Source organism: Lolium rigidum, chromosome 1 (assembly GCF_022539505.1).
Source record: "Lolium rigidum isolate FL_2022 chromosome 1, APGP_CSIRO_Lrig_0.1, whole genome shotgun sequence".
Classification (NCBI taxonomy): Eukaryota; Viridiplantae; Streptophyta; class Magnoliopsida; order Poales; family Poaceae; genus Lolium; species Lolium rigidum.
This window is the reverse complement of record NC_061508.1, coordinates 209,890,308-209,952,100: the sequence shown is the minus strand read 5'-3', so window position 1 is coordinate 209,952,100 and position 61,793 is coordinate 209,890,308. Positions and strand designations below refer to the sequence as shown.

At 44.1% G+C, this 61,793-nt stretch overlaps 3 protein-coding genes across 3 annotated transcripts in view; 1 reads left to right on the top strand and 2 right to left on the bottom strand.

Moving 5' to 3' along the window:
* Window positions 1-9,609: 9,609 nt before the first annotated feature.
* On the top strand, window positions 9,610-12,140 carry LOC124683049 (CRS2-associated factor 2, mitochondrial-like). Its single transcript, XM_047217623.1, has 5 exons — window positions 9,610-10,130; window positions 10,500-10,627; window positions 10,755-10,980; window positions 11,086-11,213; window positions 11,838-12,140. Exons 1-5 carry the CDS (start codon window positions 9,626-9,628, stop codon window positions 11,949-11,951), a joined length of 1,101 nt encoding a protein of 366 aa, XP_047073579.1. The 5' UTR covers window positions 9,610-9,625; the 3' UTR covers window positions 11,952-12,140.
* A 2,398-nt stretch (window positions 12,141-14,538) lies between these two features.
* Window positions 14,539-15,588, bottom strand: LOC124654549 (fatty acid desaturase 4, chloroplastic-like). Its single transcript, XM_047193553.1, has one exon. It carries the CDS (start codon window positions 15,586-15,588, stop codon window positions 14,731-14,733), a length of 858 nt encoding a protein of 285 aa, XP_047049509.1. The 3' UTR covers window positions 14,539-14,730.
* Window positions 15,589-61,122: 45,534 nt separating this feature from the next.
* Window positions 61,123-61,793, bottom strand: part of LOC124689030 (glucose-6-phosphate/phosphate translocator 2, chloroplastic-like) — a 4,277-nt gene continuing 3,606 nt past the window's right edge. Inside the window, exon 6 of the mRNA XM_047222637.1 lies at window positions 61,123-61,404. Within this exon, the coding sequence (XP_047078593.1) occupies window positions 61,393-61,404 (12 nt within the window). The 3' untranslated portion in view covers window positions 61,123-61,392. The remainder of the gene's footprint in view (window positions 61,405-61,793) is intronic.

The following is a 61,793-nucleotide window of genomic DNA, read 5'->3' as shown; positions in this document are numbered from 1 at the left end:
TGTAACAAAGGGTTAACCGTATTGTGTGGAAGATGATTGTTTGCAAGAAAACGAGTAAAAACAAGTATTGCGACAGATTTGTATTTCGAGTATAAAAGAATGGACCGGGGTCCACGGTTCACTAGAGGTGTCTCTCCCATAAGATAAAAGCATGTTGGGTGAACAAATTACGGTCGGGCAATTGACAAATAGAGAGGGCATAACAATGCACATACATGTCATGATAAGTACAGTGAGATTTAATTGGGCATTACGACAAAGTACATAGACCGCCATCCAGCTGCATCTATGCCTAAAAAGTCCACCTTCAGGTTATCATCCGAACCCCCTCCAGTATTAAGTTGCTAAGCAACAGACAATTGCATTAAGTATGGTGCGTAATGTAATCAACAACTACATCCTTAGACATAGCATCAATGTTTTATCCCTAGTGGCAACAGCACAACACAACCTTAGAACTTTCTGTCACTGTCCCAGGTATCAATGGAGGCATGAACCCACTATCGAGCATAAATACTCCCTCTTGGAGTTACTAGCATCAACTTGGCCAGAGCCTCTACTAATAACGGAGAGCATGCAAGATCATAAACAACACATAGGTAATAACTTGATAATTAACATAACATGGTATTCTCTATCCATCGGATCCGACAAACACAACATATAGCATTACGAGATAGATGATCTTGATCATGTTAGGCAGCTCACAAGGATCCAACAATGAAGCACAATGAGGAGAAGACAACCATCTAGCTACTGCTATGGACCCATAGTCCGAGGGTGAACTACTCACTCATCACTCCGGAGGCGACCATGGCGGTGAAGAGTCCTCCGGGAGATGAATCCCCTCTCCGGCGGGGTGCCGGAGGAGATCTCGAGAATCCCCGAGATGGGATTGGCGGCGGCGGCGTCTCGGAGGGTTTTCCGTATCGTGGTTCTTCGTCATCGGGGTTTTCGCGATGGAGGCTTTAAGTAGGCGGAAGGGCAACGTGGGGGGCCACACGAGGGCCCACACCATAGGTCGGCGCGGCCGGGGCCTGGGCCGCGCCGCCCTATGGTGGCGGCGCCTCGTGGCCCCACTTCGACTCCTCTTCGGTCTTCGGAAGCTTCGTGGCAAAATAGGACCACTGGGCGTTGATTTCGTCCAATTCCGAGAATATTTCGTTACTAGGATTTACGAAACCAAAAACAGCGAGAACATGCAAGCGGCTCTTCGGCATCTTGTTAATAGGTTAGTTCCGAGAAAATGCACGAATATGACATAAAGTGTGCATAAAACATGTAGATATCATCAATAATGTGGCATGGAACATAAGAAATTATCGATACGTCGGAGGCGTATCAGCATCCCCAAGCTTAGTTACTGCTCGTCCGAGCGGGTAAAACGATAACAAAGATAATTTCTGAAGTGACATGCCATCATAACCTTGATCATACTATTTGTAAACATATGTAATGAATGCAGCGATCAAAACAATGGTAATGACATGAGTAAACAAGTGAATCATAAAGCAAAGACTTTTCATGAATAGTACTTCAAGACAAGCATCAATAAGTCTTGCATAAGAGTTAACTCATAAAGCAATAAATCAAAGTAAAGGTATTGAAGCAACACAAAGGAAGATTAAGTTTCAGCGGTTGCTTTCAACTTGTAACATGTATATCTCATGGATAATTGTCAACATAGAGTAATATAACAAGTGCAATATGCAAGTATGTAGGAATCAATGCACGGTTCACACAAGTGTTTGCTTCTTGAGATGGAGGGAGATAGGTGAACTGACTCAACATAAAAGTAAAAAGAATGGTCCTTCAAAGAGGAAAGCATCGATTGCTATATTTGTGCTAGAGCTTTTATTTTGAAAACATGAAACAATTTTGTCAACGGTAGTAATAAAGCATATGAGTTATGAAAATTATATCTTACAAGTTGCAAGTCTCATGCATAGTATACTAATAGTGCCCGCACCTTGTCCTAATTAGCTTGGACTACCGGATCATCGCAATACACATGTTTTAACCAAGTGTCACAATGGGGTACCTCCATGCCGCCTGTACAAAGGTCTAAGGAGAAAGCTCGCATTTTGGATTTCTCGCTTTTGATTATTCTCAACTTAGACATCCATACCGGGACAACATGGACAACGAGATAATGGACTCCTCTTTAATGCATAAGCATGTGGCAACAATTATTATTCTCATATGAGATTGAGGATATATGTCCAAAGCTGAAACTTCCACCATGAATCATGGCTTAAGTTAGCGGCCCAATGTTCTTCTCTAACAATATGCATGCTCCAACCATTAAGGTGGTAGATCTCTCTTACTTCGAGACAAGACGGACATGCATAGCAACTCACATGATATTCAACAAAGAGTAGTTGATGGCGTCCCCAGAAGCATGGTTATCGCACAACAAGCAACTTAATAAGAGATAAAGTGCATAAGTACATATTCAATACCACAATAGTTTTTAAGCTATTTGTCCCATGAGCTATATATTGCAAAGGCGAATGATGGAATTTTAAAAGGTAGCACTCAAGCAATTTACTTTGGAATGGCGGATAAATACCATGTAGTAGGTAGGTATGGTGGACACAAATGGCATAGTGGTTGGCTCAAGGATTTTGGATGCATGAGAAGTATTCCCTCTCGATACAAGGTTTAGGCTAGCAAGGTTATTTGAAACAAACACAAGGATGAACGGTGCAGCAAAACTCACATAAAAGACATATTGTAAACATTATAAGACTCTACACCGTCTTCCTTGTTGTTCAAAACTCAATACTAGATATTATCTAGACTCTAGAGAAACCAAATATGCAAACCAAATTAGCAAGCTCTAAGCGTTTCTTCATTAATGGGTGCAAAGTATATGATGCAAGAGCTTAAACATGAGCACAACAATTGCCAAGTATCAAATTATCCAAGACATTTTAGAATTACTACATGTAGCATTTTCCAATTCCAACCATATAACAATTTAACGAAGAAGAAACTTCGCCATGAATACTATGAGTAGAGCCTAAGGACATACTTGTCCATATGCTACAGCGGAGCGTGTCTCTCTCCCACAAAGTGAATGCTAGGATCCATTTTATTCAAACAAAACAAAAACAAAAACAAACCGACGCTCCAAGCAAAGTACATAAGATGTGACGGAATAAAAATATAGTTTCGGGGGAGGAACCGATAATGTTGTCGATGAAGAAGGGGATGCCTTGGGCATCCCCAAGCTTAGACAGCTTGAGTCTTCTTAGAATATGCAGGGGTGAACCACGGGGCATCCCCAAGCTTAGAGCTTTCACTCTCCTTGATCATATTGTATCATACTCCTCTCTTGATCCTTGAAAACTTCCTCCACACCAAACTCGAAACAACTCATTAGAGGGTTAGTGCACAATAAAAATTAACATGTTCAGAGGTTACACAATCATTCTTAACACTTCTGGACATTGCATAAAGCTACTGGACATTAATGGATCAAAGAAATTCATCCAACATAGCAAAAGAGGCAATGCGAAATAAAAGGCAGAATCTGTCAAAACAGAACAGTCCGTAAAGATGGATTTTATTAGGGCACCAGACTTGCTCAAATGAAAATGCCCAAATGGAATGAAAGTTGCGTACATATCTGAGGATCACTCACGTAAATTGGCTTAATTTTCTGAGTTACCTACAGAGAAGTAGACCCAGATTCGTGACGAGCAAAGAAATGCTGTTTCTGCGCGATAATCCAAATCTAGTATTTACTTTACTATCAAAGACTTTACTTGGCACAACAAAACATAAAACTAAGATAAGGAAAGGTTGCTACAGTAGTAAACAACTTCCAAGACTCAAATATAAAACAAAAATACTGTAGTAAAAACATGGGTTGTCTCCCATAAGCGCTTTTCTTTAACGCCTTTCGGCTAGGCGCGGAAAGTGGATATCAAGTAACATCAAGAGATGAAGCATCAACATCATAATTTGTTCTAATAATAGAATCAGAAGGTAACTTCATTCTCTTTCTAGGGAAGTGTTCCATACCTTTCTTGAGAGGAAATTGATATTTAATATTACCTTCCTTCATATCAATAGTAGCACCAACGGTTCGAAGAAAAGGTCTTCCCAATATAATGGGGCAAGATGCATTGCATTCAATATCCAAGACAACAAAATCAACGGGGACAAGGTTATTGTTAACCATAATATGAACATTATCAACTTTCCCCAAAGGTTTCTTTTTAGCATTATCGGCGAGATTAACATCCGGATAACGAGTTTTTCGATGGTGGCAAGTCAAGCATATCATAGACTTTTTTAGGCATTACGAAATACTTGCACCAAGATCACATAAAGCATTACAATCAAAATCTTTGACTCTCATTTTAATGATGGGCTCCCAACCATCCTCTAGCTTTCTAGGAATAGAAGTTTCAAGTTTTAGTTTCTCTTCTCTAGCTTTTATGAGAGCATTTGTAATATGTTTTGTGAAAGCCAAGTTTACTAGCGCTAGCATTGGGACTCTTAGCAAGTTTTTGTAAGAACTTTATAACTTCAGAGATGTGGCAATCATCAAAATCTAAATCATTACAATCTAAAGCAATGGGATTATCATCCCCAAGGTTCGAAAAAATTTCAGCGGTTTTATCACGAGCGGTTTCAGCGGTTTTAGCGGTTTCGAGTAATTTTGCGCGCTTTGCACTAGGAGTAGAAACATTGCCAACACCAATTATTTTATTATTGATAGTAGGAGGTGCAGCAACATGTGAATCATTAGCATTGCTAGTGGTGGTAATAGTCCAAACTTTAGCTACATTTTTCTCTTTAGCTAGTTTTTCATTTTCTTCTCTATCCCACCTAGCACGCAGTTCAGCCATTAATCTTATATTCTCATTAATTCTAACTTGGATGGCATTTGCTGTAGTAACAATTTTATTTTCAATATCCTCAGGTTTAGCAGCCATTTTATTAATTAAAGAAGATTGTGACGCGCAAGACATATGAGATTCGGGTTTCGAGCATTTGCAAGTTTAGTTTGCAACCTAGAAATCTCCATATTCAGATTTTCAAGTTGATTTCCTATATTCTTCAACAAGGTAGATTGCTCATTCATAGTTTTAGTAAACAATTTATTTTGCTCATATTGTGATTGCATAAAGCTCTTGGTGGATCTTTCAATTTCTAACATCTTTTCCTCATTAGGTGAAACATATCTACCATAAGAGTTACTATTAGCAGGATATGGCCTAGAATTTTGAGCAACCAATGAAGCTAACGGAACATTATTAGGATCAACATTAGTCCTACCATTCACAAGCATAGACATAATAGCATCAATCTTATCATTCAAGGAAGAGGATTCTTCAACGAGAATTTACCTTCTTACCTTGTGGAGCTCTTTCAGTGTGCCATTCAGAGTAATTAACCATCATATTATCAAGAAGCTTTGTTGCTTCACCAAGAGTGATGGACATAAAGGTACCTCCAGCAGCTGAATCCAATAAATTCCGCGAAGAAAAATTTAGTCCTGCATAGAAGGTTTGGATGATCATCCAAGTAGTCGATCCATGGGTTGGGCAATTTTTAACCAAATATTTCATTCTTTCCCAAGCTTGAGCAACATGTTCATTATCCAATTGTTTAAAATTCATTATGCTACTCCTCAAAGATATAATTTTAGCAGGGGGATAATATCTACTAATAAAAGCATCCTTGCATTTAGTCCATGAATCAATATTATTCTTAGGCAGAGATAGCAACCAATCTTTAGCTCTTCCTCTTAATGAGAAATGAAACAATTTCAATTTAATAATATCACCATCTACATCTTTATAATTTTGCATTTCACATAGTTCAACAAAATTATTGAGATGGGCAGCAGCATCATCAGAACTAACACCAGAAAATTGCTCTCGCATAACAAGATTCGATAAAGCGGGTTTAATTTCAAAGAATTCTGCTGTAGTAGCAGGTGGAGCAATAGGTGTGCATAGGAAATCATTATTATTTGTGCTAGTGAAGTCACACAACTTAGTATTTTCAGGGGTGGCCATTTTAGCAGTAGTAAATAAAACAAACTAGATAAAGTAAATGCAAGTAAATAATTTTTTTGTGTTTTTGATATAGAGTGCAAGACAGTAAATAAAGTAAAGCTAGCAACTAATTTTTTTGTGTTTTGATATAATGCAGCAAACAAAGTAGTAAATAAAATAAAGCAAGACAAAAACAAAGTAAAGAGATTGGGAAGTGGAGACTCCCCTTGCGGCGTGTCTTGATCTCCCGGCAACGGCGCCGAGAAATTTGCTTGATGCGTGTAATTGACACGTCCGTTGGGAACCCCAAGAGGAAGGTGTGATGCGCACAGCGGCAAGTTTCCCTCGAGTTAGAAACCAAGGTTTAATCGAACCGAGTAGGAGTCAAGAAGCACGTTGAAGGTTGATGGCGGCGGGATGTAGTGCGGCGCAACACCGAGATTCCGGCGCCAACGTGGAACCTGCACAACACAACCAAAGTACTTTGCCCCAACGAAACAGTGAGGTTGTCAATCTCACCGAGCTTGCTGTAACAAAGGGTTAACCGTATTGTGTGGAAGATGATTGTTTGCAAGAAAACAGTAAAAACAAGTATTGCGGCAGATTTGTATTTCGAGTATAAAAGAATGGACCGGGGTCCACGAGTTCACTAGAGGTGTCTCTCCCATAAGATAAAAGCATGTTGGGTGAACAAATTACGGTCGGGCAATTGACAAATAGAGAGGGCATAACAATGCACATACATGTCATGATAAGTACAATGAGATTTAATTGGGCATTACGACAAAGTACATAGACCGCCATCCAAGCTGCATCTATGCCTAAAAAGTCCACCTTCGAGGTTATCATCCGAACCCCTCCGGTATTAAGTTGCTAACAACGGACAATTGCATTAAGTATGGTGCGTAATGTAATCAACAACTACATCCTTAGACATAGCATCAATGTTTTATCCCTAGTGGCAACAACACAACACAACCTTAGAACTTTCTGTCACTGTCCCAGGTATCAATGGAGGCATGAACCCACTATCGAGTATAAATACTCCCTCTTGGAGTTACTAGCATCAACTTGGCCAGAGCCTCTACTAATAACGGAGAGCATGCAAGATCATAAACAACACATAGGTAATAACTTGATAATTAACATAACATGGTATTCTCTATCCATCGGATCCCGACAAACACAACATATAGCATTACGAGATAGATGATCTTGATCATGTTAGGCAGCTCACAAGATCCAACAATGAAGCACAATGAGGAGAAGACAACCATCTAGCTACTTGCTATGGACCCATAGTCCGAGGGTGAACTACTCACTCATCACTCCGGAGGCGACCATGGCGGTGAAGAGTCCTCCGGGAGATGAATCCCCTCTCCGGCGGGGTGCCGGAGGAGATCTCCAGAATCCCCCGAGATGGGATTGGCGGCGGCGGCGTCTGCGGAAGGTTTTCCGTATCGTGGTTCTTCGTCACGGGGTTTTCGCGACGGAGGCTTTAAGTAGGCGGAAGGGGCAACGTGGGGGGCCACACGAGGGCCCCACACCATAGGTCGGCGCGGCCGGGGCACTGGGCCGCGCCGCCCTATGGTGGCGGCGCCTCGTGGCCCCACTTCGACTCCTCTTCGGTCTTCGGAAGCTTCGTGGCAAAATAGGACCACTGGTCGTTGATTTCGTCCAATTCCGAGAATATTTCATTACTAGGATTTACGAAACCAAAACAGCAGAAAACAGCAACTGGCTCTTCGGCATCTTGTTAATAGGTTAGTTCCAGAAAATGCACGAATATGACATAAAGTGTGCATAAAACATGTAGATATCATCAATAATTGTGCATGGAACATAAGAAATTATCGATACGTCGGAGACGTATCAGTTACTTGTATCCTCATATAGGTTGTTTCACCTAGTTTGCATTAGGCTCATCTTTATATTCCGCAAAGCCTAATATTGCAAAGAAAGAATTAAAATCTGTAGAAACCCTATTCACACCCCTCTAGGTTTACCATCTCTGAACTTTCAGTGGGAATTCTCGAGGAGAATACGGCGGCCCTCGTGCATTTGGAGTGACTTGTCCTCCACACCACTCCAACGGAGAGTAGCACTCGCAAGAGTGTGAACTTCGGGATACATCGTTGTCTTCGCGTCACTTCGGTTATTCCTATACCCGAGCTCTTTACTTATGCACTTCACTTTGTGATAGGCTTCGTGCTTGAAGTTATATATCTTGCTATCACATAGTTGCTTGATTTGCTTAGCACAAGTCGTTGGTGCACATAGGTGAACCCTAGTTATATAGGCTTTGGGCTTGACAAAGTAAACGCTAGTTTTATTCCGCATTTGTTAAGTCCATCTCGTAAAAGTTTTAAACCGCCTATTCACCCCCCTCTAGGCGACATCCGTGTCCTTTCAAAGGCCGCCTTTGTGTCCCCCGAGTTTAGGTTAGTTTAGGTCTATGTATTCTAAATTCCGGTGATAACTATAATTATGCTTGTAAATTATGTTGAGCTATATGTTTTAACTTCGCCGTATATGTCTTGCCTCTTGCAAGCTGGAAAAGCTGGTATTGAGGGTACCCGATCCAAGTTTTCCGTCCAAGTTTTCCGGGTTCGTGTACCGCTAAAGTGTCTCTAAGGCCATCTACAATGGGTGGTGCTTAGGAAAATAAAATCAAACTTTTTTTTAAGCACTGGTGCTTGTTTGTACATGATGAGAGGTGCTTAGTTAGGCATTTGTCTAGTAGAAATAAGGGTCGATGCTTAGACAAAAACCATTTTATTTTTCTAAGTACTTCTCTAAGCATCTTCCATTGTACATGCCCTAAGAGCATCTCTACTAGCATCCCTAAAATTGACTCAAAAAGAAATTGGGCAAGGGAGAGAAGATATTACTATGGTTTTGTTCTTGTTCGACAACCTACAAGTGCTCGCAATTGCAGCTTTCAAAAGTTGCATCGCAGCTCGTACATGCCCTTCCCTTCGGCCGCAACGAGACAACGAGGTATGCCTTGGACTTGAGCCGGAGTTCGGGGCAATGTTCATGGCGATGGAGGAAACTTGGGCGACCGAGCGGGAGCGGTGGCGTCAACAACACGAGGAAAAGCACCGCCTGTTGAGCCGCACAATCGGAGACGATGATCCGACGATTATGGATCGGGCAACAACCGGAGACGAGGAAGAAAAGCGACCAGCTGGGTTATGCCAGGAAAATCTGGTACACTATTGTAAGTACCAATCTGAAAATCTGGGCATTCCTTGGGCCGAGCCGGGTTTCGGGCCAGGCCTGAAAAAGCCCGATCTGAAATTTCCATGCCCGAGCCCAGCCCGACCTTCCAGCTTACAATTAGGGCCGAACCCAGCCCAAAATGTCAAAAGCCCGGCCCGGTCCGACAAGTCTGGCCCAAACTAGGCTTAAATTTTCTGCAAGCCCTACCTGGCGCGGCCCAGGATTTTCGTGCAGGGCCTTCCCGACCGGGCTGTCCATGCCCGATCTGATCATTGCCCACCAGACCAGGCCAAAAAGCCCATCAAGCCCACTAGCCTCATCAAGCCCGAACCCAACTAGAGTACTCCATCTTCCTCCTCTCCCCCCTGGCCCATCCCACCATGCTTCTTCCTCGCAAGCTTCTCCCATGGCCGCGCCCCAGACGGTCACGAGACCAGGCTCTAACCAGCCGCCTCTTCCGCGCCTCCTACCTCTCCGACCCGGACGACGACGACCCCCCGTTCACGCGGATCCCAAGCAACCCGCCTCGAGCTCCGGCGCCGCCGCCGCCGGCACCGAAGCCCAAAGCCCAGGTCACCAAGATCATCCCCGACGAGCCGGCGCGCTCCGACCTACCCTTCGACTTCCGGTACTCGTACTCGGAGACTGACCCGTCCTGGAGGCCCATCGGGTTCCGCGAGCCCACCCGGTTCTCGCCCTTCGGCCCAGGCCGCCTTGACCGGCCCTGGGACGGCGTCGCCGCGCGCGTCGACGGGGATGTCGGGGATGGAGACGCGCGTGACAGTACTAGGGAGGAGGTGCTTGGCGAGGCGCTGTCGGAGGCGGAGGTGGCGGAGCTCGTCGAGAGGTACCGACACAGTGACTGCTCCAGGCAGATCAATTTGGGTAAGTTTGTGCTACATTCGGCGCCCGCCCAAATGGCGATTACGCTCATGAGTTTAGATGTTCAAGAATTTGCTTTATACCTCCTAATTTTGTTTGCACGTTTTGGTAGATTGATGAGGGAATACCAAGTAGAATGGGTAGCATCGAATTGGGCCAAATTCGTCAGAAAAGAATGCATTCCTATACTGAAACTTTTTATTGATCTATGAAATGGCATTGTGCATTCTTGTGTGGAGTGCCAGAATATGTTGTTGCAGCAAGTTATATTTGAACATTTCATCAATCATGTAGCTCAGGAACATTTGCATTTATTTTTCAAGACATTCCCTTGCTCAGGTTATCAATATATATGATGTTTCATGTTCTCAGGGAAAGGTGGTGTAACACATAATATGCTCGATGACATCCACAACCACTGGAGACGTGCAGAAGCCGTTAGGATCAAATGTCTTGGGGTGGCAACTCTTGACATGGACAATATATGCTTCCATCTTGAGGTCATAATGTGTTGCCACATGCTTGAGAAAACTGAAAATCACATGCTTGAGAAAATTGGGAATCACACTCTCCTTGTCTGTTATATTTGATCATTTGTCAAGTTCTGACGTGTGCACAATTTTGCAGGATAAAACAGGTGGGAGAATCATATACCGTTGCATAAATATCCTTATCCTATATCGTGGTCGGAACTATGATCCAAAACAGCGGCCTGTCATACCATTGATGTTGTGGAAGCCATTGGCTCCTATTTATCCTAGAGTCATCCAAAATGTTGCTGAAGGGTTGACTTTTGAGGAAACAAAAGAATTGAGGAATAGAGGATTGAATTCACCACCGCTTATGAAATTGAGTAAGTTAAAAATTTCTATCAAGAATATTCTGAATCATATAAGCTCATATTGTCATCCCAATGGATATCATTTCTTCGTTGTTGTGATGTTTTTATCTTGTGCAGCTAGGAATGGTGTTTATGTTAATGTTGTTGAAAAAGTGAGAGAGGCCTTTAAGACTTTGGAAGTAGTGAGACTAGATTGCTCTCACACTGGTACTAGCGATTGCAAGAAAATTGGTGTGAAGCTGAGGGTATGTTGTTTACGTTTTATGTGTTACTGTTATGTGGGTCAGCCGATCAAGCCTGGAGTCCTATCCCTTAATTAGAGTCCTAGTTGATTAAGCAACTTTGTTAGGAAAGAGTCCAATCAGTTTAGAAAGCGATTAGAGTTTAAATAGATTTACCGTCTTGTTGATCAAGTCTTGTCCACTATATAAAGGGGCCAACCCCTCTCAATAAATCAGAGAATAATAATGTTGTTTACTTTTATCTACTACTATTCAGTAATTAGGGTTTAGTTTCTTACAATTACTATGAAATAATCGTATAAGGTCTTGCATTCATGTAAAGAACAATGAAACTTGGAAAAAAAAATAACTTCAATAAACTTTCTAACCAAACAGCTATACTGATATAGTTAGCTGGGAATTGAGGTAAAACACTCCTACAGTTCATACTCAGTCGTCATGGATGCAGCTAAGTTCTTTTATGCCTTAGAACTTGGAATTTGAATCGAAGATATTTCTTTTACAACACATCAATAGAAACAGTGGAGAATTTACGATAGAAACCAGATACTCCTTTATCTGTGTTGCAAGCATAGCAGTGACGGTCTTAATGTTTATTTAACTCCAGTTCTTTCTTTGATTCCATAGGATTTGGTTCCATGTGTTCCTATACTTTTTAAAGATGAGCAAATTATCCTCTGGAGAGGGAAGCTAGATCAAGAGGACTCTGTTTCAGCTCATTCTGTTTCTCAACCACAGTGATGCAAGGGTCTATAATATAATCCTATAGTCGGTGAAGCTGCTAGCTGAAGCAGGCCTGCTGCTTGGATGACTTCTGTCTGTTCCATGGGGTGTGACCGCTAAAGCATACCCAGAACTGCAGCCTACGACAAATGATCTAAGTGCCCATCTACGTATCTAGCTGTTTGAAGTAACTGTCTTGGCGGTATGTGGACCGCACGACAGGAAAGTGATGCTCTTTTGGGGTGAAGAAAGACAATGTCCAAGATATGCAGCAGCAGCAATGTCCTTGCTTGGAAGCGATTGCTGTGGTACAGTCAGTGGTTCTTCTATCTGAGGGATTCAGACAGGTCTCAGCTTCAGTCTTGCGTCTTCTAGGCTTTGGCCTCTGCAGTTCTGAAAGTCTCAGCTCGTTCCCCTCCGGGATCAAGCGCTCAAGATGGAGACGCAAAAAACTGATTCTGTACAAACATGTAATTTACATCCATGCCTTTTGAATATAAAACGGATCATGTAACTCTCTTTTTCGTGAACTAGATGATTCCCCGCGCATTGCTGCGGGAAAGCGTTGTCAAAAGAAATAGTTGTTATCAAAATAACTATGCAGCTAAAGTAAAATGCCTTAGATTTTGCGTACACCTACTATTAAATTTAGACTTTAAAGAAAATAATCAGGCAATGAATATAAGATGAGTGTGTCTAGTCAAAGGTAATATTATTTGAAGATCTAGGCGTAATTATTTTGTACTACCTCCTTTCTTTTTTAATCGACACCCTGACATACATGCATGTAGTACTTACTAAGCATGGCTTCGCGTCGATTATTTCGGTCCGGAGGGAGTATATTACTACAGGATATCTGAATCAAGCAAACCTGGTTTTCAGCCTACATTTTTCTATATGTAGCGAGATTGCGGACCCCAATATTGAGCTACTAAGGCTGTCACAGTGTATATGATTGTGGACCCAAATCTTGAGCTGTGAAGGCTGTCACAGTGTATATGTTGTAGTAAGAGGACTATGGCAGTGAGCACATACGGACAAATAAGAATCAAGCTCACACTACGATGGCCTATTTATGTCCAGTGCACTAAGCCTTTGGACTGAATCTTGAACTGAGATGTGACTTTTGCATCTATCGATGCTTACAGCTCACTACTACTGAAGCGGCATTGTAGAAGGGAAGTAACCTGAATCAACAGCATACATACGAATAGAAATTCAGATTGGTAGCTGAACTTTGTTTTCCTATTATCACATCCCCCATTGAAAATCTCCACATGATCATTCGTCATTCTTAGATGAACACCAGATCATTACTCTTCAGTTAATGGCACGGATATATTTTCTCGTCACCAGTTTAGGACCCATCTCTATTTCCCCAAGCATGACACATAAAAAGCTTTCTTTTGCTCTCTGCAAGGAGAAGATGAAAACTCAGAAACTTATAGCATTCTTGGCGACTTAACCAATCAAAGTAGAAAACTAAATGGGCATAGACATAGATACAAAATCCAGTTGCTCAAAAAGATGTAACTACCAAAATCTTAAAATTCTGAGTTAACCTGATTCACCGAAAGGAATATGAAGAATCCTAGTTGCAATCCTGAATGAATGTAGAAACTATTACTGAACCTCAATTTCTCTTGTATTTGCATGTATCTCCTGCGAGCTATCGGTAGCAGCAAGAACACAGACCACAAATTGCAACAAAATCAAGAAGGTTCAGCAAAATAAACTGAGGATAAATGACCAAATCTAGTGAAACTTACCAACTATGTCAAGAACGTGAATGGCTTGAGCTGATGAACGGACGAATCCAACGAAACGCACGGCAAGGAAATACCTGCAGCAAAAACGATGATGGCACAAAACATCCATGGCACATGAGAAAACCTAGTGCTGGGTGACAGGTGCGTACAATCTGGTCGAGGCGGCAGAGGGGGATCGGATCTCTCTTGGTCTCCTGGCCGAGTGAAGGCGACGGTGGACAAATAACATGGCAGAGAAGACTAAAAAGGAGGCCGGCCGGCAGCGGCTCGCTCGTCTCCCAGGTTACATTTGAGACGATTCGTTTCCCCACTACTACGGTAGGATGGGAAGTCTAAAAATCTGCAACAGCTGGTGGTGTGATAGGCGAGGAGTCAAGTTGAATATCGTGGAAAATAAATCCTAAGGAGGGCAACGGATTTGGCGATGCATTTAATTAGGGCATGGGATGTACGGGCGCAAAGAGAAACTGAAAAGAAAATGGTAAGGAAATTCCTTTGAGATAGTTTGATGATGTGGCATAGCTGCATGTTTAGAGAAATAGGATAGTGGGGATGAACTTCTTAGTTATATAGGATGATGTTGCAAAGAGTAGATCATCTCCGGCCGCTCAACTGGTTGTGTCTCACTCTGCCTTTTCTAGTGGACAAGAAAACACTGGATATCCTAAGAACATGCTATCAGAACAAAAACATATCCACCTCAAGAAAATTGTGGGCGAAAATACTTCTCGTGGACTGACTGAAAACCATTGAAAATTTCCAGTATAACAAATTTCTTCTCTTTTACATACACCACAAGACCCTATTTGCATCCAGTGCATCAAGAACAGTGCCCGTTCAACATCAACCTAAGTATTCATAAAATTTTGAATTTCGTTTCATCTAACTAAACTCTTTTACTTGAAACCTTTCAATCACAAGGAATCAAGGGTGAAGTATTCAATTCCCGGTTCATCCCCCCGTATACCACAGAATCGTATGTATGTACATTCCATCACTCAGAGGTCAGAGCCCATGATCAGTGCATGTTACGAACTGTCGCTACCGGCGATGGCAGTGGCTGCAGCGGCATCGCCGGTTTCCTCCATCCAGGCAGCGTCAGTTTCGTCCCATGAGCGCGGGCGGACGCCAGTGCGGAGGAAGACGACCATCTCCAGCGCCTCGAACACCTTGTTCCTGTCCAGCACCCCGTTCCACATGCCGCTGACGATGCAGTAATTGGTGCTGTAAGGCTGGCGGTGGTGCGCGGCGTGCTGCGCGCGCGACACGAGCACGCCGGCGGCCTGCAGCGCCTCGACGCCGGGAGGCAGCCGCCGGCGCTTCTCGTGCGCCCACGAGTGGAACTGCTGGCTCAGCACCACACACGCCGCGAAGGTGCCGGCGAAGGCGTGCGCGGCGGCGGGCGCGTGGGCGGCCGTCACCGCGGCGTCCACGGCGGGGAGCGCGAACGCGATGGCGCGGGCCAGCGCGTGCAGGTTGTTGCAGGGCTCCCGGCGCGTGATGGTGGTAGGGTGGCGGTGGTGGCCCTGGAAGGCGGCGATCTGCGCGCCGACGAGCGGCGTGGAGGCGTCGCCGTAGTTGTCGACGAGCCAGTGGTAGACGCCCGTGGCGAGGTCGGCGAGGGAGTAGGCGGCGAGAGCGGCGGCGATCGGCTCCGCGTAGGAGCCGGAGTCGGCGGCGAGGGAGGCCGACGCGGAGAGGGAGGAGAGGACGGCGGCCGAGCCGGCCAGCGTCCACGCGCGCTGCGGCCACGTCGACCGCAGCTCGTCCGGGTCGGCGCGGGACGGTGGCGCGGATATAGCCGGCGTTGTTGGCGTGGCCGCCCGGCACGGCGGTGGCGCCCGGCGGAGCGACGGGAGGTTGCAGCGGGGCGTCAGTGCGTACATGGTGCAACAATGGAGCAAAGCTAGTTCGTTCTAAACAAAAATTGGGCAGAGCTAGTAGCTTTATACTTGCGAGAGAAAGCGCGCGCGCATGAACATGATAACATGTGGTGAGTCAACATTGGCGATTTAGTGGACAGCAATTTACTGAGCTCTCCCCTCACATCTCATCTCTCTGTCTCTCAGATCGCTTTCTCTCATAGAAAGTGCAGGGGTGTGGTTGTTTACTTGTGCGTCATGTACTCATGTATGTGGTGCGATGAGGAACTACGTGGGGAGAGGGAAGGCACAAGGAAGAGCACGGCTACTCGGCAAGCGAAACCGTGGTGTTTGCACCTCTCGAATTAAGGTGCGGGTGCAACTTTGCATGCACCTCTGTCCGTGCTGTCTTTTTTTTTTTTTTTGAACAAAGGAGGACCCGAAGGTCCCAGAGGCTGCTTCATTAATCCGTCGGTGGGTTACAACTTACATCGAGGCCCCTAACAAATTGGGGAATAACAGATAAGGCTGCGACTTTTACAAAAAAGACCCTAGGACTAAAAATGGAAAAGCAATCAAGTCCTAGATCTTCTCCACCGCCGTCAGGAGATCTCGCCGCTCTGGAGTCGACGCCAACGCCGGGGAACATGCCACTTGGGGTGGTGTCAACTGTGAGCCCCGAGCTGAGATCAAAGGGGTTCCGCATGGGATCTGGCGCGCAGCAGCGACGTCCAGTCGAAGCGGAAGAAGAAGAGCTCTTAGCGAGCCCAGCACAAGATTTGCAAGTGGCAAAAGCAGCCACGAATAGCGGCGGCGGTCGACGCCGACGCTTGTGAAGCATAGTTGCAGCAGCCAAACGATAGCACCACTTGGGCAGCACCTGGCTCCGATCGGCGCTCAACGGCGGATTAGTGGCTTCTCCTTCCTCGCCACCACGGCAGGCCAGGGAGAAACCAATGCGATGGCCGGTGACCACCAGTCGAAACCAGAACATGTAAGACCTGATGGAAGATGCAGAAGAATCGGCGCCGGCTTGTGCGAGCTCCTCCTCGCCTCCACGGCCGGCCAGGAGCTTGACGACGCTTCTCACTGACAGGCACACCCTTTCCCCTCGCCGCCGAGGCCGGCCAGGAAAGGACGTCGCCCGCCGCTTCCGCACCTCTTCAAGAGGTACTCTGCCGCTTCATTATTGGAGGAAGCAGCAGCCCCTTCCTTCCCACTCCCCTCCGACCGCCGGAGTAGAAGAAGAAGGAGGCAGGGCCCTAGAACAATCAAGATCCAGGCGGCCAGATCTTGATCTCCGCCTCCACTACTGGGTAAAAAGCCCCCTACCGGCAAGCTGCCGCAGATCCTAACTAAACTAACTACTCCGGCACCTCTCCTCCACCCATCTACACCGGCGGCGCCGGCGAGATGAGCTTCGGATCGGCCCGGCTTTGACGAGGAGACCTGCAGATACTGTAGACGAGAGAGAGGGGGACGGGGGGAAATGAGCTCTTGTCCGTGTTGTCTAGTGTCTAGGGTCAAATTGTCAAGTTGTCTTCCTTTCTAGCAGTACCTTTTTTTTTCCTTCACAGAGTATAAGCACAATAGTGTAGCATCTATAGCCAGCCTATTGCCAATATGTATAGTAGTTGGCTCCAAAAATATACTACTTTCAGCAATGCATGGTCCACATTTTAGTCTCACAAAATGTCTAGAGCACGTGTTAAAGATGTCTCTTGCATTAGATCATTACTTATCTTCTCTCTCTTACTCTCACCCTTTAATTAACTAAATTTTATTATGCTTGCTCTTACTCCTCTAGTCAATGCCAGAAGCATGTGACCCATTACACATCAAGACGGAAGAATTCCGGGCGACTTGATAAGAAGTGAACATAGATATGTCAGCACACATATGAACATTAGCACCCGTATCAATCACCAGCATGAAGATTGAAATACCGGAAAAATAGTAAATTCATTACCATACCCATCAGCAATGCTAGCGGTCGCAGTGTTAACATACTTCACTTTTTTCGTACGGTCTGCACGTTCTGAGTAGTTCTTAGAAAATAGCCAACCTCTCAACAGGTAAAGTAGCTCAGTTCTGCTTTGGTTGGTGGAGTGATGTTTTGGCACATGGGAGCGTATGCTTCTTTTATTTTGAAATGCATGTTAGACATATTTTGAAATGTCAAAAAAATTGAAACAAAAATTTCGCACGTACATCTTCATGTGCTACGCGCTCACAAAGTCGTTTCATGAAAAATCGACTTGTCGTGTGGCGCGTGTAAAAAGACAAAATTCGGTGCTAAAATAAAGACTTGTCACAAAATAAATTTTCTCTTTTTCACATAGACTACAAAAAAATATCATTTTTTCGTGAAACTTGACGAACACACATATATTATGAAGATGTACGTGTAAGTTTTTTTGTCAAAAAATTTTAATACTTGGAAATATGTTTTTATGGTAGAGGGATCATACGCACCCGGGAGCCAAATTGAGTTTCTGTTTGGTTATCTTCTTCTTCTTGAAGGTTGTAGTCTTTATAGGCTTATTGAAGGAGGTCTTGTTATTCCCTTTGTTCTTGATGTAGGGTTTCTTTTGCACCATGATGGCGCTAGACTGATTCTCTCCTTTCTCAGTAGTATCCTTAGCCCGAGCTTTCTCATCAATATAAATTGACGCTATATATCAGACTTTCAACTGATATCTTTTGTCTCTTGTGTTTGAGAGTTGTGGCAGTGTTTGAGAGTTGTGGCAAAGTTCTTCCATGAAGGGGGTGATACGTCTCAAACGTATCTATAATTTCTTATGTTCCATGCTACTTTTATGATGATACTCACATGTTTTATACACATTATATGTCATTATTATGCATTTTCCGGCACTAACCTATTGACGAGATGCCGAAGAGCCGATTGCTCGTTTTCTGCTGTTTTTGGTTTCAGAAATCCTAGTAAGGAAATATTCTCGGAATTGGACGAAATCAACGCCCAGGGTCTTATTTTTCCACGAAGCTTCCAGAAGACCGAGGGAGAAACGAAGTGGGGCCACGAGGCGACACCACACTAGGGTGGCGCGGCCCAGGCCCCCGTGACGCCCCCGACTCCGCCCTTCCGCCTACTTAAAGCCTTCGTCGCGAAAACCCCAGTACTGAGAGGCACGATACGGAAAACCTTCCAGAGACGCCGCCGCCGCCAATCCCATCTCGGGGAATTCAGGAGATCGCCTCCGGCACCCTGCCGGAGAGGGGAATCATCTCCCGGAGGTCTCTTCATCACCATGATCACCTCCGGATCGATGTGTGAGTAGTTCACCCCTGTACTATGGGTCCATAGCAGTAGCTAGATGGTTGTCTTCTCCTCATTATGCTATCATGTTAGATCTTGTGAGCTGCCTATCATGATCAAGATCATCTATTTGTAATGCTACATGTTGTGTTTGTTGGGATCCGATGAATATTGAATACTATGTCAAGTTGATTATCAATCTATCATATATGTTGTTTATGTTCTTGCATGCTCTCCGTTGCTAGTAGAGGCTCTGGCCAAGTTGATACTTGTAACTCCAAGAGGGAGTATTTATGCTCGATAGTGTGTTCATGCCTCCATTGAATCTGGGACAGTGACAGAAAGTTCTAAGATTGTGGATGTGCTATTGCCACTAGGGATAAAACATCAATGCTTTGTCTAAGCATATTTGTGTTGATTACATTACGCACCATACTTAATGCAATTGTCTGTTGTTTGCAACTTAATACTGGAAGGGGTTCGGATGATAACCTGAAGGTGGACTTTTTAGGCATAGATGCATGCTTGGATAACGGTCTATGTACTTTGTCGTAATGCCCTGATTAAATCTCATAGTACTCATCATGATATATGTATGTGCATTGTTATGCCTTCTTTATTTGTCAATTGCCCAACCGTAATTTGTTCACCCAACATCTGTTTATCTTATGGGAGAGACACCACTAGTGAACTGTGGACCCCGGTCCAATTCTTTACATCTGAAATACAATCTACTGCAATTGTTATTTACTGTTCTTCGCAAACAAACATCATCATCCACACTATACATCTAATCCTTTGTTTACAGCAAGCCGGTGAGATTGACAACCTCACTGTTACGTTGGGGCAAAGTACTTTGATTGTGTTGTGCAGGTTCCACGTTGGCGCCGGAATCCCTGGTGTTGCGCCGCACTACACTCCGCCACCAACAACCTTCACGTGTTCCTTGACTCCTACTGGTTCGATAACCTTGGTTTCTTACCGAGGGAAAACTTACTGCTGTGCGCATCACACCTTCCTCTTGGGGTTCCCAACGGACGTGTCGACTACGCGCCATCAACACTGTTTTCTGGCGCCGTTGCCGGGGAGATCAAGACACGCTGCAAGGGGAGTCTCCCACATCCAATCTCTTTACTTTGTTTTTGTCTTGCTTTACTTTACTTTATTTACTGCTTTGTTTGCTCTCTATATCAAAAACACAAAAAAATTAGTTGCTAGTTTTACTTTATTTACTTGTCTTGTTCTCCATATTAAAAACACAAAAAAATTAGTTACTTGCATTTACTTTATTTACCTTTTGTTTATTTCATCATGTTTCCTCCTAAGTTCACTCTGAAAGACATACCGGTAGGACGAGGGTCTGTAATTGGAAGAGATAATATAGAAGATTTTTTCACTCATGTTAGTACAAGTTGAAGATTTTGAAGATAGACACTTGGTAGAACTTGCTCCTACTTATAAAATTGCTGCTGCTTCTTTAGTACACATGTTGGAAACTAAATTTGTTAATCTCAATCCTATAATTCAATACATGTTTCTTACAATCTGTGATATGGAGGAAGGAGAGAAGAAAGATTTTATCTTAGAAACCCTTCTTAAAGAATTTGGTGGTGTAGCAAGAGAGGCTAGAAAAGTCTTTATTAAATATAAGATGCTTGGCTCTTATACCAACTTTGCTAGTACCCTTGAAAAAATGGAAAAAGATAGATTAAAGTACACAAATAGTGTTAATGATGGTGGGGAGATTAAGACATCAATACCTTGTAAGCTCCTAGGAATGCATGAAGCTCTAGAAAATAACTATGGTTGGCTTGTTCCTGAAAATTTGTTTGATGAGAATAGCAAGCCTAAGAGTAATGAAAAAGGAGCCTCTGAAACATACATAGATAAGATACAATGCATAGTTGAGAAAATTCCAAACCCCTCTGTTGATGCTTCATCTCTTGACAATACTTGATTCACACTTTCTGCGCCTAGCTGAAAGGCGTTAAAGAAAAGCGTTTATGGGAGACAACCCATTATTTTACTTCCGCACTTTGTTTTATATTTGAGTCTTGGAAGTTGTTACTACTGTAGAAACCTCTCCTTATCTTTATTTTATTGCATTATTGTACCAAGTAAAGTCTTTGATAGCAAAGTCAATACTAGATTTGGATTACTGCGCAGGAACAGATTTCTTGCTGTCACGAAATTGAGCCGCCCCTGCAGTAGAAAATTTTAAAAAATCTTCCAATTTACGTGCGTGATCCTCAGATATGTACGCAACTTTCATTCAATTTGGGCATTTTCATCTGAGCAAGTCTGGTGCCTCTAAAAAATTCGTCTTTACGGACTGTTCTATTTTGACAGATTCTGCCTTTTATTTCGCATTGCATGTTTTGCTATGTTTGATGGATTTCTTTGTTCCATTAACTTTCAGTAGCTTTGTGCAATGTCCAGAAGTGTTAAGAATGATTATGTCACCTCTGAATATATGAATTTTCAATTATGCACTAACCCTCTAATGAGTTTGTTTCAAGTTTGGTGTGGAGGAAGTTTTCAAGGGTCAAGAGAGGAGGATGATAAAATATGATCAAGAAGAGTGAAAAGTCTAAGCTTGGGGATGCCCCCGTGGTTCATCCCTGCATATTTTAAGAAGACTCAAGCATCTAAGCTTGGGGATGCCCAAGGCATCCCTTCTTCATCGACAACTTATCAGGTCACCTCTAGTGAAACTATATTTTTATTCCGTCACATCTTATGTGCTTTACTTGGAGCGTCTGTTTGTTTTTGTTTTTGTTTTGTTTGAATAAAATCGGATCCTAGCATTCTTTGTTTGGGAGAGAGACAAGCTCCGCTGTTTCGTATGAACACATATGTTCTTAGCTTTATTCTTAATGTTCATGGCGAAGGTTGAACTACTTCGTTCATTGTTATATGGTTGGAAACGGAAAATTCCGCATGTGGTAAATGGTATAATGTCTTGAATAATTTGATACCTTGCAATTGTTGTGCTCATATAGATCATGTTTAAGCTCTTGCATCATGTACTTTGTACCTATTAATGAAGAACTACATAGAACTTGTTAAAATTTGGTTTGCATGATTGGTCTCTAGAGTCTAGATATTTTCTGGTTAAGGTGTTTGAACAACAAGGAGATGATGTAAAGTCTTATAATGCTTACAATATGTTCATATGTGAGTCTTGCTGCACCGTTTTATACTTGAGTTTGCTTCAAACAACCTTGCTAGCCTAGCCTTGTATTGAGAGGAATTCTTCTCGTGCATCCAAATCCTTGAGACAAAAACTATGCCATTTGTGTCCACCATACCTACCTACTACATGGTATTTCTCTGCCATTCCAAAGTAAATTACTTGAGTGCTACCTTTAAAAAATTATATTCCTTTGTCTTTGCAATATATAGCTCATGGGAAAAATAGCCTTAAAAACTATTGTGGTGAAGAATATGTACTTATGTGTCTTATTTCTTAATAAGTTGCTTGTTGAGCGATAACCATGTTTCTGGGGACGCCATAAACTATTACCTTTGATTGAATATCATGTGAGTTGTGATACGTCTCCAACGTATCGATAATTTCTTGTGTTCCATGCCACATTATTGATGTTATCTACATGTTTTATGCACACTTTATGTCATATTCGTGCATTTTCTGGAACTAACCTATTAACAAGATGCCGAAGTGCCAGTTCCGTTTTCTGCTGTTTTTGGTTTCGAAATCCTAGTAACGAAATATTCTCGGAATCGGACGAAATCAACGCCAAAGTTCCTATTTTCATCGGAAGCATCCGGAACACCCGGAAGGACCGGAGGGGGCCACGGGGCCACCAAACCCTAGGCCGGCGCGGCCGAGAGGGGGCCGCGCCGCCCTATGGTGTGGCCCCCCTGTCAGCCCTCCTGCGCCGCCTCTTCGCCTATATAAAGCCCCCGGATCAGAAAACCCGATACCAATTGACGAAACCCACGAAACCTGCCGGAGCCGCCGCCATCGCGAAGCCAAGATCCGGGGGACAGGATCTCTGTTCCGGCACCCTGCCGGAGCGGGGAAGTCCCCCGGAAGGCTTCTCCATCGACACCGCTGCCATCTCCACCGCCATCTTCATCACCGCTGCTGCTCCCATGAGGAAGGAGTAGTTCTCCATCGAGGCTCGGGGCTGTACCGGTAGCTATGTGGTTCATCTCTCTCCTATGTGTTTCAATACAATAATCTCATGAGCTGCCTTACATGATTGAGATTCATATGATGATGCTTGTAATCTAGATGTCATTATGCTAGTCAAGTGGGTTTTACTTATGTGATCTCCGGAGACTCCTCGTCCCACGTGTGTAAAGGTGACAGTGTGTGCACCGTGTGGGTCTCTTAGGCTAGATTTCACGGAATACTTACTCATTGAATGGCATAGTGAGGTGCTTATTTATATCTCTTTAAGATTGCAGCATGTTGTATCACAATTTATCCATGTGCTACTCTAGTGATTTGTTATTAAAGTAGTTTATTCCTCCTCGCATGTGTGCAAAGGTGACGAGTGCGTGCACCGTGTTAGTACTTGGTTTATGCTATGATCATGATCTCTTGTAGATTATGGAGTTAACTATTGCTATGATAATATTGATGTGATCTATTCCTCCTACATATGCATGAAGGTGACGAGTGTGCATGCTATGCTAGTACTTGGTTTAGTAGCGTTGATCTATCTTACACTAAAGGTTACTTAAACATGAGCATTATTGTGGAGCTTGTTAACTCCGGCATTGAGGGTTCGTGTAATCCTACGCAATGTGTTCATCATCCAACAAAAGTGTAGAGTATGCATTTATCTATTCTGTTATGTGATCAATGTTGAGAGTGTCCACTAGTGAAAGTGTAATCCCTAGGCCTTGTTCCTAAATACTGCTGAGTTACTACTCGCTTGTTTACTTGTTTTACTTGCGTTACTACTGCTGCAATACCACCACCATCAACTACACGCCAAGCACTTTTCTGGCACCGTTGCTACTGCTCATACTTATTTATACCACCTGTATTTCACTATCTCTTCGCCGAACTAGTGCACCTATTTGGTGTGTTGGGGACACAAGAGACTTCTTGCTTTGTGGTTGCGGGGTTGCATGAGAGGGATATCTTTGACCTCTTCCTCCCCGAGTTCGATAAACCTTGGGTATCCACTTAAGGGAAACTTGCTCGCTGTTCTACAAACCTCTGCTCTTGGAGGCCCAACACTTGTCTACAAGAATAGAAGCTCCCGTAGACATCAAGCACTTTTCTGGCGCCGTTGCCGGGGAGGAAAGGTAAAAGGCTCTCATACTACGGTCTCAGGTAAAGTATTTTTCTGGCGCCGTCGTGTGTGTGCTCAAAGCTATTTCCTTTAGATCCTGCAATTGCATCTTGTTGTTTCTTGTTTACACTAGTTTGGCATAATGTACAAGAGTGAGCTTCTTATTCTATTTCCTGATTTAAAACATGGATTGTTTGATGCGAAAATTAAAAAACCTATGAAATCTTCTTTGCATGCTGGTAGTAATATTAGTATGAACGCTTTGAACACCATTGTTGATAATGATATAGAAAGTTCTAAGCTTGGGGAAGCTGGTTTGCATGATATTTTTAGTCCCCCAAGCATTGAGGAGAAAATTTTCTTTGATGATACTTTGCCTCCTATTTATGATGATTATAATGATAGTGGTCTCTTGGTGCCACCTACTATGGAGAGTAAATTTTGTTGTGATTATACTATGCCTCCTACACTTGATGAGAATAATAATGATAGCTACTTTGTTGAATTTGCTCCCACTACAACTAATAAAACTGATTATGCTTATGTTGGGAGTAGTAATAATTTTGTGCATGAGACTCATGATAAGAATGTTTCATTTGATAGTTATATTGTCGAGTTTGCTCATGATGCTACTGAAAGTTATTATGAGAGAGGAAAATATGGTTGTAGAAATTTTCATGTTACTAAAATGCCTCTCTATGTGCTGAAATTTTTGATGCTACACTTGTTTTATCTTCCTATGCTTGTTACTTTGCTCCTCATGAACTTGTTTATTTACAAGATTCCTATGCATAGGAAGCATGTTAGACTTAAATGTGTTTTGAATTTGCCTCTTGATGCTCTCTTTTGCTTCAACTACTATTTCTTGCGAGTGCATCATTAAAACTGCTGAGCCCATCTTAATGGCTAAAAAGAAAGAACTTCTTGGGAGATAACCCATGTGTTATTTTGCTACAGTACTTTGTTTTATATTTGTGTCTTGGAAGTTGTTTACTACTGTAGCAACCTCTCCTTATCTTAGTTTTATGTTTTGTTGTGCCAAGTAAAGTCTTTGATAGAAAAGTAAGTACTAGATTTGGATTACTGCGCAGTTCCAGATTTCTTTGCTGTCACGAATCTGAGCCCACTGCCCTGCAGGAAGCTCAGAAAATTATGCCAATTTACGTGCATGATCCTCAGATATGTACGCAACTTTCATTCAATTTGAGCATTTTCATTTGAGTAAGTCTGGTGGCCTAATAAAATCCATCTTTACGGACTGTTCTGTTTTGACAGATTCTGCCTTTTATTTCGCATTGCCTCTTTTGCTATGTTGGATGAATTTCTTTGATCCATTAATGTCCAGTAGCTTTATGCAATGTCCAGAAGTGTTAAATATGATTGTGTCACCTCTGAACATGTGAATTTTTATTATGCACTAACCCTCTAATGAGTTGTTTCGAGTTTGGTGTGGAGGAAGTTTTCAAGGGTCAAGAGAGGAGGATGATATACTATGATCAAGGAGAGTGAAAGCTCTAAGCTTGGGGATGCACCCGGTGGTTCACCCCTGCATATATCAAGAAGACTCAAGCGTCTAAGCTTGGGGATGCCCAAGGCATCCCCTTCTTCATCGACAACATTATCCGGTTCCTCCCCTGAAACTATATTTTTATTCCATCACATCTTATGTGCTTTTTCTTGGAGCGTCTGTTTGTTTGCTTTTGTTTTTGTTTGTGTTTGAATAAATTGGATTACATCATGCTTGTGTGGGAGAGAGACACGCTCCGCTGGTTCGAATGAACACATGTGTTCTTAGCTCATAATATTCATGGCGAAGTTTCCTCTTCGTTAAATTGTTATATGGTTGGAATTGGAAAATGATACATGTAGTAATTGCTATAAATGTCTTGGGTAATGTGATACTTGGCAATTGTTGTGCTCATATTTAAGCTCTTGCATCATATACTTTGCACCCATTAGTGAAGAAATACATAGAGCATGCTAAAATTTGGTTTGCATAATTGGTCTCTCTAAGGTCTAGATAATTTCTAGTAAGGTGTTTGAACAACAAGGAAGACGATGTATAGTCTTATAATACTTGTAATATGTCTTTTATGTGAGTTTTGCTGTACTAGTTCATCCTTGTGTTTGCCTCAAACAACCTTGCTAGCCTAAACCTTGTATCGAGAGGGAATACTTCTCATGCATCCAAAATACTTGAGCCAACCACTATGCCATTTGTGTCCACCATACCTACCTATACTACATGGTATTTTCCCGCCATTCCAAAGTAAATTGCTTGAGTGCTACCTTTAAAATTCCATCATTCACCTTTGCAATATATAGCTCATGGGACAAATAGCTTAAAAACTATTGTGGTATTGAATATGTAATTATGCACTTTATCTCTTATTAAGTTGCTTGTTGTGCGATAACCATGTTTACTCGGGGAACGCCATCAACTCATTGTTGAATTTCATGTGAGTTGCTATGCATGTTCGTCTTGTCCGAAGTAAGGGCGATCTACACTGAGTTGAATGGTTTGAGCATGCATATTGTGAGAGAAGAACATTGGGCCGCTAACTAAAGCCATGATTCATGGTGGAAGTTTCAGTTTTGGACAAATATCCTCAAATCTCTAATGAGAAAAGAATTAATTGTTGTCAAATGCTTAAAGCATTAAAAGAGGAGTCCATTATCTGTTGTCTATGTTGTCCCGGTATGGATGTCTAAGTTGAGAATAATCAAAAGCGAGAAATCCAAATGCGAGCTTTCTCCTTAGACCTTTGTACAGGCGGCATAGAGGTACCCCTTTGTGATACTTGGTTAAAGCATATGTATTGCGGTGATAATCCAGGTAGTCCAAGCTAATTAGGACAAGGTGCGGGCACTATTAGTACACTATGCATGAGGCTTGCAACTTATAAGATATAATTTACATGATGCATATGCTTTATTACTACCGTTGACAAAATTGTTTCATGTTTTCAAAATCAAAGCTCTAGCACAAATATAGCAATCGATGCTTTTCCTCTATGAGGACCATTCTTTTACTTTCAATGTTGAGTCGGTTCACCTATTTCTCTCCACCTCAAGAAGCAAACACTTGTGTGAACTGTGCATTGATTCCTACATACTTGCTTATTGCACTTATTATATTACTCTATGTTGACAATATCCATGAGATATACATGTTACAAGTTGAAAGCAACCGCTGAAACTTAATCTTCTTTTGTGTTGCTTCAATACCTTTACTTTGAATTATTGCTTTATGAGTTAACTCTTATGCAAGACTTATTGATGCTTGTCTTGAAGTGCTATTCATGAAAAGTCTTTGCTATATGATTCAGTTGTTTACTCATGTCATTACCATTGTTTTGATCGCTGCATTCACTACATATGCTTGTACAAATAGTATGATCAAGTTTATGATGGCATGTCACTCCAGAAATTATCTTTGTTATCGTTTTACCTGCTCGGGACGAGCAGAACTAAGCTTGGGGATGCTGATACGTCTCCAACGTATCGATAATTTCTTGTGTTCCATGCCACATTATTGATGTTATCTACATGTTTTATGCACACTTTATGTCATATTCGTGCATTTTCTGGAACTAACCTATTAACAAGATGCCGAAGTGCCGGTTCTCGTTTTCTCGCTGTTTTTGGTTTCAGAAATCCTAGTAACGAAATATTCTCGGAATCGGACGAAATCAACGCCAAAGTTCCTATTTTCATCGGAAGCATCCGGAACACCCGGGAAGGACCGAGAGGGGGCCACGGGGCCACCAAACCCTAGGCCGGCGCGGCCGAGAGGGGGGCCGCGCCGCCCTATGGTGTGGCCCCCTGTCGGCCCTCCTGCGCCGCCTCTTCGCCTATATAAAGCCCCTGGATCAGAAAACCCGATACCAATTGACGAAACCCACGTAAACCTGCCGGAGCCGCCGCCATCGCGAAGCCAAGATCCGGGGGACAGGATCTCTCGTTCCGGCACCCTGCCGGAGCGGGGAAGTGCCCCGGAAGGCTTCTCCATCGACACCGCTGCCATCTCCACCGCCATCTTCATCACCGCTGCTGCTCCCATGAGGAGGGAGTAGTTCTCCATCGAGGCTCGGGGCTGTACGGTAGCTATGTGGTTCATCTCTCTCCTATGTGTTTCAATACAATAATCTCATGAGCTGCCTTACATGATTGAGATTCATATGATGATGCTTGTAATCTAGATGTCATTATGCTAGTCAAGTGGGTTTTACTTATGTGATCTCCAGGAGACTCCTCGTCCCACGTGTGTAAAGGTGACAGTGTGTGCACCGTGTGGGTCTCTTAGGCTAGATTTCACAGAATACTTACTCATTGAATGGCATAGTGAGGTGCTTATTTATATCTCTTTAAGATTGCAGCATGTTGTATCACAATTTATCCATGTGCTACTCTAGTGATTTGTTATTAAAGTAGTTTATTCCTTCTGCATGTGTGCAAAGGTGACAGTGCGTGCACCGTGTTAGTACTTGGTTTATGCTATGATCATGATCTCTTGTAGATTATGGAGTTAACTATTGCTATGATAATATTGATGTGATCTATTCCTCCTACATATGCATGAAGGTGACAGTGTGCATGCTATGCTAGTACTTGGTTTAGTAGCGTTGATCTATCTTACACTAAAGGTTACTTAAACATGAGCATTATTGTGGAGCTTGTTAACTCCGGCATTGAGGGTTCGTGTAATCCTACGCAATGTGTTCATCATCCAACAAAAGTGTAGAGTATGCATTTATCTATTCCGTTATGTGATCAATGTTGAGAGTGTCCACTAGTGAAAGTGTAATCCCTAGGCCTTGTTCCTAAATACTGCTGAGTTACTACTGCTTGTTTCTTGTTTACTTGCGTTACTACTGCTCGCAATACCACCACCATCAACTACACGCCAAGCACTTTTCTCGGCACCGTTGCTACTGCTCATACTTATTTATACCACCTGTATTTCACTATCTCTTCGCCGAACTAGTGCACCTATTTGGTGTGTTGGGGACACAAGAGACTTCTTGCTTTGTGGTTGCAGGGTTGCATGAGAGGGATATCTTTGACCTCTTCCTCCCTGAGTTCGATAAACCTTGGGTATCCACTTAAGGGAAACTTGCTGCTGTTCTACAAACCTCCGCTCTTGGAGGCCCAACACTGTCTACAAGAATAGAAGCTCCCGTAGACATCAAGTTGCTATGCATGTTCGTCTTGTCTGAAGTAAGAGCGATTTTCATGATCAAATGGTTTGAGTATGCATATTGTTAGAGAAGAACATTGGGCCGCTAACTAAAACCATGATTCATGGTGGAAGTTTCAGTGTGGACAATTAATCCTCAATCTCTTATGAGAATTTTTAACTGTTGTTGAATGCTTATGCATTAAAGAGGAGTCCATTATCTGTTGTCTATGTTGTCCCGGTATGGATGTCTAAGTTGAGAATAATCAAAAGCGAGAAATCCAATGCGAACTTTCTCCTTAGACCTTTGTACAGACGGCATAGAGGTACCCCTTTGTGACACTTGGTTGAAACATATGCTATGCAATGATAATCCATGTTAATCCAAGCTAATTAGGACAAGGTGCGAGCACTATTGGTATACTATGCATGAGGCTTTTAACTTATAGGATATCTTATACATAACACATATGATTTATTACTACCGTTGACAAAATTGTTTCTATGTTTTCAAAATGAAAAGCTCTAGCACAAAAATAGTAATCCATGCTTCCCTCTGCGAAGGGCCTATCTTCTACTTTATTGTTGAGTCAGTTTACCTACTTCTTTCTATCTTAGAAGCAAACACTTGTATCAACTGTGTGCATTGATTCTTACATGTTTACCTATTGCACTTGTTATATTGCTTTGTGTTGACAATTATCCATGAGATAAATATGTTGAAGTTGAAAGCAACCGCTGAAACTTATATCTTCCTTTGTGTTGTTTCAAAGCTTTCTACTAAGAATTTATTGCTTTATGAGTAACTCTTATGCAAGTCTTATTGATGCTTGTCTTGAAAGTATTATTCATGAAAAGTCTTTGCTACATGATTCATTTGTTTACTCATTATCTTCACCATTGCTTTGAATCGCTGCATTCATCTCATATGCTTTACAATAGTATGATCAAGATTATGATAGCATGTCACTTCGAAATTATCTTTGTTATCGTTTACCTACTCGAGGGCGAGTAGGAACTAAGCTTGGGGATGCTTGATACGTCTCAAACGTATCTATAATTTCTTATGTTCCATGCTACTTTTATGATGATACTCACATGTTTTATACACATTATATGTCATTATTATGCATTTTCCGGCACTAACCTATTGACGAGATGCCGAAGAGCCGATTCTTTGTTTTCGCTGTTTTTGGTTTCAGAAATCCTAGTAAGGAAATATTCTCGGAATTGGACGAAATCAACGCCCAGGGTCTTATTTTTCCACGAAGCTTCCAGAAGACCGAGGGAGAAACGAAGTGGGGCCACGAGGCGACGCCACACTAGGGCGGCGTGGCCCAGGCCCTGGCCGCGCGGCCCTAGCGTGTGGGTCCCGCGTGACGCCCCCGACTCCGTCCTTCCGCCTACTTAAATCCTTCGTCGCGAAAACCCCAGTACCGAGAGCACGATACGGAAAACCTTCCAGAGACGCCGCCGCCGCCAATCCCATCTCGGGGGATTCAGGAGATCACCTCCGGCACCCTGCCGGAGAGGGGAATCATCTCCCGGAGGTCTCTTCATCACCATGATCGCCTCCGGATCGATGTGTGAGTAGTTCACCCCTGGACTATGGGTCCATAGCAGTAGCTAGATGGTTGTCTTCTCCTCATTGTGCTATCATGTTAGATCTTGTGAGCTGCCTATCATGATCAAGATCATCTATTTGTAATGCTACATGTTGTGTTTGTTGGGATCCGATGAATATTGAATACTATGTCAAGTTGATTATCAATCTATCATATATGTTGTTTATGTTCTTGCATGCTCTCCGTTGCTAGTAGAGGCTCTGGCCAAGTTGATACTTGTAACTCCAAGAGGGAGTATTTATGCTCGATAGTGGGTTCATGCCTCCATTGAATATGGGACAGTGACAGAAAGTTCTAAGGTTGTGGATGTGCTGTTGCCACTAGGGATAAAACATCAATTCTTTGTCTAAGGATATTTGTGTTGATTACATTACGCACCATACTTAATGCAATTGTCTCGTTGTTTGCAACTTAATACCGAAGGGGTTCGGATGATAACCTGAAGGTGGACTTTTTAGGCATAGATGCATGCTTGGATAGCGGTCTATGTACTTTGTCGTAATGCCCTGATTAAATCTCATAGTACTCATCATGATATATGTATGTGCATTGTTATGCCTTCTTTATTTGTCAATTGCCCAACTGTAATTTATTCACCCAACATCCGTTTATCTTATGGGAGAGACACCACTAGTGAACTGTGGACCCCGGTCCAATTCTTTACATCTGAAATACAATCTACTCGCAATTGTTCTTTACTCGTTCTTCGCAAACAAACATCATCATCCACACTATACATCTAATCCTTTGATTACAGCAAGCCGGTGAGATTGACAACCTCACTGTTACGTTGGGGCAAAGTACTTTGATTGTGTTGTGCGGTGTTCCACGTTGGCGCCGGAATCCCCGGTGTTGCGCCGCACTACACTCCGCCACCAACAACCTTCACGTGTTCCTTGACTCCTACTGGTTCGATAACCTTGGTTTCTTACTGAGGGAAAACTTACTGCTGTGCGCATCACACCTTCCTCTTGGGGTTCCCAACGGACGTGTCGACTACGCGCCATCAGGGAGCAACTTTGCTATAATGCATCCAATTACAAACTTGTCAAGTAAGGCATACTTAAGGAGTTCAATCTCTTTCCCAATGCACTGTATCACATGAGTTTGTTCAAATGCCAAACGGTAGTTCACCATCCTGAAGTCATGGAAGCTCTCCATGATGTACAGTTCACTGCCTACATCGGTTGCACCGGATTTAGCATTCAGTGCGTCCCAAAGATCTTTTCCGACTGTTATGTGCATGTACACATCACACAGACGGTCAGCAAGAACACTCAGAATGCATCCAACGAAGTGAGTATTGTCTTCCATGAACTTTTCTGATCTTTGTAAGATATAGTTCTTTCAGGTATGCCCTTACTAAGTTCGAACACTTTCAGATGAGTAAGCCAGAGTGAGGACTTAATCGGCCACCTCTTAAAGTACACACCAGTAAACTTATCCGGCCCCAGTGCATCAGCAAAACCAGCAATTGTTAACTCAGGAAATTGCCTACAATTAGGTTTTTGGATTGTTGGATAATTAGGCACAGCTTCCATGATTAATTCCAGAATATTAAGCATGATGACAACAACTACTAACATGTGAAACTCAAACATACTAGATGCATTAATCAACATGAATAGTAGTGGGACATACGATATATCAACATTAATCCAGAGAACTGCTCTCATGTTCGCTGGTGCACGCCGGCGGGCGGGATGATGTAGGCTATGATGGCGGCACAATCAGAGAGAGGTGGCAAAACCCTGGCACGCCCACGTAGCACATTTCGAGTCGGTTACAGATAGCCCGCGATCTGGGAGTGACCCAAGCCGACCAACTGTGACACGTCCGTGTAGGACTCTATTCGTTTTCCTGAACTGCAAAACTTAACGGAGGAATGTCTTGGCTCGAGGCTCAATCCACTCAACACGAGCGCGCTCGCGTCGAGTCGAGCGAGGAGGAGGAGTGTGTCTGTACCACTCCTCTTCCCACTCACTTACTAGTGGTGGAACAACCCACCTTATAAGGTCGTCTAACTTCTTCCTAACTTTTCACGCGGGACTAAACTTCCCACCTCTTGCCACTCCCTTGTGAGTTGCCACCAACTTGGAATCAAACTCACATGGCCTGCCACATATGCGGGCTTTGAGATTTATAGGAAAAGCTGAAATACTACATGGGCCAAAGGGATTAGCCCATTTATTTCAATAGTTATAAAGGTGGTATTTGGTATTGTGAAAGTGGGAGTTGAAGCCCATGGATCAAGAATGGGATTTTCCATCCAAATGACGGAGATATATAGTCTGGGCCTTCTCGGCGAGATGTCATCCAATTAGCTTGCAAGCATGTGACTAGGTCACAAGGGATGTCGTATCACGGAACGAGTAAAGAGTACATATCATTAACGAGATTAACGAATGCTTATGGTTCTATCGATCACGAGTTCATCGTTGAATGTGTAGAAACCATTATGGATCTCTAGGTCTCGCTATTGGTTATTGATCGGAGAGGTGTCTCTATCATGCATGCATTGTTCGTGAACCGTAGGGTGACACACTTAGGTTCATTATCAATTAGGGTAGATACAAAATATGAGATGGAGACCGAATGTTGTTCAGAGTCTCGGATTGGATCCAGGACATCACGAGGAGGTTCGGAATCGTTCGCAGAATAAGATTCATATATGGGTGGTCACTTTCCGGGTTTCGGAAAAAAATTTGGTGCTTTAATTGGAGTTTTTACAAGGTTTCGGAGGGCCACATGTGGGCCCATGACCCAGGAGGAGCCACATGGGCCGAAGGGGTGCAACCTAGCCTCTTGGGCCAGGAGCATGAAGCCCTCAAAGGCCCAGTTGGCCAATCCAAAGGAGGATAAGATCAAATCTGGCGAGATAAGATCAATCCCACGATAATAAGGGGGTGATACCTTTGATCCGGATTACGGATGTAGTATAGTAGTTTTTTTCCTAGTAGACCTAGGTTTATCGAACCATGGGAAACAACTGCTCTATGGAAATCTAAGGAACTTCTACAAGACTTGTTTACTTGTTTTTTTATGTTTACTAGACCTTTCTAGTTTACTTTGAATCGTTGGTTGTTGCAATGGATGGAAATAGGCCTGGGTTGAAGATTCACATGCAGCTAGCTTTAAGTGTGATGACACAATGTCATATTCTCACATTCCCTTCATGTAGATTAATCAGAGCTTTGATTGTTCTTAGGAATGTCCTACCTAGAATTCTAGGTGCTATGTGATCTTCAGGCATGTCCACAATAACAAGATCAATAAGAGCATGACATCCTTTAATTTCAACAACTATGTTTTCTTTAAAACCAACAACTTGCTTATAAGTTTAGTCATCTAGATGGAGTCTCATTCAGTAGTTTCAGATGGTCCAAGGTTTAACTTGTTAGATAGACTTTTAGAAATTTTGAAACACTTGAACCAAGATCACATAGTGCAGCTATCTCATTAACTCCTATTTTAATTTTAATAGTGGGCTCAAAGATATCATCAAACTTAGCCGGAAGTTTGTCAGCTAGCCTTTTATATTCCATCTCTAACTCACGTACCTTTGATGCTACTTCTTTTATGAACTTTTGGTACATGACATCATTACCTTCTTAATAGCAGGAATGTTCACGGTGATCATCTTCAAGAGATCTTCCACGGTATAGTCTGGAGATGGTGTATTGCTATAATCCAGCTCTTCAGGCTTCTCATCTTCATGTTTAACCCTCGTCATCTTGAGGTATTCTACCGGGTTTGTGTTGGGGTTTCCTGCAAATCTTGCAACTATGAGAGTTTGACTCTCAGCTATCTTGCCCAGTTGTGCCTCCACGGTCTTGGTTCTTTCATGTAGAGCATGCACACCATTTCTAATAGAAACTTCTTGATTAGATAATTTACCAATAATATTGCCATGGTTCTCCGTTATATTAACAAGCATGCTATTTTGATCAGTTTGTGCTTGCATAATTTTTTTTAATTCATTTGCAGCAGGGAGATTACCATAATTTGCTCCATTATAATTATTAAAGTGTTATTGTTGTTTGGATCACCTGTAGGATTAGGATATTGCTTTTGAAAGTTCGAGCCGTAGTTTTGAATCTTCCATACAGGGTTATAAGGATTACGGGCTACAAAATTTACTTCCTCAGTGGGGTAAGCATTAAGTTGGGTATCTTCCTTACCCTTGAAAATATTTAAAAGTTCATCTACCTTTGATATAAGCTCTTCATTGCGCTCCTCGGTGATTGAGTTCACTCTTTTTGAGGAGGTTCTCTCTACATGTCATTGGGCATGGTTGCTTTGCATATCGCCAGAAGTTGTTTTGCAACATCCACTTGCTTTCCCATGAAGGTTCATCCAGCTGCGGTATCTAGCATAGACTTAGACATTGGATTAAGAGCATCATAGAATAAGTTTAATATAAGCCATTTTTCCATCCCATGATTAGGACAGTTCATGATGGCTTCATTCTTTCTTTCCCGAGCAAGTGCTAGTGGCTCGCCGTCTTGTTGTGCAAAACCTGTAATATTGGACCTTAGTTGCATAGTTTTAGCTGGAGGGATAAACTTAGTCATAAAAGGATTAGTGCATTCCTCCCAAGATGTAATAGTGCCTTTAGGCAGAGTTAGCAACCAGTCCTTAGCATTTCCTCTGAAAGAGAAAGGAAATAAGTGTAGCTTGACCGCATTGGGCTCAACATATTTTATGCGCATCATGTCGCATATCTCAGTGAATGTGTTTAAGTGCAAACCTGAGTCCTCAACGGCTGAGCCTCCAAATTAATTCTGCTAAACTAAACTCAAAAGGTCAGGCTTAATTTCATAAGTTTCCGTTTCAATAGAGAGGTTGAGTAATAGGTGCACGAGGCAAATCATCTCTAGGAGTAGCATACTCCTCAAGCTTCTTTTGAGCCATGGCTCTTTTCTTTTTGGTATTTTTAGGATATAAGAAACAATTAAACAACTATGTTTTCTTTTGGATTTTCAGTAGATAATAGAAAGCAAATTAATAACAAGAAATAAACTAAAAACTAAAACTAAACTAAAAACAAGGTCTCTAGTAACCTTACCAGGATAGCGAATTGCTTCCCCGGTAACGGTGCCAGAAAAAAGGTTGATACCTTCGATCTGGATAATGGATGCATTATAGTAGTTTTTTTTCTAGTAGACCTAGGTTATTAAACCATGGGAAACAACTGTTGTATGGAAATCTAAGAAATTTCTACAAGACTTGTTTACTCGTTTTGTTTTATGTTTACCGGGCCTTTATAGTTTAGTTTGAATCGTTGGCAATGGAAGGAAATAGGACAGGGTTGAAGATTCACCTGCGGCTACAGACAAATATGGGATAAAGATAATAATAAGCACATTCATGTGTGAAATGATCTAATATAGATAGGGTTGTGGGAAACACGTCCATAAATACTAAAGCCCATGCGAGCCACAAGCATAGCAATATTCTTTTGATCCAATCGTTATACCACGAAGCACCGGGTTATAACAATTATTAAGTAAAATACAGATTAAGCATTAAGTATGATGATGTTACTGTTATTCCCAAGTAAATCCTTGAACGAAAACCATACCCCCTTGTTGTCATTGGATTTCGCGTGAGATCGCCAATTCACTACTCATCCCATCTCTCATCTTTATCAATCCCTGGGATCTTGGGTACCTACAAGTCCATGGATAGAGATAAGAGACAAAGAAACAAGATACATATCTTCTATTCAATCACCACACAATATTCCCATGTATTAGATGCACATAATTGTTGCGAGGTCACCTCAACCCGTAGCCCCCGAGGACTACTCACTCATATCAATAAGATCAAGGATAGAAAATATTGTGCAAAATACTTAGGTTAAAATTAAATAGTCTTACAATAGTCGCCAAATCACAAGAAGATCTCAAGTACAAGATGATGGTCCGTCAGCACTGTGACCTCCATGGCCCTCTTGTGCCCCACTTAAATTCGTATTGTGATACACTCACTTTGGATTGGATCGTAATTCGTGCGTTGATGTTGCGCTTTAAATGACCTACATATAGCTAGAATTTATATATTTGTGATGCATTTCTTGTTAAGATAGGTCTAGTAGATGTATATTCTGTCATGTATATGTACGCGTATATACGCATGTATTTGTATGATCACCATTATATATAGAAGAGATGTGCGTGTGCATTGCACCCACGGAAAACCCTAAACCCTTTCTTGACTTGGTATCAGAGCCGCCTGGCTCCTTCCGCCGCCGCCGCTAGCAAACCCTAGCTAGCCGCCGCCGCGTCTAGTCCGCCGCCGCCGCCGCCGCCGCGATCTCTCTCGCCGCCGCCGCTGCGATGGCTCAGCATGATTCCAGCCTCGCGCTGACGAGTTCCTCCAGCGCTAGTCTCTCCACCGCCGTGGTTGGCCCTGTCATCGCGCCGCCGACCGATACGGCGGCAGTGCCGGTCCTTCCGGCCATCGCCGTTCGCCTGAACGGCAACAACTTCATGTTGTGGAAGGCGCTTGCCCTTCCTACCTTCGCCGGAGCACGTCTTCATGGCTTCCTCGACGGCTCGGCCCCAGCACCCCCGCGCACCATCCGGGAAGGCACCGGTGACGCAGCGCGCGACGTCGCTAACCCCACGTACGCGCAGTGGTGGACCTTGGACCATCGCGTCCTCGGCCACCTCCTCGGGTCGATGCACGAAGATGTCTCGGCCCAGCTCATCGGTCGCACCACGGCAGCGGCGGCCTGGAGCGCCGTTCACACCATGTTCTCCGCCGAAAACCGCGCCAGCATACGTGCTCTTCGACGCGAGATTCAAGGGCTGAAGAAGGGAGACAAGTCCGCTGGCGAGTATATGCAGAAGGTGAAGGCCCTCGCCGACGCCATGGCCGCCGCCGGGTCCCCTCTCCGCGATGACGAGATCATCGACTACATGCTCACCGGGTTGGGAACTGCTTTCAACCCGATCGCGGCGTCCATGGACTTCCCGCCTACGCCTGTCACACTGGCCATGTTCTACAAGAACGTCCTCAACTATGAGGGCCTCCAGAAGCAGCAGCAGGCAGATCCCGAGGACTGGACCTCATCGGCTAACGCCGCAACTCGCCCCTACACCAACAATTCTGGGCGTGCGAGCGACTCACCTCGCCCTAGCGTCGGTCATCCCACGGGTGGTGGCCCGCAGGGACAGCACATCCCTGTCCAAGGAGGCTACGGACAGGGGTCTGGCGGTCACGGTGGAGGTGGCCAAGACCATCGTCGCAACGACGGCAATGGCGGCAACAACGGCCGCAATGGAGGAGGACGTTGATGGCGTGTAAGACACACGTCCGTTGGGAACCCCAAGAGGAAGGTGTGATGTGTACAGCGACAAGTTTTCCCTCAGTAAGAAACCAAGGTTATCGAACCAGTAGGAGTCAAGGAACACGTGAAGGTTGTTGGTGGCGGAGTGTAGTGCAGCGCAACACCAGGGATTCCGGCGCCAACGTGGAACCTGCACAACACAATCAAAGTACTTTGCCCCAACGTAACAGTGAGGTTGTCAATCTCACCGGCTTGTTGTAAACAAAGGATTAGATGTATAGTGTGGAAGATGATGATTGTTTGCGAAGAACAGTAAAGAACAAGTATTGCAGTAGATTGTATTTCAGATGTAAAGAATGGACTGGGGTCCACAGTTCACTAGTGGTGTCTCTCCCATAAGATAAATAGCATGTTGGGTGAACAAATTACAGCTTGGGCAATTGACAAATAAAGAAGGCATAACAATGCACATACATATATCACGATGAGTACTATGAGATTTAATCAGGGCATTACGACAAAGTACATAGACCGCTATCCAGACATGCATCTATGCCTAAAAGTTCACCTTCAGGTTATCATCCGAACCCCTTCCAAGTATTAAGTTGCAAACAATATACAATTGCATTAAGTATGGTGCGTAATGTAATCAACACAAATATCCTTAGACAAAGCATTGATGTTTTATCCCTAGTGGCAACAAAGACATCCACAACCTTAGAACTTTCCGTCACCGTCCCTGCATTCAATGGAGGCATGAACCCACTATCGAGCATAAATACTCCCTCTTGGAGTTACAAGTATCAACTTGCCCAGAGCCTCTACTAGCAACGGAGAGCATGCAAGAACATAAACAACATATATGATAGATTGATAATCAACTTGACATGGTATTCAATATTCATCGGATCCCAACAAACACAACATGTAGCATTACAAATAGATGATCTTGATCATGATAGGCAGCTCACAAGATCTAACATGATAGCACAATGAGGAGAAGACAACCATCTAGCTACTGCTATGGACCCATAGTCCAGGGGTGAACTACTCACACATCGATCCGGAGGCGATCATGGTGATGAAGAGACCTCCGGGAGATGATTCCCCTCTCCGGCAGGGTGCCGGAGGCGATCTCCTGAATTCCCCGAAATGGGATTGGCGGCGGCGTCTCTGGTAGGTTTTCCGTATCGTGGCTCTCGGTACTGGGGGTTTCGCGACGAAGGCTTTAAGTAGGCGGAAGGGCGGAGTCGGAGGGCTGACGAGGGGGCCACACCATAGGGCGGTGCGGGCCCACTTGGCCGCGCCGCCTTGTGGTGTCGCCACCTCGTGGCCCCACTTCGTATCTCCCTCGGTCTTCTGGAAGCTTCGTGGAAAAATAAGACCCTGGGCGTTGATTTCGTCCAATTCCGAGAATATTTCCTTTGTAGGATTTCTGAAACCAAAAACAGCAGAAAACAGACAATCGGCTCTTCGGCATCTCGTCAATAGGTTAGTGCCGGAAAATGCATAATAATGACATAAAGTGTGTATAAAACATGTGAGTGTCATCATAAAAGTAGCATGGAACACAAGAAATTATAGATACGTTAGAGACGTATCAAGCATCCCCAAGCTTAGTTCCTACTCGCCCTCGAGTAGGTAAACGATAACAAGGATAATTTCTGAAGTGACATGCTATCATAATCTTGATCAATACTATTGTAAAGCATATGAGATGAATGCAGCGATTCGAAGCAATGGTAAAGATGATGAATAAACAACTGAATCATATAGCAAAGACTTTTCATGAATAGTACTTTCAAGACAAGCATAAATAAGACTTGCATAAGAGTTAACTCATAAAGCAATAGATTCTTAGTAGAAAGCTTTGAAGCAACACAAAGGAAGATATAAGTTTTAGCGGTTGCTTTCAACTTCAACATATTTATCTCATGGATAATTGTCAACACAAAGTAATATAACAAGTGCAATAGGTAAACATGTAAGAATCAATGCACACAGTTCACACAAGTGTTTGCTTCTAAGATAGAAAGAAGTAGGTAAACTGACTCAACAATAAAGTAGAAGATAGGCCCTTCGCAGAGGGAAGCATGGATTACTATTTCTGTGCTAGAGCTTTTCATTTTGAAAACATAGAAACAATTTTTTCAACGGTAGTAATAAATCATATGTTTTATGTATAAGACATCTTATAAGTTGCAAGCCTCATGCATAGTATACCAATAGTGCTCGCACCTTGTCCTAATTAGCTTGGATTAACACGGATTATCATTGCATAACATATGTTTCAACCAAGTTGTAAGGGTATTTTACCCTTATCCATTATTTTGGTAACAATGACACCGTGCTAGTGTATTTGGACTAATACATGACTGCTAGATGATTCCCAGGTATTAGCCAAAGAGGTATAAAGGTGTATCAATGGAACAAGAAGGCTAAAGGAGACCCCCCCATTTCAACAACAATCAAAAAGGGGTTACAGGAGAAATCCGGTCACCTGCCCGGTCCAACCGGGCCAGCAACCGGCCAGTCCGGCGTACTGGCCGGTCGACCGGTCGGAAACCGGGCTCCAAAGGAGGACCAGCAGGTCCGGTCTGTGGCCCGGTCGACCGGGCTCCCGACCGGCGGGTCCGGCGCTCCGTCCGGTCGACCGCTCGGAAACCGGGCAGCAACCGGGCACCAACCGGAGAAGCGCCAGGACGAGGCAAAGGGGCTCCGGTCACCAGTCCGGTCTGACCGGCCTCAACGACCGGGCTGTCCGGTCTCGTGGTCCGGTCCGACCGGGTTTGTCGGGAAGAATGCTCGAGGTGGCAAGTGGCAACGGCCAGATTTTGAAGAACACTATAAATACCCCTTCTTCTACCTTGGAAGGGTTAGGCAACATACTATAAACTGTTCTTGAGCTCTCTCTCTCTTACTCCATTGCTAGAAACACCAAAAGCCTCAGATCTCCCTCCTCCTCCACCCAAACTCAAATCCCTCCGGGAATCATTAGAGGAGGACCCGATCTACCGTTCTACCAAGCCAAATCTCATTCCTCCTTGTATTCATTGAGAAGCTTGCTTCCTAGGGTTCCTTGGAAACCCTAGGTGGGCAAGAGGAGTCCGGAAGCATCCGGGCTGTGGATTTGCTCCGGGCAAGATTGTGAAGGTTTGGAGGCTACCTCAAAGTCTACCACAAGTGAGTGAGCTATTCCTTCGTGGGATAGGCTCCGGAGAATAGGGTGAGCCTTCGTGGCGCGGGGAATCCTTCGTGGGACCTCCACTCCTCCAAACGTGACGTACCTTGTTGCAAAGCAAGGGAACACGGGAATACATCCTCGTCTCCGCGTGCTATCGGTTATCTCTAACCGAACTCCTTACTTGTGATTTAACCGCCTCGTGAGAGCCTTCGTGCTTGAGTTAGTTGTATCCTCATATAGGTTGCTTCACCTAGTTTGCATTAGGCTCACCTTTATATTCCGCAAAGCCTAATATTGCAAAGAAAGAATTAAAATCTGTAGAAACCTATTCACCCCCCCTCTAGGTTTACCATCTCTATACTTTCAATTGGTATCGGAGCCTGGACTCTTATTAAGGGCTTCACCGCCTTAAGAGTGAGATGGATAAACTCTTCGAGGGTCTAGATGACGACTCTAACCTTTCGGTTAAAGAGATGAAATCTAGATTCTTGGCATATGATGCCGAGAAGAAGAAAAAGGAGGATGAGCTACAAAACCAAATGACGAAATGATCGCCATGCTTAAGAACCTAGCTGCGGGTGGAGCTCCTAGTGGGGCTTCGGTCTCTAAGGAATCCTACCATGATGTTAACCATGACTATCCCGAAACACTTCACCCATGCCTCATATAAACCATAGTGGGACCGTTCCCCATTACGATGGAACTCACTTTCCACATTGGAAATCTGCTATGGAATCTCATATTCGCAGTGCAGAGTGTGGAGCTATGGGAGCTCATTGTTCATGGACATCGGGAGCCACAAGATCCTACTCGGTTGACCTCCACCGAGTTCTACAACCGTCAACTCAATGCATCCGCACGTGACAAGATTAGAAGTGGCATCAACCGCAAGCTTCTTGATCAAGTCGATGACATTGTCTCCGCTAAAGAGTTGTGGGATCGGATCGTAGTACTCCAAGAGGGAACCGATTTGATCCAATCAGCTCTCTATGAGACCGCAAAGCAAGAAGCCTACCAGTTCATGATTCGAGATGGAGAAACCGTATTCGATGCCTATGCTAGGCTTGGTGCTCGGAAAGTAAGGGTCAAGGGACTTGGTGCTGAGAAGTACAATGACGGATTCGAGATGAACGAAGCCTTCATAAAATCCAAGGTCATTGCTATGATTGCCGTCAAACAAGAAGACACCAACCTTGGACTCAACTTGCAAATCATGACCAAGAGTGCCGATCTCAACTCCGATGATCTAGTCTCCTATGTGGCCGCCAATGAAAGCATGGCCAAAGCCGGAAAGAGGCTCAAGGCAATGAACCGTGTTGATGAAGCCTCACACAACCATGAAGCGTCACACAACCTTGCTCTCAAAGCTAGAGCCGACCATCAAAGCAAAGAAGACTATGAAATTGAAGAAGAAGAAGAGATGACTTCAACTAGTGACATGGCTACCGACTTTGCTTTCTTTGCCAAGAAATACAAGGCAAAGTTTCCAATGCTCCTCAATGACAAGAAAAAGAAGAGAACTTGCTACAATTGTGATGAAGATAGCCACTTTGAAAATGAGTGCCCTTATGAGAAAAGGGTAGACAAGCCAAGATTCATCAAAGGGGTCAAGCCAAGATTGAAGCCAAACCCAATCAACGATCGATTCAAGAAGAACAAGGGAAGAGCTTTTGTTGGAGCCGAGTACTTGTCCGATGATGAAGATGAAGATGAGGAGAAGGAGGCCGGGGTGGCCGGTTTGGCTTTCTCCAAGCCCGGGTCACTCTTCACATATGACTACTCCAAGGACTACTCCACGGAGAATGATGTTGGTTCCTCCTTCATGGCAAGAATCACTCAAGACGATGACTCCGATGACTCTTCCCCCTCTACACTCGTTGGCTCTTGTCTTATGGCAAGGGAAACCAAGGTAATGGAATCTCCACCTTCCCTATCTAGTGTTCTTGATGATGAAAATGAAAATCAAGATGAACTAATTGTGCTTAAGGAACTTTACAATGTTAGATGCACCCTTCGTGGTGATGCTCTTGTCAAGTTTGATTTCTTGATGGACTCTCTCAAAGAAAAGGATGAGTCCATTGAGGAATTAGAATATCAATTGAATGAAAAGGAACGGAGATTCAATCTCCTAAGACAAGAGCTAAAAACCGAAAGGTGCATATCTCAAGGCCTTAAGCAACAAATTGAAACCTATGAACTTGATAAAGTTAAGGACCTAGAAACTATTGATAGGGCTCAATCTTTGACTCAAGTGCTCCATACCTCAAAAGAGGAACTTGAAGTTGCTCATGCTTCTCTCACTAGGGATCTTGACCACCTTGAAAGAGATAACAAGCTTGTAAAGGATGAGCTCAAGAAACTTGGAGAGAACCATGACCTACTCCAAGAAACCTACATGAAAGCACTTGAATCAATGAAGGATCCCATTGTTGTTGAAAAGCATGCTAGTCCCCCTACATCTTTTACTAGTGAGCATGCTAAGCTTGTTGAGGAACATGTTCGTTTACAAGAGGAACTCTCTTTGCATGTTGAGACCAATGCATATCTTGAATCCTTGGTGACTAAATATGGTCTCGACTATCATCCTAATGAATCCTCTTGTGAGCATGCATCTATTCTTGAGGAAAATGTTAGGTTAACAAAGGAACTTGCAAAGTTCACCACCGCCAAGAACAAGATGGGATTGGATGACCTCTTGAGTAAGCAAAGGTCAAACAATCAAAAGTATGGACTTGGATATGTTCCCAAGTCTCACAAGAAGAACAACTACAAGAAGGAGAAACCCGCTCAAGATAAGAACAAGAAGGTCACTAACAATGGCAAAGCCTCAAAGGGCAAAGCCACTAGTGGTGACCGCACGGAGCCAAACGATCACTATGCATTATGTGTTGATTATTATGGTGATGTCTATGCTAACTATGTTGGCCCTCCTAATGGCTATGCTTATAGAGGGTACTCAATTTGGGTACCAAAAGATATTGTTGCCATTGCAAAGGAACCCATTAATCGATGGGTTCCTAAATCCTCTACTTGATTTTGTAGGGGTATTCCTCCAGGTGGTCCAAAATGGGTGTTTGATAGTGGATGCACCAATCATATGACCGGAGGAAAAGGTGTGCTTGATCAATTCATTGAAGATATCAACAAGAAGTCAAGCATTACCTTTGGTGACAACTCAAAGGGAAAGGTACTTGGGTATGGCAAGGTAGCAATCTCTAAGGACTTGTGTCTTGAGACGGTTATGCTTGTTGAACACCTTGGCTATAACTTACTTTCTATATATCATCTTGCCGATGCCGGTTACAATTCATATTTCACTAAATATTATGTGCAAGTCTTTAGGAGCGACAATCTCAAATTGGTCCTTGTTGGATATGTGGAGAACAACCTTTACGTGGTTGACCTCTCGAAAGAGAGCCCCTCCTTCTCCACATGTCTAATGGCGGCCAAGCATGACGAAGGTTGGTTGTGGCATCGCCGCCTTGGTCATGTTAACATGAGGAATCTTAAACAACTCCTAAAGGGTGAGCATATTGTGGGACTAACCGGCGTTTCTTTTGAGAAAGATCGTGTTTGTAGTGCATGTGTAGCCCGGAAAGCAACTCAAGAAGAAGCATCCCATCAAGAGTATTGTTTCCACATCTAGGCCTTTGGAGCTTCTTCATTTGGATCTCTTTGGGCCATCACATTATGATACTCTTGGTGGGAGCAAGTATGGACTTGTCATTGTTGATGATTACTCAAGATACTCTTGGGTCTTTCTCCTCAAGACTAAGGACGAGACCCATAGAGAGTTCATCACCTTCGCCAAGAAAGCTCAACGTATGTATGAATCCGAGATCAAGGCAATTAGGACCGACAATGGCACCGAGTTCAAGAACTACACTATGCAAGAGTTTGTTGATGATGAGGGCATCAAGCATGAGTTTTCGGCACCATACACCCCTCAACAAAACGGCGTTGTTGAAAGGAAGAACCGGACTATCATTGAGATGGCAAGAACCATGTTGAGTGAATTCAACTCACCCCACAACTTTTGGGGAGAAGCCATCTCTACTGCCGCCACTACTCCAACCGGCTCTTCCTCCGTCCCCTCCACAACAAAACCCCATACGAGCTCCTTACCGGTAACAAGCCTAATGTCACGTATATTCGTGTCTTTGGATGCAAATGCCTTGTTAAGAACAACAAAGGAAAGCTCGGTAAATTTGAAACTAGAACCATAGAGGGTATATTTGTTGGATATGCGGAGAACTCTCACGCCTATAGATACTACAACCGGTCCTCCGGGACTATTGAAGTATCTTGTGACGTGGTGTTCTTGGAGGATAATGGCTCCCAAGTGGAGCAAGTTGTTCCATGTGTTGCGAGGTAATGATGATGATCCATCTAGTGCCATCAAGCATATGGGCATTGGACACATCCGGCCCATGGAGGTTCATAATGATGATCAAGATGATGGAGTAGATGTTTCAAGCACGCCACAAGTGGAGCCTAGCTCAACTCAAGCCGAACCATCAAGTGCAACTCAAGAACCATCCTCTACTCAAGATGAGTCTCAATCCGAAGAACAAGAAGAAGATCCTCATTCCATGGAGCAAGATCATGATGACGATCAAGAAACATCCTCAACTCATGATCAAGCTCAAATGGTCCCTCATGATCAAGTACTAGCAAGAGATGAATTCATTGATCATGAAGGAACCGTTCGGAAGATCAAGGCCGCTACAAGGGCAAGCGACATGAAAGTGGATCAAGTCCTTGGTAGCATCTCAAGAGGAGTGGTAACTCGTAGACACCATGCATTACTTATCACTTATTGTCAACATCATGCTTTTGTGTCTAGTTTTGAACCACTCAAGGTACATGAAGCCTTGGTTGATCCGGATTGGGTAATTGCCATGCAAGAAGAATTGGAGTGTTTCACTCGCAATGAAGTATGGTCTCTAGTTGAGAGACCCAAGGATCATCGCATCAATGTCATTGGGACCAAATGGGTATTCAAGAACAAGCAAGATGAGAATGGCATTGTTATACGAAACAAAGCAAGGTTAGTGGCGCAAGGGTTTGCCCAAATAGAAGGTATGGATTTTGAGGATACCTTTGCGCGGTAGCCCGTCTTGAAGCTATTCGTCTTTTGCTTGCATTTGCATCTTTCCACAATTTCAAATTATATCAAATGGATGTGAAAAGTGCATTTTTGAATGGTCCCCTAAAAGAAACCGCATATGTGGCTCAACCCCCGGGTTTCGAAGACCCATGCCGACCCAACCATGTGTATTTACTCCATAAGGCACTCTACGGTCTCAAGCAAGCTCCACGTGCTTGGTATGAGTTCCTTAGAGATTTCTTACTACATGATGGGTTTTGCATGGGTACGGTCGATTCCACCCTTTTCACCAAGCGGGTTAAAGGGGGTGGCCTCTTTATATGTCAAATATATGTTGATGATATTATCTTTGGTGGAACTAACCCCAATCATAACAAAGCTTTTGAGCTATTGATGACTAGGAAATTTGAGATGTCCATGATGGGAGAGTTGAAGTTCTTTCTAGGCTTCCAAGTGAGGCAACTTGCAAAAGGCACCTTCATCTCTCAAGAAAAATATGTGAAGGACATGCTCAAGAAATTCAACATGACCAATGCGAGTCCAATGAAGACACCCATGCCCGTAAAGGGGCAACTTGGTTCGTGTGACGGTGAGAAGGATGTGGACATAAAGGTATACCGCTCCATGATAGGATCCTTTCTCTACCTTTGTGCCTCTAGGCCGGATATCATGCTAAGTGTAGGGATGTGTGCTCGTTTTCAATCCGCTCCCAAGGAGAGCCATTTAGTGGCGGTCAAACGGATTCTAAGGTACCTTGTTCTCACTCCTACTCTCGGGCTTTGGTATCCAAAGGGGTCAACCTTTGAACTCATTGGCTATTCGGATTCCGATTGGGCCGGTGATAAGGTTGACCGGAAGTCTACCTCCGGGGCTTGCCAATTTATTGGCCGGTCATTGGTGAGTTGGTCATCCAAGAAACAAAACTCCACCGCTCTATCCACCGCGAAGCCGAATACATATCCGCGGCATCTTGTTGCACTCAATTGTTATGGATGAAGCAAACCTTGAAAGACTATGGTGTGTCTCTTGGTACGGTGCCTCTTCTTTGTGACAATGAAAGTGCAATTAAGATCGCCAATAACCCGGTTCAACATTGTCGCACCAAACATATTGACATTCGCCATCACTTCCTACGTGATCATGTTGCCAATAAGGATATTGATCTCACTCATGTGGGAACAACCTACCAATTGGCGGATATTTTCACTAAGCCTTTGGATGAAGCCCGCTTTGTTAACTTGAGAGGAGAACTTGGTATTCTTGATCCTAAAAACTTGGATTGATTAACTTCTTGCACTATATTCTTGCATTTATCTTGCTATCTAGCTTAGAGGCATAGCACATATGGGGATAGTCATCTTACCATGTCTTGGTATGATGCATACCTATGTGTGCAACATAAATAGACCCAATGTCATTATATGGACCCAAGCATGTCTCTTCGCGGTCACATGACATTTGCGCTTTCACATAGGGGGAGTAATCCCCGCCCCTCATTGAGCCTTCATTACAAATTGATTTGACTATATAAGGCCAAATGATCTTATTGCAAAAATCATTCCAAAATGACTTATGATTCTTGATATACACTTCGAATCATGCCCATTGTTGCTATTCACATCTTGTTTGGATTTTCTCTCCAATGGGTATGCCTAGAGAACTTTGTGTTTCCAACCCCATGTCTATGCTCATCTCATCATCATCTATCTATCTATATGTACATGTCATCATTTGAGCACTCACACACATTACACAAAGCATAGGGGCAAAAACGAGGCAAAATTAGGAAATTCTGGGCTGGCCGGTCCCTGGTCCGGTTGGACCGGGTCCCTGACCGGACGGTCCGGTTGACCGGTCGGAAACCGGAGTCTGGGCCGGGTCAGCCGGTCACCAGCCCGGTCTGACCGGACTCTCGACCGGTCGCGCCGTCACCTATATATTGAGGAAGGGGTACCCCTTGGGGTCTTCTTCCCCAGTGTTCTCCAATCTCCAACCTCCATGGCCGGCGCCCTGACCATCTCCACCACAACCTAGGTCCTTCCCACCACTAGTTCCTCCCCAAACTTCACCCAACCGTAGATCGGGGTCTCTCAAGCTTCTTCACCAAGGGATTTGGTCTTTCTCGAGTTTGCTTGGAAGATCTTGGGGATTTGGTCCTCAAGCCCTCTCCACGTGTTCTTCTTGCTCTCTTGGGCAACAAGGACAATGTCATCGGGTAAATTTCCCTTCCATTCCCTCCCCTTCTTGATTTCCCTCTCCCATTGTCACATGTTGAGGAAAGTTGAGAAAAGTTAGGGTTAGGGTTTGTAAAGTCCTCATGCCTTTAGAGTGTCTCACACCACAATGCACTTCTCCACTACATTGCTATAGTCTATATTCAAGTTTATGAGCTTTTGCATGGTTTTGTGGTAGAAAATCTGGGCACATCATCACAACTCGACATATCCGGTCACTCGCCCGGTCGACCGGCCGCTCAACCGGCCGGCCCGGTGCATGGCCCGGTCAACCGGTCGGAAACCGGCCAGTCCGGTCTGCTGTCCGGTTTGACCGGCCTCTGCGCCGAGCTGCCCAGTTTTCGCACAATTTCATCACTACACTTGAGTATATGCTATGCTCTCTTGGTTTCTCTCTTATCGATGACATGTACACTTACCCCACTGCTATCCTTGCTCTATTTTCTCATTCACGAGATAGTTGGAGTGGTGAGCCACCACGTGGCGGTGCTTCCAAGAGAGGAAGGACCGATCCTCCTCGTCGTTCTAGTAGCCGCGTTCCTCCTCAAGCTCGGCGGGATACCGACATTGGCAGCTCGGCTCGGGGGTCGAACCAAGTCTGTTGCTACCAAGCACAAGGATAAGCAAGTTGTCCACGAGGATGATGAGGTAGTGCCAACCATGAATGTTGGGCTTGCAAACCGTCTTGAGTGGCGAGGAATGGAGGACGGTGAATCCGTATCGCTTTAAGGAGCCAACTTACACTCGCTCGGACAGGGCCTTCGGACCAACACACAAGCAGCCCTCCGGGAGGGTTTCTATGATTCTCATGAGTTTATGAAGCATGGTAATATTGTATCACCCAAGGCCATCAATCCTGACGAGCTTGCCCTGCATGAAGCCACAAAGTACCGTTTTGTGGTTCAAACCTTGAAGAGTCTGGGATTGTATGACCTCGTATGCCTCAAGCCGGATGATACCCAAGATGATCCCATCTTTTGTCCCCTCCTTGTCCGCCAGTTTCACTGCACCGTCTTCTTCCATGATGATGAGGACCGCACCCTCACCTGGATGACCGGCAAGACGAAGTACTCATGCTCCTACTCTCAGTTCCGTGCAGCCATGGGTTGTGGTGATGACAGTAATCCAGGATACATGATTCATTCACGGTCCAGGCTTACAAAGGGTGACATCTCTTCTCGCTATCCTCGCGAACCCTACACCTGGACCTCCCACTATCTACGGGATGTACTACTCCTATCCGGTACTTGCCAAGCTGTTCCGTGAGAACCTCATCGGCAAGTCCGGCGACCACGGTGAAGTCCGGAACTATCACCTCAACTTGATGTACTATTGTCATCCTGACAGGGTAAGGAAGATTGATGGCTGTGATCTAATCTACCGTGAACCGAAGAGAGCCATTATGGACCGCATGACTCCTAACTACGCCCAGTATGTTCAGCGGCTCATCAACTACATTGTACCCGCTCCTCGGAACGCTCGTGGTGAAAGGGTCATCATGGACCTTTTCAGGTTTCCCATTCAGGAGGCCACTCGTCCAGACATTCCCTCCATGATGCCCACCTCTGAGCGCCGCTCCAAGGCACACCATGATCATGATTCTAGCTCCAGTCACTCTCGGCGCTCCCAGCATGGGGCTGCTCGTTTCTTTACATGCATGTTCCAAATGTGCAAGAACAGTAATGATGTTGCACATCAGACTCTTTCTATGACTCAGGAGACACGGAGGCGCCAGAATGAATTCATGGCCTCAAGGAACCACCCTGTTCCTCCTCCTGGACCTGAGATGGAGCCTGTGGTAGCTCCTCAGTGGGAGATGCCTCTTCTTACCGATGAGATGCTTCAGAACTTTGACTACTCCGTGTACGCTCATGGTGCTCTTCCTACTAGGACTGCTCGTGCTCCCACTCCTACTGCTGAGGATGCTGATGATAATGCGGGTGATGATGATGATGCGGCTGATGATGATGCACGCGAGAGCTCCTCCTCGCTTGGGTTTGGTCACTCTCGATGGGTGCGATAGCATCTCTCCTCTTTTCTTCGCCTTTTTGGTGTTCCGATGCCAAAGGGGAGAAGAGAGTAGAGTCTAGGACCACGGGGTTCTTTGAGTGCCACAAGCCATGGGAGTTGCCTTATTTGGATTTTATATGGCTTGTGCTTGTTTACTTTGAGTTTTTCAAGAACTATTTGCTATTTCCAATAATTCATGTATGGATGTGTATGGACGACTATTATGTGTGCTACTCTATGTTAGGATGTTTATGTGTGTTATGCTTATATATCTTGATATGCACATCTCCATACCATGCTTGTTTCCTAAAGATATTGGGGGAGCTTCTCATGTTTCACAAGTGGTGCACTTTGCATTCAAACGCAAATTCTCCAAGTGCACACACTATGGGGGAGCTTTCGTAATATCTTATATGGAATCAAGGTTTAGAGCTTATCATAATATCTATTTGTGACTCTAGCTCGGTTTGTCATCGTTTACCAAAAAGGGGGAGATTGTAAGGGTATTTTACCCTTATCCATTATTTTGGTAACAATGACACCGTGCTAGTGTATTTGGACTAATACATGACTGCTAGATGATTCCCAGGTATTAGCCAAAGAGGTATAAAGGTGTATCAATGGAACAAGAAGGCTAAAGGAGACCCCCATTTCAACAACAATCAAAAAGGGGTTACGGGAGAAATCCGGTCACCTGCCCGGTCCAACCGGGCCAGCAACCGGCCGGTCCGGCGTGCGGCCGGTCGACCGGTCGGAAGCCGGGCTCCAAAGGAGGACCAGCAGGTCCGGTCTGTGGCCCGGTCGACCGGGCTCCTGACCGGCGGGTCCGGCGCTCCGTCCGGTCGACCGCTCGGAAACCGGGAAGCAACCGGGCACCAACCGGAGAAGCGCCAGGACGAGGCAAAGGTGCTCCGGTCACCGGTCCCGGCTCGACCGGCCTCACGACCGGGCTGTCCGGTCTGTGGTCCGGTCTGACCGGGTTTGTCGGGAAGAATGCTGAGGTGGCAAGTGGCAACGGCCAGATTTTGAAGAACACTATAAATACCCCTTCTTCTACCTTGGAAGGGTTAGGCAACATACTATAAACTGTTCTTGAGCTCTCTCTCTCTTACTCCATTGCTAGAAACACCAAAAGCCTCAGATCTCCCTCCTCCTCCACCCAAACTCAAATCCCTCCGGGGAATCATTAGAGGAGGACCCGATCTACCGTTCTACCAAGCCAAATCTCATTCCCCCTTGTATTCATTGAGAAGCTTGCTTCCTAGGGTTCCTTGGAAACCCTAGGTGGGCAAGAGGAGTCCGGAAGCATCCGGGCTGTGGATTTGCTCCGGGCAAGATTGTGAAGGTTTGGAGGCTACCTCAAAGTCTACCACAAGTGAGTGAGCTATTCCTTCGTGGGATATGCTCCGGAGAATAGGGTGAGCCTTCGTGGCGCGGGGAATCCTTCGTGGGACCTCCACTCCTCCAAACGTGACGTACCTTGTTGCAAAGCAAGGGAACACGGGAATACATCCTCGTCTCCGCGTGCTATCGGTTATCTCTAACCGAACTCCTTACTTGTGATTTAACTGCCTGTGAGAGCCTTCGTGCTTGAGTTAGTTGTATCCTCATATAGGTTGCTTCACCTAGTTTGCATTAGGCTCACCTTTATATTCCGCAAAGCCTAATATTGCAAAGAAAGAATTAAAATCTGTAGAAACCTATTCACCCCCCCCCTCTAGGTTTACCATCTCTATACTTTCACAAGTGTCACAAAGGGGTACCTCTATGCCGCCTGTACAAAGGTCTAAGGAGAAAGATCGCATTTGATTTCTCGTTTTTGATTATTCTCAACTTAGACATCCATACCGGGACAACATAGACAACAGATAATGGACTCCTCTTTAATGCATAAGCGCGCATTCAACAACAAATAATATTCTCATAAGAGATTGAGGATTAATTGTCCAAACTGAAACTTCCACCATGATTCATGGCTTTAGTTAGCGGCCCAATGTTCTTCTCTAACAATATGCATACTCAAACCATTTGATCATGAAAATCACCCTTACTTCGGACAAGACGAACATGCATAGCAACTCACATGATATTCAACAAAGGTAATAGTTGATGGCGTCCCCAGAAACATGGTTACCGCTCAACGAGCAACTTATTAAGAAATAAGATACATAAGTGCATATTCTTCACCACAATAGTTTTTTAAGCTATTTTCCCATGAGCTATATATTGCAAGGACAAAGAATAGAATTTTAAAGGTAGCACTCAAGTAATGTACTTTGGAATGGCAGAGAAATACCATGTAGTAGGTAGGTATGGTGGACACAGATGACATACTTTTTGGCTCAAGGATTTGGATGCACGAGAAGAATTCCTCTCAATACAAGGCTAGGCTAGCAAGGTTGTTTGAAGCAAACTCAAGTATAAAACGGTGCAGAAAAACTTACATATGAACACATTGCAAGCATTATAAGACTTTACATCGTCTCCTTGTTGTTCAAACACCTTAACCAGAAAATATCTAGACTCTAGAGAAACTAATCATGCAAACCAAATTTTAACAAGCTCTATGTAGTTCTTCATTAATAGGTGCAAAGTACATGATGCAAGAGCTTAAACATGGTCTATATGAGCACAACAATTGCCAAGTATCAAATTATTCAAGACATTATACCAATTACCACATGCAACATTTTCTGTTTCCAACCATATAACAATGAACGAAGCAGTTTCAACCTTCGCAATGAACATTAAGAATAAAGCTAAGAACATATGTGTTCATACGAAACAGCGGAGCGTGTCTCTCTCTCAAACAAAGAATGCTAGGATCCGATTTTATTCAAACAAAAACAAAAACAAAAACAAACAGACGCTCCAAGTAAAGCACATAAGATGTGACGGAATAAAAATATAGTTTCACTAGAGGTGACTCGATAAGTTGTCGGTGAAGAAGGGATGCCTTGGGCATCCCTAAGCTTAGATGCTTGAGTCTTCTTAAAATATGCGGGGATGAACCACGGGGCATCCCCAAGCTTAGACTTTTCACTCTTCTTGATCATATTGTATCATCCTCCTCTCTTGACCCTTGAAAACTTCCTCCACACCAAACTCAAAACAAACTCATTAGAGGGTTAGTGCATAATTGAAAATTCACATATTCAGAGGTGACATAATCATTCTTAACACTTCGGACATTGCACAAAGCTACTGAAAGTTAATGGAACAAAGAAATCCATCAAACGTAGCAAAACAGGCAATGCGAAATAAAAGGCAGAATCTGTCAAAACAGAACAGTCCGTAAAGACGAATTTTTCTGGGGTACTTAACTTGCTCAGATGAAAATGCTCAAATTGAATGAAAGTTTCGTACATATCTGAGTTACCTACAGACGGGGCGGCTCAATTTCGTGACAGTAAGAAATCTGTTTCTGTGCAGTAATCCAAATCTAGTATTGACTTTACTATCAAAGACTTTACTTGGCACAACAATGCAATAAAATAAAGATAAGGGGAGGTTGCTACAGTAGTAACAACTTCCAAGACTCAAAGTGCAGAAGTAAAATAATGGGTTGTCTTCCATAAGCGCTTTTCTTTAACGCCTTTCAGCTAGGCGCAGAAAGTGTGAATCAAGTATTATCAAGAGATGAAGCATCAACAGAGGGGTTTGGAGTTTTCTCAACTATGCATTGTATCTTATCTATGTGAGTTTCAGAGGCTCCTTTTTTATTACTCTTAGGCTTGCTATTCTCATCAAACAAATTTTCAGGAACAAGCCAACCATAGTTATTTTCTAGAGCTTCATGCATTCCTAGGAGTTTGCAAGGTATTGATGTCTTAATCTCCCCTTCACAATTAACTTTATAAGTGTACTTTAATCTATGTTTTTCCATTTTTTCAAGGGTACTAGCAAAGTTGGTATAAGAGCCAATCATCTTATATTTAATAAAGACTTTTCTAGCCTCTCTTGCTACACCACCAAATTCTTTAAGAAGGGTTTCTTAGACAAAATCTTTCTTTTATCCTTCCTCCATATCACAGAGTGTAAGAAACATATGTTGAATTATAGGATTGAGATTAACAAATTTAGTTTCCAACATGTGTACTAAAGAAGCAGCGAGCAATTTCATAAGTAGGAGCAAGTTCTACCAAGTGTCTATCTTCAAAATCTTCAGTTGTACTAACATGAGTGAAAAAATCTTCTATATTATCTCTTCCAATTATAGACCCTCGTCCCACCGGTATGTCTTTTAGAGTGTACTTAGGAGGAAACATGATGAAATAAACAAAAGGTAAATAAAGTAAATGCAAGTAACTAATTTTTTTGTGTTTTTAATATGGAGAACGCAAGCAAGACAGTAAATAAAGCAAATCTAGCAACTAATCTTTTTGTATTTTTGATATAGAGAGCAAGCAAAGCAGTAAATAAAATAAAGCAAAGCAAGACAAAAACAAAGTAAAGAGATTGGATGTGGGAGACTCCCCTTGCAGCGTGTCTTGATCTCCCCGGCAACGGCGCCAGAAAACTGTCTTGATGGCGTGTAAGACACACGTCCGTTGGGAACTCCAAGAGGAAGGTGTGATGTGTACAGCGACAAGTTTTCCCTCAGTAAGAAACCAAGGTTATCGAACCAGTAGGAGTCAAGGAACACGTGAAGGTTGTTGGTGGCGGAGTGTAGTGCGGCGCAACACCGGGGATTTCGGCGCCAACATGGAACTCCGCACAACACAATCAAAGTACTTTGCCCCAACGTAACAGTGAGGTTGTCAATCTCACCGGCTTGCTGTAAACAAAAGATTAGATGTATAGTGTGGAAGATGATGATTGTTTGCGAACAACAGTAAAGAACAAGTATTGCAGTAGATTGTATTTCAGATGTAAAGAATGAACTGGGGTCCACAGTTCACTAGTGGTGTCTCTCCCATAAGATAAATAGCATGTTGGGTGAACAAATTACAGTTGGGCAATTGACAAATAAAGAAGGCATAACAATGCACATACATATATCACGATGAGTACTATGAGATTTAATCGGGGCATTACGACAAAGTACATAGACCGCTATCCAGCATGCATCTATGCCTAAAAAGTCCACCTTCGAAGTTATCATCCGAACCCCTTCCAGTATTAAGTTGCAAACAACGGACAATTGCATTAAGTATGGTGCGTAATGTAATCAACACAAATATCCTTAGACAAAGCATTGATGTTTTATCCCTAGTGGCAACGTAGACATCCACAACCTTATAACTTTACATTACTTGTCCCGCATTCAATGGAGGCATGAACCCACTATCGAGCATAAATACTCCCTCTTGGAGTTACAAGTATCAACTTGGCCGAGCCTCTACTAGCAACGGAGAGCATGCAAGAACATAAACAACATATATGATAGATTGATAATCAACTTGACATAGTATTCAATATTCATCGGATCCCAACAAACACAACATGTAGCATTACAAATAGATGATCTTGATCATGATAGGCAGCTCACAAGATCTAACATGATAGCACAATGAGGAGAAGACAACCATCTAGCTACTGCTATGGACCCATAGTCCGGGGGTGAACTACTCACACATCGATCCGGAGGCGATCATGGTGATGAAGAGACCTCCGGGAGATGATTCCCCTCTCCGGCAGGGTGCCGGAGGCGATTCTGAATCCCCCGAGATGGGATTGGCGGCAGCGGCGTCTCTGGTAGGTTTTCCGTATCGTGGCTCTCGGTACTGGGGGTTTCGCGACGAAGGCTTTAAGTAGGCGGAAGGGCGGAGTCGGAGGGCTGACGAGGGGGCCACACCATAGGGCGGCGCGGGCCCCCCTTGGCCGCGCCGCCTTGTGGTGTCACCACCTCGTGGCCCCACTTCGTATCTCCTCGGTCTTCTGGAAGCTTCGTGGAAAAATAAGACCCTGGGCGTTGATTTCGTCCAATTCCGAGAATATTTCCTTTGTAGGATTTCTGAAACCAAAAACAGCGAAAACAACAGAATCGGCTCTTCGGCATCCCGTCAATAGGTTAGTGCCGTAAAATGCATAATAATGACGTAAAGTGTGTATAAAACATGTGAGTATCATCATAAAAGTAGCATGGAACATAAGAAAGTATAGATACGTTTGAGACGTATCAGACGTCGCAGGTGGCGCCCACAGTGTCAGATCTGTGACATATGGGGGCATGACGCGAGTGATTGTCGCCGGTGCTATGATCAAAAGCAACAGCGCACCGGCAACTCTGCATCGACCTCCTCCACCGAACAGTACTGGCACCTCGACTCTGGTGCATCCGATCATCTGACGAGTGATCTCGAGCGTCTCCACATTCATGACCGCTACCACGGGAAGGACCAAGTTCAGGTGGCCAACGGTGCAGGTTTGTCTATTTTGCATATTGGTCATTCGTCCTTACCTGGTTCATCTTTGAAACTGAAAAATATTCTCCATGTTCCACATATTCATCAACACCTTCTTTCAGTTTATCGTCTTGTTTCCGACAATAAGGTTTTTGTTGAGTTTCATAAGTTCATTTTCCTTGTAAAGGACAAGGTCACGAAGAAAGTTCTTCTACACGGTAGAAGCAAAGATTGACTGTACCCCGTTCCGTTTGGCCGAGTTCCTCCTCCAACGCCGCGTCGGGCGTCCTCCGGCGTGAAGATCTCCTCGCCTCATTGGCATCGTCGCCTTGGCCATCCCACAAATAATGTCGTTCAAACCATTGTTAGGCAAAATGATTTAGTGTGTTCTTCCAATAATCGGACTTCAGTTTGTGATGCTTGTCAGTGTGCTAAAAGTCGACAATTGTCTTATAATAATTCTCATCGTGTTTCTACTGCACCTCTCGAGTTAATTCATTCGGATGTATGGGGTCCAGCTATTGCATCGTCGGGAGGGTATAAATACTATGTTAGCTTTGTCGATGATTATTCCCGTTTCTGTTGGATTTACCTTCTCAAGCATAAGTCTGATGTTGAGCATGTCTTTTACACCTTCCAGGCGCATGTGGAGCGTCTGTTGAACACTAAAATCAAAGCCGTTCAGTCCGATTGGGGTGGCGAGTATCATAAGTTGCACCGCTACTTTCAGCGCCTTGGCATCTCCCATCGCGTCTCATGTCCTCACACATCGCAGCAAAATGGGATTGCTGAACGCAAGCATCGTCATCTGGTGGAAACCGGACTCGCTTTGCTTGCCCACTCCTCCCTTCCTCTTAGGTACTGGGATGAAGCTTTTCTCACCGCTTGCTATCTCATTAATCGCATGCCTACACCTGTGCTCCAGCAAGATACACCTATTTTTCGTCTTGTTAAAATCCAACCCAACTACACCTTCCTTCGTGTTTTTGGATGCGCTTGCTGGCCTAGCTTGCGAAAGTACAATGCTCGCAAGTTGTCTTTTCGTTCCACGATGTGTGTCTTTCTGGGTTATAGTCCGATGCATAAGGGGTACAAGTGTCTCGACCGCTCCACGGGTCGTATTTTTATCTCCCGTGATGTCGTCTTTGATGAGTCCGTCTTTCCCTACTCCACTCCTGGTGTTACCATCGATGTCTCCACTTTGAAACAAGCAATTTCGTTTCCCTCCGAAGAACCGGTTACGAGTGACTGTATGCGTAAATATGACTTATCTCATTTACCGATTGATGTGCCTGGTAGTTCTTCTTGTGTGCAGGACATCATGCCGGAGTGCTCTCCCTCCGTGATCGACGTGCATGGCGCAGCCATGCATGGCCCCTGCCCCGAGGTGTCCTCGTCACCAGCCCCGGGCTCCACGTCGCCAGCCTCGGGCTTCACCTCTGTCGCGCCCTCTTCTGGGCCGAGTTCACCAGCGGCGCCCTCTCCTGCTGGGACTCCCGCGCCCACGGCGCCCTCTCCTGCTCAGCCCGTGTTGCCTATAATCGAGAGCACTGCCGCTCCCTCGACCGCGACACCTTCGGCTGTCCCTGCACACACCATGGTCACTCGTACGCGTGATCACACTCGTCGTGCCAAGGAATACACGGACGGCACCATCCGCTATGATGCATCTCGTCGGGCTTTCTTTGTGACTCCGGCGTCTCACCGTGATGCTCTTCATGACTCAGCGTGGCGTGCTGCTATGACTGAGGAGTTCACTGCCTTGCAGCAGACACATACCTGGAAGCTTGTCCCTCGTCCCCCTGGTGTTAATATTGTTGGCAGTAAGTGGGTCTTTAAGACCAAGAAGCGACCGGATGGCTCCGTTGATAAGTATAAGGCGCGCCTTGTTGCACGTGGCTTCACTCAGCAGCATGGTATCGATTATGGTGACACTTTTATACCAGTCATGAAGCCAGCCACAGTTCGTTTGGTTCTCTCTCTTGTTGTGTCTCGAGGATGGAGTCTTCGACAGGTAGATGTCAGTAATGCATTCCTTCATGGCTTTCTTTCCGAAGATGTGTATATGCAGCAGCCGTCTGGTTTTGAGGATGATCGGTATCCCTCCCATGTGTGCAAATTGCAACGGGATCTCTATGGTCTTAAGCAGTCGCCTCGCGCCTGGTATGCTCGTCTGAGTGCTCTCCTTTTAGACCTTGGTTTCACTTCCTCAAACGTTGATACTTCGCTGTTCATTTTCTCTCGGGATGGTGTCCGCATCTACATGCTAGTGTACGTGGATGATATAGTTATTGCTGGGTCTACCCCTGGAGCAGTTGATCGACTAGTTCGTGCTCTTTCTGCTCATTTTCCCATCAAGGATCTTGGAGTTCTGGATTATTTTTTGGGTTTGGAAGCGTCTTTCCATTCAGGGGGGATGACAGTGACTCAGCGCAAATATGCGCTAGACTTGTTGCACCGAGTTAATATGGAGAATTGCAAAGCCACTTCTACTCCATTATGTGTAGTTGATCCTTTGTCTCGGGTGTCTGGCACTCCTCTCGGTACTGAAGATTCTTTCCGGTATCGAAGTGTTGTGGGCGGCCTTCAGTACTTGACTCTCACTCGCCCGGATATCTCGTTTGCAGTAAATAAAGTATGTCAGTTCTTGTCACAGCCCACTGATGTTCATTGGGAAGCACTAAAACGCATCTTGTGTTATGTCAAAGGGACGCTACATACGGGGCTGCGGTTTCGCAAGTCTAACTCCACCAGCATCAGTATCTTTACAGATGCAGATTGGGCAAGATGTGTTGATGATCGGAGGTCTACAGGAGGCTTTGCTATTTTTGTCGGTCCGAACCTTGTTTCTTGGAGTTCGAAGAAGCAACCTTCTGTTTCACGATCGAGTACAGAGGCTGAGTATAAAGCCTTAGCAAATGGTGCTGCTGAGGCTATATGGGTAGAGTCGTTACTCAAAGAGTTGGGTGTTACTCAGCAGCGCACACCCCTTTTATGGTGTGATAATTTAGGGGCTACATACCTGACTGCCAACCCTGTTTTCCATGCACGGATGAAGCATATCGAGATTGATTTCCATTTTGTGCGTGAGCGTGTTGCAGTTGGAGCTTTACAAGTCAGGTTTATCTCTTCTGGTGATCAATTAGCTGATGTGTTTACTAAACCAGCTACTCGACAGATGCTAGACCGGTTTAAGACCAATCTTAATCTTGTTTGTAGTAGAAGTTCAGATTGAGGGGGAGTGTTAAGATAGGTCTAGTAGATGTATATTCTGTCATGTATATGTACGCGTATATACGCATGTATTTGTATGATCACCGTTATATATAGAAGAGACGTGCGTGTGCATTGCACCCACGGAAAACCCTAAACCCTTTCTTGACTTTTCTAAAATACCTAAAACATGACCAGTCTAGACGGACAAAATGTGTCGGGCGCTGGAGCATCCCATAAACAGACAATCGTTGCCAAGTCCAGTTCCGTGTGGCCCGGTAGCTGGAGATGCCCCTAGCAACTTGTGACGATATGGTGTACTCTCTGTACCCAAGTCGTCTGCCAAGAGAGGAACAAACGACGAGGCAGCTGCTGCGCCACGTAGCACAGAAGCCACACATCCGAAAGTACACCTGGCGTGTCCGTTTGCTGGGCGCTCGCCACGCAACAAACGAGTAAACGAGATCCAACAACCGATCCCACGGCTGTTTGTTTTTGGGTGACCGGAAGAAGCCGTGGAGCGAATCATTGGAAGAAATTGTTTAAGGCAAGATGTTAGTACTAAAACACAGCGAGAGGTGGAGGTGACAACGATTAGATGTTTCATCAAATTCAAAGGCCAACAAAAGTGACAGATTTACAAAAATATGAAGCAAAGATAGACAATACACGAGACAGTTCCTGACATCTGAAAGCCGCAAAGCACAAGATAAGCCTTCCCATCAGAATTTACGCCATGTTTCCTGATCACAGTACTTTAACTGTTCAGAAATATCGAAACTGAGACTTGAACAACAGTTATGTTGAAGGAGCGAAAGTGTCGACGAATTTCCGACAGTTTTTATTCAAGACACAATCAACCACAGATCATGGCCGCTGGAGTTCAGTTTGCGATCTAACAAATAACAAGGAAACAGCAACATGGCCCATTATTATTATCACACCTCTCGAGTGAAAGCCTAACTCTGTATCTACAAGACACTTGCACAACCAAAATTGGCCCCAGCGCTTGCTACTATTTCTTTTGCAGAGACATTCTTCTTCCATGGCCCTGACCTTTAACAGTTGAAACCTCACTGCTTTGCCTACATCAGAATAAAGCAAAGGAAATGTCAACTTCAGCGACAAAAAAATACTACTACTTAAGTTGGGCATAAACCACGAGGAATAATTATCATTGCAACAGAAGTTTATCTAGTTTTTGTTTCGCATATATTGTCTATGGTTTCTTCTTTCCAGTTCTGTCCATCATGTCAAGTAAATATTTCCAGTCATGCCATACAACCCTTGCTTATATTTTGAGCATCTGTTGATTCATTATCTAATCATCTTTGTTCATCTATGGCCCCTCAAAACAACCCAGAATAATTCCTATATATACTTACAGCAGAACAGCAAAGACCAGAACCATATTGACAAATTAAGATATATCTACTTCTGCCCCTCTATGCCCTAGGGGGGCACAAATTAAACC

Excerpts from the sequence above, each read along its gene's own strand:
- LOC124683049 (XM_047217623.1), top strand. The coding sequence starts at position 9,626 with ATGCTTCTTCCTCGCAAGCTTCTCCCATGGCCGCGCCCCAGACGGTCA. Across the intron at positions 10,628-10,754 it reads ATATATGCTTCCATCTTGAG|GATAAAACAGGTGGGAGAAT; the intron begins GTCATAATGTGT and ends ACAATTTTGCAG. Across the intron at positions 10,981-11,085 it reads ACCACCGCTTATGAAATTGA|CTAGGAATGGTGTTTATGTT; the intron begins GTAAGTTAAAAA and ends TATCTTGTGCAG.
- LOC124654549 (XM_047193553.1), bottom strand. The coding sequence starts at position 15,588 with ATGTACGCACTGACGCCCCGCTGCAACCTCCCGTCGCTCCGCCGGGCG.